The 72,089-nt window shown below is 44.4% G+C and overlaps 1 protein-coding gene across 2 annotated transcripts; it reads right to left on the bottom strand.

The window, feature by feature from the left end:
- Nucleotides 1–12,679: 12,679 nt before the first annotated feature.
- On the bottom strand, nt 12,680–55,477 carry RAP1A (RAP1A, member of RAS oncogene family). Of its 2 annotated transcripts, none has more exons than XM_066600032.1 (9): nt 55,321–55,477; nt 37,071–37,131; nt 29,615–29,704; nt 27,250–27,318; nt 25,687–25,743; nt 23,617–23,757; nt 21,720–21,863; nt 14,637–14,755; nt 12,680–13,432 (listed from the first exon to the last, which is right to left on the bottom strand). In XM_066600032.1, exons 3-8 carry the CDS (start codon nt 29,669–29,671, stop codon nt 14,666–14,668), a joined length of 558 nt encoding a protein of 185 aa, XP_066456129.1. In that variant the 5' UTR covers nt 29,672–29,704; nt 37,071–37,131; nt 55,321–55,477; the 3' UTR covers nt 12,680–13,432; nt 14,637–14,665. The 2 variants fall into 2 exon arrangements, with proteins under 2 accessions (XP_066456129.1, XP_066456130.1); XM_066600033.1 differs by lacking the exon at nt 55,321–55,477 and adding an exon at nt 53,754–53,775.
- Between the last annotated feature and the right edge of the window lie 16,612 nt (nt 55,478–72,089).

Here is a 72,089-nt window from a genome sequence, read left to right as displayed (position 1 = left end):
AAAAAATATGGACATAATACGGACAGAAGATATACCCCTGTTATAGAGAAGAATAACTGCGCCCATGTAAACAGGGGAAAGTAGCAACTTTAAGTAAAAAATGTTGGGACTATACAATGATATATACACAATTCTCAAAGTATGCAGCTCAAAGCATCAGACTGCAGGGCACTTTCTTTTGAGTTTGGCGCCATCTAGTGGCAAAAAATAAGTAAGCATTTCAGTAGCTAATTGACTGGCAACTATTTTATACCTGATCCAGACACAACTGATGACACAGGTTGGGCCTGTTCACATTCGGTTATCGATTCCACACAGGGGTTCCATTGGGCTTTGCATTTAAAACTCTGAAAATAAAATCCCTGGATGAAACCTCTCTCTGCCATTTATGAAATCAGCTGAAACAGACCAGTAGGCATTCTGCACTGGAAAGAGTAACAAGGTCCACAATGTTATTCTTCCCATCACAAAATTTCAGAAGTAAACAGAAATCTGGTGATACAGAGAGCTAATGGTCTCCGTTCAGGAGATTTCATAAATAGTAGGTTCCAGCCAGGAGCTCCACTTTTGGGGTTTTAAATGTAAAGCCTGACAGAATCCCCAGATGGAATTTTGCGACGTGAACAAGTCTGGTGTTCATAGAAGAACAGAAAAAGCTTATGCTTCCAAATAACCTTTGAAATGTAAATCTACTGTATTGTTCTCAGTAACTTGTACACATTGTTTAATATATGACAAAATATGAATTGAGCATGGTGTAAGAGAAAGGCTATCCACAGCATATACTGAGGCTCCAAGAAGTAACAGAAAGCAAAGCTAACATATACTGATTAGCCATAACATTAAAAATCGACAGGTAAAGTAAGTAACATTGATTAGTGATAATGGCACATGTGAACAGGTTGCCTGTGACTAACAGAATGGTATTTAACAGGGAGAAATGCAAAGTTCTTCATCTGGGCAAGAAAAATGAAAAGAAAGCACATACAGCATGGGGGGAATTGAGCTAAGCAGCATATGTAAAAAAGACTTGGATATACCAATAGATCATAGACTGAACATGAGTCAACAATGTGATGCAGCAGCCAAAAAGGCAAACACAATTCTGGGATGTATTAAGAGAAGCTTAGAGTCTAGATCATGTGAGGTCATTATCCCCCTCTACTCTTCCTTAGTCAGACCTCATCTGGAATACTGTGTCTAGTTTTGGGCGCCCCACTTTAAAAAAGACATAGACAAACTGGAGCAAGTTCAGAGAAGAGTTACCAAGATGGTGAGCGGTCTGCAAATCATGTCCTATTAGGAACGGTTAAAGGATCTGGGAATGTATAGCTTGTAAAAAAGAAGGCTGAGAGGAGACTTAATAGCTGTCTACAAATATCTGATGGGCTGTCACAGTGCAGTGGGATCAGCCCTATTCTCATTTGCACAAGGAAAGACTAGAAACAATGGGATGAAACTGAAAAGGAGGAACACAGATTAGATATTAGACAGTGAGGGTGATCAATGAGTGGAACAGGTTGCCACAGGAGGTGGTGAGTTCTCCTTCAATGGAAGTCTTCAAACAGAGGCTGGACAGACATCTGTCTGGGATGATTTAGTGAATCCTGCATTGAGCAGGGGGTTGGTCCCGATGACCCTGGAGGTCCCTTCCAACTCTACCATTCTATTCTGTGATTAAGCAATAAGTTAACAATCAGTTCTTGAAACTGCTGTGTTGGAAGCAGAAAAAATGGGAAGGATTAATGTAAAGATCAGAACAACGTTGACAAGAGCCCATGAATCTCAAGTGTGCAAGATCCAGTGAGACAGCCCTAAATTTTAAGCACGGTCTTAATTTCATACACATGTGTGTTCGAAGGATGCACAGTGGAATACAATGCTGATCTGTCAGCTCCCTGGTCCACTATTCATCTTTCCATCACTGCCGTGAGCAGCCTGGCACCAAGCCACAGACAGCACAGATCAGAGACCTGCTGAGTGATCTGTTCCATTTATTATGGGATCCAGGCTAGATGAGTATTCATGTTGTTATTTATAGGAGTGAATGAGAGTAATAGAAACCCTGTAGCACAGCGAGCTGTTCTGTGTCCCTAACTACTGAGATACGGAAGCAGTGCAGCTCACTCTACATTTTGATTACAAAACTCCAATTTGCTTCTATGGGAGTTAAGGAAACATCATAGCACAGTTAATTGAGCTGTTTCAATTATCCTGGCTACCTAAGCCCCCCTGTCCATGGCTGTGACAGAATATTGCCAGTGATATTCTGCCGTGGGGGATGTGTGGGGAACACTGAGAGGTCTCAGTGGTGAGCCTATCTGACAGATAGGCTCACTGCGGAAAATTGCGGCATGCCGTGATTTGAGTCCCGTGAGCGGAGAATCGCTATGATGGACAGGGTGCTGCACTTTCCATAGCAACGCTATGGAAAACGTGCACTGCATTACTCGCGGCCAAATTATCACCACGAGTAACGCAATGCACAATCACCCGTGGATGGGAGCCCTAAGACAGCGGAGGATGAGTTGGGAGATGGTTGGGGTGGGGAGAGCTGTTTTCGATAGCTCATAGCATTATTTATATACATAAAAAATCCTGCAATCTTGCAGTTTTCACACCAACTCTCTTCCTGTAGATTACTTATGAGCAGTCATCTCATTTTCCTCATGGGCAGGATCACAATAAAAAGGAATGTCTTCATTATTAAGAAAATAACACCAATGGCAACAGGTGATAGGCACAGCTTACTCTCTCCCCCTTCCTGCGCAGTTCACAGAGCATGTCCACAACAGTCTCACACAGAACTAAATCTCCAGACACCAGTTTCCTATAGTGTGTTGGGGCTACTGTTAACAGAGCAGAGTAGTAGATGAGGCAAAATAGCTCCCCCTCCTCCCTTATTAAAAAAGATGGCTTTAATCCGCACAAAAATATATATGATACATTCCCTTTAAGATGGGCATGATCTGAACAATTCTTCATTTTATCTCTTTTTACAAATTGATTTCAAATTGTGATATTTATGTGTACACGGATTCACCACAAGATGAATCAGCATCTGTATGAGGCCGCCTGCAGACGGCTGGGTTGGATTCCGCTGCGAGAATCCCCCCTCCAATCTGCCAGTTTCAGGTCCTGTTTTCCAAGATAGTGGCAGCAATTTTTTAAATACCCACACTGTAAACTGCTCTCTATCAGTACTGATCGCATGAACAGCTTTCGCCAATCAGAGAGCAGGTATAGTACATTAGTAATCTAACACTACCAATCCACTGTAGGGATTAGGTAGTCTGTAGTCTGGATCAGAGGGATGGCAGAGAAGAACAACTGCACATAATATACCCTCTTCCCTCTCTGATCCCGGCACAGAATTTTGTCATGAAATTGGAGCATCCTATGAGTGACATTTAACACCACAAAGGTCTATTGTTCACAAATGTCTATGTGTCAGGAAATCCGTGGTGTTACGCACACACTGACACAACTTGCGACTTGGGTGCAACTGTCAGGGATTGATCTCACTCATTCAAACTTGTACTCACCTTCCACTCAGATTGCAAAGTGAGCAAAGATCACACCCCAACAGAATCCGTACATCCCAAAATCCCACTGCCACCACTCCTGGAACATGAGCCATAAGTCCCTCAGATGCACTCACACACTGTTCTCCAGACGTCAAATGGTTAACACTATCCAAGCAACAAGGGCAAAAGTTTTTAGACTTTGATACACAAAATGCAGTGGTTAGAAAAAGACAAAATAAGAAGGATATGCAATAAATGCAAAACAGTTATGAAAATTAAATGGAGAAAGATACAGAAACCTAAACTTACAGCTAGTCCCTAATGCCTCTGTTCCTGAGGGTGGATAGAAAATGACACACACTCTAGCTATGCTGAGTTGTCCTCATCAAATGTGACACCCAGGGCTGGCATCAGCACCCGGCAAACCTGGAGACATATGCTGGGTCCACTGAGATGGGAGGGCCCACACCACTTGCTGACCAGAGAAGGGTCAGAGGGGCACCTGGGCTGCTGGTACAGATTTTAATTTGAAGTGTGTTTCATAAAAAAAAATAACAATGCGGAAGTCAACAGGGAATAGCGCACCCATTACAACTGCTGAGGAGTGACAGAGGAGGTGGGTATAGACTGTTTTTCTTTATTATAGATATGGGGGCATTGGGAGCATTATTTTGGAAATGTGGTCATTATTACTAAATGAGGCCAAACAAACATTATTTCTGAAAAGGGGCATTGTTTCTAAACTACCGGCCCGTCTCAAACCTCCCCTTCATCTCCAAACTACTAGAACGCCTTGTCTACTCCCGCCTTACATGCTTTCTCTCTAACAACTCACTCCTTGACCCCCTCCAGTCTGGTTTCCGCTCTCTACACTCGACCGAAAGTGCCCTCACAAAAGTATCAAATGACCTGATGACGGCAAAGTCGAGAGGTGACTACTCCCTACTAATCCTCCTTGACCTGTCTGCTGCATTTGACACTGTCGACGATGACCTCTTTCTCACTATGCTTCGCTCTATTGGTCTAAAGGACACTGCTCTCTCCTGGTTCTCTTCCTACCTCTCTGACCGCTCTGTCAGTGTCTCCTTTGCTGGATCTATCTCCGCTCCTCTTCCGCTAGCTGTTGGGGTACCCCAGGGCTCGGTGCTTGGTCCCCTTCTCTTCTCTATCTATACTGCCTCAATTGGACAAACCATCCACAAATTCGGCCTCCAATACCATCTCTATGCTGACGACACCCAACTATACACCTCCTCTCGTGAGATCTCTGGACCATTCCTCCAAAATATCACCGACTGTCTGTCCGCTGTCTCTAACACTATGTCCTCCCTTTTTCTCAAACGTAACCTCTCTAAAACTGAGCTCCTCGTCTTTCCGCCTTCCAACCACCCTCCCCTCAACATCTCCATTCCAGTGTCTGGCACCATCATAACCCCCTTCGGGTCACACTGGACTCTGACCTCTCCTTTACCCCCATATCCAATCTCTTGCCCAAACATGCCACATGCATCTCAGAAATATTGCTAAAATACGGCCATTCCTAACCACGGACACACTAAAGACACTTGTGGTCGCCCTCATCCAATCCCGATTTGACTACTGCAACTCGCTACTCATTGGCCTCCCCCACACCAGACTCGCTCCACTCCAATCCATACTAAATGCAGCAGCTAGGCTCATTTTTCTATCCAGTCGTTATTCAGACGCCTCTGCACTATGCCAGCCGCTGCATTGGCTGCCAATCCACTGCAGAACTAAATTTAAACTCCTCAACCTCACCCACAAAGCTCTGCATGGCACCACGCCACCATACATCACCTCCCTCCTGTCAGTACACCACCCTGCCCGCTCACTCCAAACCGTTAACACACTCAGACTAAACACCCCTCTAATAAGAACCTCACATGCTCGCCTCCAGGACTTCACCAGAGCAGCACCCGTCCTCTGGAACGCTCTACCCCAAGGCATCTGGACAATTCCCAATGCACGAAATTTCAGACGTGCCTTAAAAACTTCCTCACCCTAGGTGGTGGTGGTCAGATTTGGACCAGCAAATCTCCATATGCTTTTTCCCTTTGAAAGCTGTCCAATTTGCATCAGGCTACCCATTGAAAACAGCCTGACCCCCAGAGCTCTTTCCTGCAATTAAATATCTTAGCCAGTTCAGAAAGGACCATCACATAAATACACATTCATAACACATATTCATCACACATATCATTCCTGAAAAAAATCAAGGATGCTGCAGATTTGGAAATATTTAGAATGCCTAGAATCAGCACTAGATTTTTCATGTTCCAAGGCCATCCTCACACGGCCGACAAAATCATGCAAGATTTGTGCATTGCAAGACGCACAAATCTCTCACGAATATGAACCCCATTCTTTTAAATAGGGTCATACATGAGTGATTTTTTCCAGCAATGCATCGCAACATGGGACAGAATCACAGCATGTCCTATCTTGGGGCGTTCCCTTGGAACACCTTGCATCACCCATTGTTTTCAATAGGGTCGGCATAGTATCACACGGCTGCCAAGATGCTCGCCAGTACGATGCAAGGTTTCCCCATTGAAAACAATGGAAACCATTCAGCGATCCTCCGCCACAACTAAAAACTGCAGTGGAGGATCGCTACTTCCCTGAAGTGATGCAAAGCAGTTTTAACACAAAAATGGAATGGAGTTTGTTAAACCGCTGTTAACCAACACTATACTGTTCTAGTAAAATAAAATAGGGCACTACCATGGGCACGATATGTGCTCCGTTGTATGCAAACCTGTTTCTGGGATATTAAGAGAGGCGAGTTTTTCCATGGTGATGGCACGCATTGCAGTGCTGGTTCTGTTACGACGACAACTTGTAGCTAATACGGCAGGGTTGAAAATTCACTTAATTAAATTAATGCAACAGCTTAATCAAAATCATGTTAATACTAATGTTACATAGGTCTGTGATCAATGGAGAATTGAGGTTTTGCATGTTTTGATTGTAGTTGATGAGGCATAACATTTCCAAAACGAAGTCCATCTTTGTAAATTTATTATCAAAATCATTACATGCGTCTCATCTTCCCATATCTATTCTACCATTGACCTTTCATGCCCCAGGGTGTACAGTTACATATTGGTTGACCGGGTTTTTTTTATTTTTATGGAGCAGAATGAGGGTTCGGTCCTGCTCCATACGTGAAGGGTGTCAGATGTCATCAGTGTAAACGCTGATTGAGTCTGTTGGCCCTTGTAAATGTCGCTGTTAATTCTGACAACGGCATTTAAATGCGCTGATCAGTGTTCGGGGGTCCTGAACCACTATCCTGTTATGAGATCGTGAGGTGTGATTCGGTTGCAACGGCAGCTTGAGCTCTTCTGGAGCCCAGGACTGACATGACTGATTGCCTATCAAGACATGCTTGTGGCACACTTTAATAAACTGCCTGGTACATCTATATTGTCATTCAGTGTTCCTTTATGAATACAGACAGCTCTGTCCTTCCCTGCCTTAAACCAGTATGTACATAGACACGTTGTTTCAGGACTTGTGTACTTGTACAGAACATGGATGGTAGGCAATATATTAAATATATATGAACATGTGGTGGTACCTATGCAACACATAGTAAATACGAAACCAAACAAACAACACTAAGACTGTGCACACCCATGAACAATAAGCTTATCACAGTTCAAAAGGAACAAACAGGACGATTTTAATTAAAAGCACTACAAACACAGAATGAAAACACATTAGTACAGCCAAGTAATCTGGCAAGTTCTACCCCAGTGCTCCATAAAAAAAAAGACCGATAGCAAGGGAAAGATAAGATAGTACATAAATATATCAAGAAATATAATAAATAGAATGAATACAAAATTTGGTATTTGTTCTATTATACAGGGTCAGCTACACAAAAGTAGTCTGGCACCACACCCTTATGAAAGCTGTCTAAAAGATCATTCTTGCTGCCCCTAGCAACCAATCATAGCGCAGCTTTCATTTCTTATACTGCTGAGGAAAGCTGTGCTGTGATTAGATGCTATGAGCAGCGAAAATTATCTTTTAGACAGTTTTTATAAGGGTGTGGTGCTGGGCTACTTTTCCATGGCCCACCCCTTAAAAGGGATGGGAGCAACTCAATAAGGTGCTGGTAGGTTGTCTCAGGTATCTGGAATCATGTTGACTAAAATGTATCCTACAGTTGGTAGAGAGGGTGCAGTGTGGAGGATCCATAGAGCGAACACAAGTGAGATGTTCCCACAGATGCTCAATTGAGTTCAATTCTGGGGAATTAGGGGCCAGGTAAATACTTGGAAGTCTTTGCTGTGCTCTTTTAGTCACTATCAGACATTCCTATCTGTGAGGATGAGGGGAAAAAAAAAAAGAGGGGGTGGAGCAAAACCCATACAGTCATGTTAATTGTGAAGGATGAATTTACATATGTGGTGAAGAGAGTAGAACGATATCTTCAATGGTGGAGTTACTGCCTGACCAGACGACACACCACCTCGGTGGAGGGAATAGAACAAGAGAATAGGACTAAAAGCTGGCAGTGGAGGCAGCGCAACACTCCAGGTTTAAGCAAGTAGGAAGCGACCAAAGCTATGGAAAACTTTTTATTTCAAATACATGACATGGAGTTTCTGAAGATCTAGATTATCAAATTGTACATGCTTCTGGGGAGAACCACCCTAAAAAAAATACTAAATCTAAGCTGTTGCTTCCTGTAGTCACCAGCTATTTTGGTACACATTGTTCATTTCTAATAACCGCAGCCACTCTTCTGTACAGTTTGTGTCTCATGAATACAAAGTTGCAGAACTTACCATGAGTGCTTAAAAGGCATTTGCTTAAAACATTCAAGTTTTTGTACACTTTTAGATCTAGAAATCAATATAGCCACAAACAGCAATTCTGAAAGACTTTGAAGTCTCTCCTGTTCTACCATTTACTTTTCTTGGGTATGATGCTACAAGGTTGGCACACCTGGATTTAGGGATTTTCTGTTATTCTTCTCTGCAGATCCTCACAAGATCTGTCAGGTTGGATGGGGACCATCTGTGGATGGCCATTTACAGGTCTCTCCAGAAATCAATTGAATTGAAGTCCGGGGGCCAGCTGGGCCACTCAAGAACATTCACAGAGTTGCCCCTAAGCCACTCCTATATTGTCTTGTTAGGTGAACCTTCTGCCCAGCCCGATGTCTCTTGCAGTCTCGATAAGGTTTTCATTAAGAATATCTCTGTATGTTGGTCAAGGTTGATTGAAAGATGAATGGAGCAGTCTCCCTGCCCCAGCTGCTAAAAAACCACCACCACAGCATGCTGCTGTCACCCCCATGCTTCACTGCAGGGATGGTATTGGGCAGGTGATGAGCAGCGCCTGGTTTTCTCAAGGCATACATTTAGAATTGAGACCAAAATGTTCAATCTTGTTTCTCAGTCAGAGTCCTTTAGGTGCTTTTTAGCAAACTCCAGGTGGGCTTTGCATGTAATTACCCCACCACCACCCACCGAGAAGCTGCTTTCTGGCCAATCTGTCATAAAGCCCAGATTGGTGGCGTGCTGCAGTGATTGTTGATCTTGTTTCTTCCACCTCCACACAGGATCTTCGGAGCCAGTAATCATTATGTGGTCACCTCTCTTAGCAAGGCCTTTCTACCCATTAGTTTGGTGGGTCAGCCAGCTCTAGGAAGAGTCCTGCTTGTTCAAAATTTCTTCCATTGAAAGATTCTGCAGGCTGCTGTACCTTTGGAAACATAATGGGGAGAATATTTTTGGAGCCTTCTCCAGCTCTGTGCCTCCACACAATCCAGTCTCTGAGCTCTACAGGCAGTTTTTTCCTCATGGCTTGGTTTTGGCTCTGATACGCATTGTGAGCTATGATAATTTTAAGACACCTTTGTCAATATAAAAGTATGTTTAGTCAACTAAATTTATTACAGGGGAGTCCAATCAAGATGTAGAAACATCTCAAAGCTGATCAGAAGTGAGAGGCCCCACAGCTAAATTTCAAGTGTCACACCAAAGAGTGTGAATATTTAGGTCAATGGAGAACACTAGATTTTCCTTTTTAAAACAATTACAAGGATTTTTAACATCGTTTTGACTTTGTCATTATTGGATATTCAGTGTAAAAGGATGGGGGAAACATGGCCTTTTTTTTGCACAAGGCCACCCCATAAAACATAAGTGAAAGGGGCTAAAGACTTTGCAAATGCATTCTATGTGAACACTGCCTTGGCAATACCACACCAGTGATTTATTGGTTATGTAACCATCTTCCCCCAGAAGATATAAGCTAATGTTACCTTGGTTAGTTATTTCTGTCTGAAGATCCCAGCCTATTTTTCCTCAGATGGTCATGGGGTCGGAATTCAGGACAGCTCAGATTTGCTTAGAGGTCTGTATACATTTTGTAGTCAAATTCTCAGTGTGTGTGATGTGTTAGATTTATACAACAGCAAACTGCTGATCACACATTTCCTGTCCGTTATAAAAGCTGTGATCACGGCTCATCCTCCAGTCTGTATATCATGGGATAAATATAAAACAAAGTAAAAAAAAATCTCAGCCTCAAGATGGTGCTCGATAAGCATCCGACAGGGGGCTACACTGCATGGAAGTTGTGGCAATACAGAAATAGCCTCAAGAGTGTGAAAGACAGTCAGGAGAGGAAAGATGGAAAAAAAAATTATATATATATATATATATATATATACACACACACTACCGTTCAAAAGTTTGGGGTCACCCAAACAATTTTGTGTTTTCCATGAAAAGTCACACTTATTCACCACCATGCGTTGTGAAATGAAAATAGAAAATAGAAATAGAAAATAGAGTCAAGACATTGACAAGGTTAGAAATAATGATTTGTATTTGAAATAACATTGTTTTTACATCAAACTTTGCTTTCGTCAAAGAATCCTCCTTTTGCAGCAATTACAGCATTGCACACCTTTGACATTCTAGCTGTTAATTTGTTGAGGTAAGCTTGAGAAATTGCACCCCACGCTTCTAGAAGCATCTCCCACAAGTTGGATTGGTTGGATGGGCACTTCTGGCGTACCATACGGTCAAGCTGCTCCCACAACAGCTCAATGGGGTTCAGATCTGGTGACTGCGCTGGCCACTCCATTACCGATAGAATACCAGCTGCCTGCTTCTGCTGTAAATAGTTCTTGCACAATTTGGAGGTGTGTTTAGGGTCATTGTCCTGTTGTAGGATAATATTGGTTCCAATCAAGCGCTGTCCACTGGGTATGGCATGGCGTTGCAAAATGGAGTGATAGCCTTCCTTATTCAGAATCCCTTTTACCCTGTACAAATCTCCCACCTTACCAGCACCAAAGCAACCCCAGACCATCACATTACCTTCACCATGCTTAACAGATGGCGTCAGGCATTCTTCCAGCATCTTTTCATTTGTTCTGCGTCTCACAAACGTTCTTCTTTGTGATCCAAACACCTCAAACTTGGATTAATCCGTCCACAACAGTTTTTTCCAGTCTTCCTCTGTCCAATGTCTGTGTTCTTTTGCCCATCTTAATCTTTTTCTTTTATTGGCCAGTCTCAGATATGGCTTTTTCTTTGCCACTCTGCCCTGAAGCCCAAAATCCCGCAGCCGCCTCTTCACTGTAGATGTTGACACTGGTGTTTTGCGGGTACTATTTAATGAAGATGCCAGTTGGGTACCTGTGAGGCGTCTGTTTCTCAAACTAGAGACTCTAATGTGCTTATCTTCTTGCTTAGTTGTGCAACGCGGCCTCCCACTTCTTTTTCTACTCTGGTTAGAGCCTGTTTGTGCTGTCCTCTGAAGGGAGTAGTACACACCGTTGTAGGAAATCTTCAATTTCTTAGCAATTTCTCGCATGGAATAGCCTTCATTTCTAAGAACAAGAATAGACTGTCGAGTTTCAGATGAAAGTTCTCTTTTTCTGGCCATTTTGAGCGTTTAATTGACCCCACAAATGTGATGCTCCAGAAACTCAATCTTCTCACAGGAAGGTCAGTTTTGTAGCTTCTGTAACGAGCTAGACTGTTTTCAGATGTGTGAACATGATTGCACAAGGGTTTTCTAATCATCAATTAGCCTTCTGAGCCAATGAGCAAACACATTGTACCATTAGAACACTGGAGTGATAGTTGCTGGAAATGGGCCTCTATACACCTTTGTAGATATTGCACAAAAAAACAGACATTTGCAGCTAGAATAGTCATTTACCACATTAGCAATGTATAGAGTGCATTTGTTTAAAGTTAGGACTAGTTTAAAGTTATCTTCATTGAAAAGTACAGTGCTTTACCTTCAAAAATAAGGACATTTCAATGTGACCCCAAACTTTTGAACGGTAGTGTATATATATATATATATGTTAAAGGGCCTCACTGATCAGCTGCTTCTAACCAGCCTCCTTTCACTGTTAAAGCACGATACAAAAATAAAGTGTAACTTAGTGAAATGCAATGGTTTAAATGTAATTTGTAATCAGAAAATAACACATTGCTTAAATTAGTGTTAAACATTTTTTTCTCCCATTTTGGAGATTGCTTTTATTTTCCTTGTCACTATGTACACTTAAAAAAAACAAAAAAAAAAACGAATTTTAAGTTTTGATTCCGTCACCAAGCCTAAAATCCAAGTATTCCTGTTTTGTACAGCAACCACATGCGCCATTGACAGGAGAGGACTGACTTCTCAGAGTGTTCTACACACGTCACAAAACATGCCTAGGAGGTCATTGTGCAGGGAGAGGGGAAGAGGTTAGCTGTGACCATCACCTGAATGGTGGCTTCTGTGTTATCTATATAAACAGGTGTTGCTTTTTATTGTAATCCTGCCTGTAATAATGAGATGACTACTGAAAAATATCAATAGGAAGTATCAGCCCATTCGGTTTAGTGGCTAGTGTACATATGGCAGGATTTGGTTTTTCTCATTTTTTCCATGTCCCAATATATACACACAGGTTTTCAGGCCTCCCTTAGTATTACACAGGTGATGTAGCTGTCAGTGCATCAGACAGTCACAGGTGTTCTCTATAGGATATCCTGTTGGGGGGGTCGTGAGCACTGGAGTTTGGGAAACACTGGTCTATAGTCAAATAAAATGGCAGCATGGAAAGGTGTAACAAAAACACACAATCGAGAAAATGAAAATGTACTAAAATTTAATCATTCATAAAAGCTGTAATTTAATTTGTGACAGTAAACACAAGAAGCAATATTAGAGTTGTTTTAGTATATTATATATTTCAGCTTTGAAATCCATAGAAATCAGTATCCCAGTTTTCCTATAAAAGACCCCCCACCCCTCCCAAAGCATTATGCACAAAATTGTTTGTTTTAATTATAATATAATGGCAAGATGAAAGTTATAGTAAACCCAGAAGTTTTAAATATAAAATGAAGTCACCGTGACTCAAAAAGGTATTAGCCCCATTGAGTTCATTACAGGGGATATATATCTCTCTCTATATATTTATAAAGAAAAACTATAAATGGCTACATTTTTAGTGCTTGACACAGGCATGACTAGGGAGAGGATTTGGAAGAGAAGTCAATATGAAAATCATTTTAAGTAATTAAACTAGCAATATTTTACATTTGAAATGCATTCATGCTCTCAATCATTCAGAATCGAGTCAAGTATGTTTATTTTCACATCTGTGAGCGCCACTATTGCAAAAGTTGACACAACGGTGTCTTTATTTTCAGAGAGAAACAGCTAAATCATTGCCAGGGAACCTTGTGCAAACAGTATTGGAGAGCTAAAGTCTTCACATAATACAGTATATAAAACAGAAGGAGCCTCTTTCAGATATGTTAAGTTAGGATTGGATATCTTTTATACATTTTGGAATGCTGGCACTTTCCAACCAGGCAACAGTTCTTCATTCCTAAAGTCTGCAATGCAGAGAGAGAAAAGGAGGTAAGTTTCATATCGTACAATAGCAAAGGTAAAAAAAACAAAACACCTAAAATGTTATTGTATGCAAAATGAACTGTCATGTTACTCCATGATGCATCATAGATTTTAGTTAGGTTTACTTTTTGGCATCTGCAGGGCTGGTATATGTCAAGACCCTCAGCTATCTGACGGGTATACAGAGCCTTCTGGGCCATTCACATGGGATGATCATTTCTCACAATTAGTTCAAATGAATGATAAATCATTCAGTGTAAAAATGTACAAAAATCGCTCACTTTTCATTCAATCGTTAAGCAGACTTTAGTCAGCTTAAAAATCCATCGCTAGATCACGGACTTGTTGTTCTAAACGTTCCCTGCTCAGCACTTCACGTAGAAGGTGAAGCGCTGAGTGAGAAGCCTGCGACCCAGTGGTGAAGTCTGTCAATGTAAATGCTGTGCACGAGTGCCGCCGACCTTAGCAGTGAGGTCAGCAATTGTGCAGTCGTTTACCCAACTGTCGGCCTGTATAAAAAGGCCATTGCTGAAATATGCAGCATGTGCGCTATGGGCTTTCCTATTCCATAAGCCAAACATACATTGTAAAAAGCCATTTCAAAACAGCCTTCCTTCTATAGGTTGTAGCTACTGTGCAAAGATGAGCCAATGTAGTACCAGCGCAAGTGTGGTTTCTCGGATAAGATTTCTACGATGCTCGGAGTTGAGTCAGTAGACCAATCGTCAAGATGGGACACTAATCTGTATTAAAGGGCCCGTAATATGCTCATGTGAAACTGGCTCAACAGTATAAACTCCATGGAGTGTAACCTCACTTTTACAGAACCTGTATTATAATAGAGCAAGGAGTCAGAGGAAATACATAATAGCCCTGGTAGCCATTTCATTGCTGCATCCCTGTTGCACTAGCTTCAGCAGTCACATGCAATGGATGGTAGCATCACTGCTGAAGCCAGCGATTAGCTGAGCGGTCATGTGTACAATGGATGGCGGCACATGACTGCTGGATCTTCTTCTGGAATCAGAGTGATTGCTGCACTGAAAAGAACATTAAAGAGATAGGGTGTGTGTAAAAAAGCCCCATACTCTCTACCCACAGAAATATTTTATTGTCCTCTAAAAGAGACTAGCTCTTGTAACAGGGTGCCGGCATTACGTTAACATACACCTCTCTACAGCTCACCTGGCTCAGACCTGCTGCTCACCACATATCTAGAGCAACAGACATGATGATTTCTTTTTAGGTTTCTTCTTTTCCACTGGTGTTTTCCTATTTATCTGTCTGACCAAGTCATAAAAGATCTAAAACAAAAAAATACGGTTATCAAGAAGCAATGGCGATGCCTAGACAAAATGAACATTCAACATATTTAAAGCCACTTTCCAGGCTTATACTATTGATGACCTGTCCTCAAGATAATCAATAGCACTTTAGAGGGGTCCGACAATCAGCACCCCTGCTGATCAGCCATTTACTGGAGCTACTGCCTACATTGTACAACAGCCTGGAATGGTACTGAATTCAAAGTCAAAAAAGGCTGAGGCTGCATTACCAATTCAGGCCACTGCACGGTGTACAGGGCTGCGTTTCCAGCACTCAGCGGCTCCAGTTTACAGCAGATTGGCAATGGTGGCTGTTGTCAGACCTCCACTGATCTACTATTGATAACCTATCCTGAAGATGGGTCATCCATACAAGTCTGGAAAACCAATTAACGCTTTCTGAAAAAAACAAAAACAAAGCTAAAACAAAAAATAAACCCCTACTAAAGCCTTATGGCAAGTGGCCTGCCAAGGTTCCCTCCTCCCTCCTGGTCTTAGCTTGTTGACGAGCTTATTCTGTCAGGAACTAGTGACTTAGCACCATCACCACAGTGCACTTCTAGGCATTATTTCTGCAGTTGGAAATGGTTCTGTTCCCTAAAAACTGCTATTGGTCCACAAGAGAAAAAAAGTTTCCAAAGCATTTCATTTATACCGCTCTTTTTCGATGCTATTCCGGCATTGGCTGGGCTAATACCTACAGTCTTGTACAAGCAGTATTCATGGCAACACCTCTTGGTCATTATGGTTTAAAAATCACACAGCTAAGAAATGTTAAAATAAAGTGTTCGCAGTGGAAACTTCTACAAGGCTACAGTCACACAGGCTAGCGCGATATCAAAACTACAGACTCCCATAAAGTCGTCTAGCATTATGAATGTTAGGTAGAAAAAAAACAAGACAAACCCCCCCCCCCCCAAAAAAAAAAATTAAAAGGGGTGTCTGGGAGCAATAGGATATTTTATTTTTAAAACTGGTCCATATCTGTTAAAATAATAACTAGCAGTACTTACCCATCCTCTCCCCTAGTGATCCGGCATTACAGCCCTGTGATCCTCCTGGTCTGTGTACGAATGGCTACCAACTGACTGCTACAGCCAATCCGAGGCCTCTGCTGTCAGATGCCATTCTCCTGGCATTCACTCGGATGCTGGAAACTATGATGCCAGTAGGACTGCATTCCTGAATGCTGCGACCTTTGATTGGCTGCAGCAGTCAGGTGGTAGCCCTTCCTAAACTTCCTGACTACAGTGCTGGATCGGCAGGATAGCCTTTAAAGTAGATGGTACAAGGACAGGTCTGCTTTCCATTCAAAGCAGCAGGGGGAAGAAAAAAAATAATTTTGGCTTAAAGGAGCGAACAGAATACACCGAACCATAATTCTGAGTCTAGTCAGGAAGAGGGCTCCCAACGCCCATTACTAGCAGTGATGCATCAGTATACACAGCAGCCCCATAAATCACTAACAGAAGTACGCTCTCCTCATGGATACATTGGACTGAAGCTCTGTAATAGTATTCCAAGGGCTCCTTTTAGCTAAAGTTGCCCAATAGTTTCTTGTGCTGTTTTGGCCATCAGTAGAGCAGACCTGCTCCCATACTGTAGACTGCTGGAAAATCTACTTTAAAAACAAGAATGCGGAACACAAAAAGGAAATAAAAAAGGTTACCCTTCATATTAAAAAACCACAAGCACACAGCTGACTGCGTTAGATCACCTATTACTGCAATCAGAACTGCTTCCACCCATGGAAACTCCCAAAGTGTGTTTGCTTAATTGCCGAGTGCGGTCACGGGTCACTTTCCTTCAAGCAAACATTACAATGAATCACAAGAAAAAAAAATAATAAAGTCCTTTCCTAGATTGTAAGGCATTTCAATAAAAACGTGCATTTACCCTTATGTAGGTGGCTGCACCGTTTTTCTATTTAAATGCAAACCTGCATTTTATTCATATGATCTCCTGTAAACCTTCTGCAAACGCCGCACTCTCCCCAAATCAGCAAATGCATTAAGGAACTAGACATTTCTTGAAGCAGATCAGGGTTGGGGCTCCGAGCTTGGAGAATGAAGAATAGATCTTTTTCTAGGATTTAATTCCGTATTTAATTCCGTATTTTTGGGTAAACCTGTTTAAGAGCTGCCAGGAGTCATACAGAGCGCCGGCGGGTCCTGCTCCCTCACACGGCAATTGACAGATCTTCCTGTAGGAGTCTGTATACTGGGAGAATGGTCATTCACTATATGGGCAGGAGTATCAGGACCTACAGGGGTCCCATCAGCATTTAAACAGCTTTGCACATCAAAATACTGACTCAAAATCACAGGCAATTCTAGATGGCAACTCAGCGTCTCCCCCTCTAGCGTACGCTACTCTCAGATATGGTCACACGAGGGACGTTGATTGAGCCCTTATACTTTGTGTTCAACCATCCGGCAGAAAAGGCAACTTATTCTTGACATTAATATTGGAGAGCCTCTAAACCTCAAAAAAGTTTGTATAGCATTTCTGTAATGTGAGGTGTGAACCGTGACAATAGCAGCTTCCAGAACTGAAGCGGATTGCTGCCCCAGCTCCAGAACAGGAGCGGGGTGGAGGAAGCGCGAGGCTGTGCGCCCTCATCAGCCACAGTGCTCATCTGCAACATTCAGGATCCTGTCCTTCCCTTATATCCTCAGCAGACGGGGAGGACAGTGCATGCTCTACATGGGACTGCTGCTGAAAGAAGGGGAAGGATTTACATGGGACCTATGTAGGAGGGGGTTATTTAGGGTCTGAAGCCAAGGAGAGTTTTTTTTTTTTTTTTTTTACATGGGACTGTATGAGGATATGAGGGGAAAAAGTGCCATTTACATGGAACTATATGTTGAGGTTAACCCCTAAACAGCCCATAGGCCTTTTTATGGTGCTGCCTCAGAAACCTGGCACTTGCTCTAACAGGGGGACAGGAGACATACAGATGCCCACCATTTACCCCTTACGTGCTGCGGTCCAAGAGATCGCAGCATGTAAAAAGGCTGACAGAGGGGTCTCCCTCTGTCACCCATCGGAAACCCACAAAAATGGGTTGCTGTGGCACCCAGTGGTTTGAATATGGCCTCTGGGTCTGCCATCTATGGTAGCCTATAAGACTCAGCGTCACAGGACCATAGAATACACTGCAGTAGTCTTTAGTATTGGTGGATTATAAAAGTGTAAAGAAATTATAATTATAGATAAAAATATGTAATTTAATCACTGTGGCAGAAATGTGCTTTAACTTTTACAACAAATTATTCACCGAAAAGAACTTTACTGATATATAAAAAATAACTTATTAAATCCTTCTAAAAAAGCTTATGTGTGAAATTAAAAGAAGTCATGCGACTCCACCAGCAAGAATATTGGGGATGTGCTGGCACCCACTAATAGAGGAAAATACTAATTGAAATAATAGCCCTCAAGGTTAATTCAATCACTTATATGTCCATCCATAAGGTAAAGAGTAGGGATAAACCAGATGATCATATATCCAAACTCCCTGCTCTTATGGAGCTCCTTCAAACAACAAAGAGCCTTTGTGGAGCATCCTATTATATCTTATATCTTGTATCACCAATTGCCGGAGCTTTATTTAACCCCTTAATGACGCGGGCATTTTTCTTTTTCCATTTTTGTTTTTTCCTCCCCCCTTTAAAAAAATCATAACTCCTTTATTTATCCATCCACGTCGCTGTATGAGGGCTTGTTTTTTGCGGGACGAGTTGTATTTTTCAATGGTGCTATTTAAAGTACCATATAATGTACTGAAAAACTTTTAAAAAATTCTAAGTGGAGTAAAATGAAAAAAAAACGACATTTTGCCATCTTTTAGTGCGTCTTGCTTCTACGGCGCACAAATGGCAACAAAAACGACATGATAACTATATTCTATGCGTCGGTACGATTACTACGATGCCAAACTTGTATAGGTTTTTTTTACTATACTCTTTTTTTAAAGACATAAAATTTTTTTCAATTATTTTCTGCGGTCATTTTGTGCGCGCAATAACTTTTTTATTTTTCCGTCGACGTAGTTGAGCTAGGTTTCATTTTTTGCGGGATGTCCTGTAGTTTCTGATAGTACCGTTTTGGAATACATACGACTTTTTGATCGCTTTTTATTGCGTTTTTTCTGGGAGACAGGGTAACTAAAAAAATGCATTTCTGGCGTTCTTCATTTCTTTATTCGAACGACGTTCACCGTGCGGGAAAAATTATGTGGTACTTTGATAGTTCGGACTTTTACGGACGCGGTGATACCAAATACATATTTTTAATTTATTATTTAGATTTTTTAATAATAGATATGGCAAAAGGGGGGTGATTTAAACTTTTACAACTTTTTTTTTTTTTCAATTAAAAAAAACTTTATTGATTTTTTTTTTTTACTTTACTTTGAAGTCCCCCTGGGGGACTTTAAGATGCGATGCTTTGATCGCTCCTGCAGTATGACGTAATGCATTACGTCATATTGCTTTTTGACAGGCAGCCTATGAAGCCACCCCACGGGGACGGCTTGATAGGCAGTCTGCTAAGGCAGCCCTGGGGCCTTTCATTAGGCCCCCGGCTGCCATGACACATGCACGGCTCTCCCGATCTCACCGCGGGGGGGGGCGTGCGGGACCCCCGAACATCGTTCGGGGGATTTAAATGCCGCGATCGGCCGCTCGCGGCTATTGCCCGCGGATGTCAGCTGTTATAAACAGCTGATGCCCGCACTGTATGAAGAGAGGTTGCATCGCAACCTCTCTTCATACATACCCCGACGCTCCATGACGTATAAGGGTACGTCATTGGTCGTTAAGGGGTTAAACAAACATCACATCGAGGCGTTTCTTTTAGTGCCCAATATGGTCACTATTTCATCAGGATGGGTACTAATGGTTCATATGGGTATGAGCAACCCACTGAATTACTTGTTTTATACAGTTTTCTGCTCCAACCCTCAGAAGAGGGGGCTTATTTACATTGATATTGTCTTGGATAGAAAGCCGTATTGACAATAGTCATGCAAGAGTGTTATTAACTCAGGATAAAGAAGAGTCAATCACTCAGAGGTAAGTTCAAATATGTGCTCCTGCCCTCATTTACGGGGCGAACTAGATGGTAAAATCTGTATTAATGAAAACAGATTTTAATGATATTGATAGTCTGCTATTGCTAATCAGTTAAACTGGAGACACATATGCTCAGGTTCACATTGGTGCAACCAGCTGTGTAACTCCATAAAACTGAATAATACTAGATCAAATAGCCCTGGTCCATGCTTATATCCCACAAGTATATAATAACTGGGATCGAGATGGCAATAGATAGATTAGAACCAGAGGAGACTATCAGAGCCCACCGCTGCAAGATTAAATCGTTAGCAGGACAAACTCAAGCCCCTATGCAGAGGGCACACATGTCAGCCGCACCGGCCGTGATAATAGGACATAAATCATAATCATTTAACCCTGTGTAAAATAAATATATTTCACAAAATTGTAAAGAGTTGCAAAAAAGTTATGTAAATTTGGTATCGATGTAATTATACTATTCTGTAGAATTTAACGTTTATATCACAGTGAATGCCATATAATGAAAATAAAATGCAAATTTGAGCATGCCTCAAATGGGGAAAAAAAAAAAAAGTGATCAAAATGTGTTATGTTCCCAAAAATGGGATCCAAGATTAGAGCTCATTCCACAAAAAAGAAGCCCTCATAAAGCTGTCAGTGCAAAAATAAAAAAAACTTAAAGGGGTTGTCCCGCGAAAGCAAGTGGGGGTATACACTTCTGTATGGCCATATTAATGCACTTTGTAATGTACATTGTGCATTAATTATGAGCCATACAGAAGTTATTCACTTACCTGTTCCGTTGCTAGCGTCCTCGTCTCCATGGTGCCGTCTAATTTCAGAGTCTAATCTCCCGATTAGACGCGCTTGCGCAGTCCGGTCTTCTCCCTTCTGAATGGGGCCGCTCGTGCCGGAGAGCTGCTCCTCGTAGCTCCGCCCCGTCACGTGTGCCGATTCCAGCCAATCAGGAGGCTGGAATCGGCAATGGAACGCACAGAGCCCACGGTGCACCATGGGAGAAGACCTGCGGTCCACCGTGGGTGAAGATCCCGGCGGCCATCTTCGCAAGGTAAGTAAGAAGTCACCGGAGTGCGGGGATTCGGGTAAGTACTATCCGTTTTTTTTTTTTTAAACCCCTGCATCGGGTTTGTCTCGCGCCGAACGGGGGGGGCTATTGAAAAAAAAAAAAAACCCGTTTCGGCGCGGGACAACCCCTTTAATGAATTTTGGAATATGGTGACAAATGAAAATTTAAATTATTTTTTTTAATAAAAAGGAGTTTTCAGTATACAAAAATAGCAAAAAAGGTGGTTATCACTATTTATTCTGCATACTAAATGCCGTAAAAAGAAATTTTCCAAGCGTGGCAGGATTGGTTGGTAATGGTGTTACCAGAGAAGTCCTCATATGTGATCACTGGAGAGAACTGCACTGTGTTGAACTGTTATTCTGGCTAAGAGGTTCAGAAAACCATATATAACCCAAAATGGTATAAATTGTAAAATACAGTCCTTCAAACAGCTCTATTGATGTGAAAAGAATACCTCAAATGGAGTATGGAGTAAAGTGTCTCTAGGGCAAAAATAGTAAGAAACAAAAACAAACCTATCTGGTATTGCAATAATCACAACATATTTTATACACAAGTGTGACTGTGCAGCATGTTTTAATCCTTGTTAGCAGGGATTGCCGGCCCTTCACCTGATGGCAGACCCAGGTATGTGGACCTTTACAAACACTAGTTGAATACCCCTGGCCTTTTCCCATATACAGAGTCTCTTACATTGAAGAAAAGCAACTTTTATTGGTTCACCAACAGTCATTAGAAATACTACAATTTAAAATATGAAAGGGTCACTCACCTCATTTACGTTGATTTTAGACTTTGCAGAAGATTCTAAAAAGGCACAGTTATTCCACTGTCTGGCTAAATTTTGTCCCTGCTCTTTGCCAACTACCCGCTCATCTTCCAAATCACATTTATTGCCCACTAATATCATGGGAACCTGGAATGTGGAAAGATAGAAATCAATCATAACTTTGTTGGGAGGAAAACGCACACCTCCAGCGATCTATAAAAGTCCATCCACACACTAAGCAAAAAGTCTGAAAAGGCCTGAAACTCGTGTCTACAATCCGCCGAGGTTTACCTCTGAACATTAGGGAAATCCTCTCCCCCCCCCCCCTCCCCTCCTTTTTAAAAACTGTGCTGTACCGTGGAATCCACAACATAAGCCGGTATGTGAACCTTACAAGGACTTTTAAACCTGCTCCATAACTGAGATTAGGGCTCCGAGTCGCTGTCCCAAAAAGTAACGTTGATGCATTTCCAGACCACCACATGTTGGGCCGCCACTAATGAACAGATTGCATTAACCTCTAATGGAGTGCATCAGGTTGTGTAGTAGGGTCTCATTTTGATGGAGGGAGGGGGGGAGGGGGAAACAAACCACACCCTAAAAAAGGAGTATAACTTATGAACACAACCTTAGGCTGGGTTCACACAGGGCGGACTTGCCTCGGTTTTGCCGCAGAAGAACTACTTCTGCAGCAAAACCGCTTCAAAGGTTAATTTCGGCTTGCAGATTTTCCTGCGGAAAATTCCGCAAGCGTTTTTTTCCGCATCGCTTTTTTACTTTTTGCAGCGTATTTTTCTGCTCCCATAGAGCTCTATGGACAAAAAAGCGCTGCGGAAAAGACAGAAGAATGGACATGCTGCTTCTTTTAAAACCGCGCCGCAGTTGCATTTCCACACTGCGGCTGTGCGGAAAAAATCTGCCCTGTGAGAACAGCTTTTTTCCAAAACTCATTTGTGCTGCATTGCACTGCAAATGCAGCGGTTTTGCCGCAGTGCGGATATGCAACGATAAACCGCGGCGAATACGCACTGTGTGAACCCAGCCTTAATATACAGTCTCACTCCTAGCTCTTCTTGATGTTAGAAGTGTTGACAAATAAACTAGCGCTCAAGACGACAACTATAATAATAAGCAGTGCAAACAAAAATGTAATTTGGCCGTTTACAATATTCGTCTTAGTGAAAAGGCACCCAAGGATGTTTTCCATCCTGGCTTGGTGCTGCATAGTCCGATGTTAAACATGACACTTGCGTTACTTGCAGCCGCCAGCAGGGGGACCTTAGAGACTTACTGCATGTTGTGCTATTCTTAGGCTGGAGAAATGAATGCTGCTGCAGTGAGGGCAAAAGCCACAGAAAAATAAAGCCCAGCAAAGTAAGAAGAAAAAAAACTCTTTGCTTTTATCGCATGCACATCTCATACCTCTGTATGAAATCTGAGACCCCAAAAAGGTACACGATTTCTAGTTTAAGATCACTCAAGGCTCTGACTTCAAAAGTGTAACGGCTGGAGCTTAAATCTTGGCATCCTATTAAGGCCTGCTCCCTTAGGGTATTATTCTAGGCACTGTCTTCAGGGCGCAGCATTAAACCTTTTACTTCCCGGTTTTTTGTTGCTGTACAGGGAGGGAGCTGTGAGTGACATCAGAAAGTTAGACTACAGCCGCTACCATCATCTGTCCCCCTGTCCAGTCTTCACTGTGCTCACCTACATGCAGGGTTATTTCTTTATGCAATCAGCCCCTTTACCATCCAGGCAGTGTACATGTCCTGAGTGTTCGTGTCTTTTAAGATAGTGTCTAACATAACTAAGTAACCCGTTCAAGCAATCTGGGAACGTAACAATTTTTTCTCAATGGGTTCATTTGCACAATACCCATTTAAATCTGTTTCAGACTTACATCTTCTGTGTCTTTAACTCGCAAAATCTGCTCCCTCAAGTCTTGCAAGTCGTTAAACGTGGACTGTGCGGTGATAGAGTATACTAGTGCAAATCCCTGACCGTTCTTCATATACAAGTCTCTCATAGCTGTGAATTGTTCCTAGAAAATAAAACCATCATGTTAAAAATATGACACTTTGACATATGAAAGTCCCCAAGTGCTAGATGACAAAACATGCTTCTTATAAGATTCTCATTTGGCTCCTAGCTGTGAAGAAAGCCATTGTGGTGTCATGAAGAACACAGATGCTCAACTGTTCAAAAGAGGAGATGCATATTAGGGTACATGATTGTTGACCGCTATACCCCAATGGAGATATTTTAACGGATATGGTTACCCTGGGTTGGCCTAGTCAGTAATACGCGCTTCACCCAACCAGTTATTCCTTCTTTGCTCTGAGCCGTGTTGCATTTCTAGTAGTTTAGTAGCTAGGCTCATTCTGGAAGATTTCCAGTTCCTTTAAGCAACCCCCCAGACCCAGAACCTGCCATGGGCCCTCTGATCTGCGGGTTTTGGGCCTTAGTTTAAGTCACCCAAAATGATTGCCACAAGCCTCTACCTAACCGATGCACTGCTTTGATTGGCTAGCAGTACTCATGTAATCAGCACATGAGTACTAACACTACAAATACACTGTGCCATGGTTAGGTAATGCGCATAATCTAACACCCGCCCCACCCTTCCTCAGACATAATTTTGCCCCAGGTTCAGAGTCACTCTAAAACTCTTGTCTTCCGTCTCTCTCCACCATTTGCTTTCCTACTGCCTCTGGCAGCTACTGATGTGCATTGTACCTTATATCCTATGCTGTTAGACCAATATGCATCGATCCTGTGAACATTTCTAATGACTTCACACGTATGCACCTGTAGATTTTCTGCAGTGGAAAATTTACTCCGTTGGTACAGATACACAGCAGACATTACACCTTCAATCAAAAGGGTGAAATCTGCCACAGGTCCATGTCAAATCCCATACCAAATGGTGCAGATTTTGGCAAGGATCCGCATCAAAATTTACAATGCGTGAATGCACCCTAAGGCTGGGTTCTCACAGGGCGGATTCTTGGCGGAAATCTCGCAGTTTGGCCACAGCGAAAAATCACGAGATTTACGCCGGGAGAACCACTGCTGCAAAACCCGCAGCTGCTTTGAAGCGGCCTGGCCGCTCGCTCTTCCGCTGCGGCCGGCGCTCCCATAGAGGAGAGCGTGGCCGCAGTGGGAAGAAAAAAAAAAACCTGCTGCGGCCAGCAAATCCGCGCCGCAGCAGCGGCTTCTGCCGGCTTAGCTGCAGCAGATTTGCCGTCCCGGGTGGACGATATTTCTGAGAAATCTTGTGCACGTGGCTGGCTAATCCCGGGATTAGCGGCCGCATGCGGATTTGCCGCGGCAAAATTTTGCACGGAATTTCCGTGGCAAATCCGCCCCCTGTGAACCCAGCCTTAGGATGACCACACAAGATGGTCATTCAACATGGCCAATATTGGTCATTTCAGGCATCCACTGGCTGAAAAGTTAATGTAAACAATCGTTCATAACAGACTGCTTGCCTGACAAAAACCATGATCGGTCACATAGGAAAATTTGCAACCAATTTTTTTTTAAAGCTGCTAAGATCGTGAAAAATAAAGAAATAAGTCTATAAATCACCTACTTTAGTGTCCACCATCTAACGCAGGAGACCCAGTCACCATTGGTTAAAACCTTAATGAAGCTGGTAAGTCACATGCTGTTCATTGGGTGGATACCAGCTGCTTCATTGTTTGGAATAGTGCTAACCAGGGCTCCTGTGTCTGACAGTGGGACACTTAAAAATGCACACTCCACTTAAAAAAAACAAAACGTATAAAGTTTTTTCCACACATTTTATGGTACATTTGAAGGTACAACTCGTATGGCTATCTCTTGGAAAACAAGGGAAGGAAAAAAAAAATCTTGAGTCCTGAAAGGGTTAAGGAAGACTTCAAAAAATTCTCAAGCCTTGCAAGTTTAACAAAACAATATACACACAGACTGTCAAATCACTTACGGTTCCAGCTGTATCGAGAATTTCAAGCATACACTGTTGTCCTTCTACCTCCACTTGCTGCAGAACAAAAGAAACAAAAAACAAAAGCCATTTATTTTGCACCATGAACCAATGAATGTAATAATATATATACTCTTGTATGCACACCAAGTAGCACCCACAGGCTTGTTTTAATTGAGGCATCTTACGGTCTCTCACTTCAATAGGTAGGTTACTAAAATGGAAAAATCTGAAGCAGATGCAGAGGAAGGAAGCGGGGCTGGTTTTCCACCTTCTTGTAGTCTCAAACTATATCTTGTGATGACCCAATACTACGTATATGGCCATCATACAGATTATTAAGATAAGGACTTGCATGCAAGAGCGTGATGAGAACCTGACTCGGACAGTATTAGTGTATCTTGACACCACCAGGAAGCTAGGGGTTTGAGAGGGAAAACGGCCCTCTCACACCCCAGCTCCCATTGGGTGACATCAGAAAGGTCCTAGCAGCACAATGTGTATTGATTGCTGGGTGCCGTGGACGGTTAAGGTAAGGGATGATGTTCTTTCATTGTCAGTCATTGCATGTTGCAACATGAAAATATTAACAATTAATAATGTAAGCCTAGAAGGAACATCATCCTTAACCCCAACCGTCCACAACACCCAGCAATCAATACACAGGATGCAGCTATACATATACCACTGCCGTGGATATCCAGCCGGCGCCGTGCACGACATTACGGAGGTCTGGCCATCTGCGGAGAGGAGGCGGAACAGGAGCTGTGAAGTCAGCTGTGAGTGGAGATGGAGCCGCAGCATGGACCGGCCGGTGACTGAACTTGCAGCAGAGGGGAGCGCAGCCTCACGGAAAAAAAGAGCAGCATGTGTGAGCTTAGCCGCGGACAGCAAACTGCAGCAGCAAGGATTACTTGGACAGCCAACAAAGTGCACCTGCGGGGAGGTGTTTAGGAGCTGGAACTCTAGATGCTGTACGGGGGAGCAGTATTAACAGGCGGCAAGCGGCCACAGTGACCACTATTCACAGGAGGGGAGTGGGGTGCGGAGAGTAGTATTTACATCTGGGGAGCCGGGAGGGGGAAGCAGGGGCGATCAGGTGGCCGGGAATTACAAAGCAGGAGCATACAGCTGTATTCACAGGGGACAGAATCATTCAACTGAGCTGCCAAGACTTGATGAGCCTTCTCTATAGCCAATGAGATTCTGGGGGCGTTACTAGGCAGTTAGTCTGGTCTCCACCAGGACTTCCTGGTGTCGTCAAGATACACTAATACCGACTTGGACACCTGAGTTAAGGGGGTTTTCCAGGCAGCACCGGCTGTCAGTGCCAGGCTATAATTGGGTTGGAGCACAAGCCGCTGCTCCAACCCAGAGTAGTGGCCGGTGCTCATAATTGCAGACTCAGCTCACATTGATTTCAATGAGCAATTACAAGCTCCGGCCACTACACTGGTTCGGAGCAGCGGCTTCCGCTGCAACCCCGATATAGCCTGGCACTGACAGCAGGCGCTGCCTGGAAAACCCCTTTTTACGCTAAAACATTCCTTTAATGCGGTTTACCTTTCTGTAGGAATCTTCTATGGTAGGGTCATATTTTTCCACAAAAATTCCTTGAACAAACTGCACTGTCTAGAAAGAAAAATGGGACAATTATACAAAAACTAACTCAGCAATTTTGGCATTACAATAAACACATATCTATTCTGTCTTGCTTCAAGAGAACGTATTGCAAATCTTTAGAGACCATCAATTTTAAGCTGGCCATAGACTAGATATTTTTTGTGCATCCCATGTCTAAAGATGAAATCCTATACTTACCTGCACATAACCGGGAGCATGGGACCCTTCCTTTATATACAAGGGGAGCACAAATTTTTTTAATTTTTATTTTAAAGAACTCTGCTAACCCTTTCAAGCTTTGGCACATTGTCTCGGCTACAATCAACTACTTCAACACATTAGGCTTTAAAAAAGACCTCTGATCTAGTAAACCCTGCCTCTCCCCATACAGACACACACTAACTCTTCATGTAGACAGTAGAAGGCCTTATGTGGCAATGCCACTTCTTCAAACACCGATTTGTGGCATAACATAAAAGGTTTTAACTTAACCCCTGTGCAAAATATATAATTTTTTTTTTAGTTACAAACATGGCGCAGGCAAGATGTTGTTTTGATTGCTATACATGCAGGGTTAATAAAAGTTAAGGGATAAAAAAGGTATGTCTGTCTATGCCAAAACGAAGGCACTGAACACTACAACTTGTAAAAGAAAAAAAGCCCTCATAAGGTTACGTTGACAGAGGAAGGGGAAAGAAAAAAAAAAAAAAAAAAAAGTGGTGTCTTCCGGACATCCCCTTTTCCCCCCACTTCTGCACAAGCCTTTTAAATAACATTAAATCTGCCATTTCTTCCTTTTGGAATGTCCTTGCACGGCCCACTACAGCACTGCCAGCGTACTTCAGTAGCCCTCTTGTGCTGTACAATATCCCTTTAGCTTACTGCTTACACTACACACGTCTATTTGGCTCATCGGTGACAAGTGGGAAAACATGTTCCATCGGCTCCTGCACAGAAGCCACATCCCAGCCGCCCATCTGGACAGGTTGCTGCATGGGAATAACCTTTGATCTTGCATAATGTTTGATGAACTTGTCCAAACAAAAGCGGAGAAGATGAGAATGTTTAACAGCCTCATTTGTTCTCTTGTGATGGAGCAGAAGTGAGGCGTATTCTCCTGTATGTAATATTACCGAAGTGGTCTTATGCATTGGGTTTAGTTACTGAGATATAGGTCTGTAGAAGAGAAATAATGGGGCAGATTAACAATTGAAAATGCCAATTTTTCTGGTGAAAAGTGTCTTATAGTCTTTGCTCTACATTTATGACATTTCAGACACATGTAAAAGGGTTCGCAGAGAACACCTTTTAAGGCTGTACATACACTTGATATCCAGGTCTACAAAATGCCCTTTTAGGCAACAGTGTATCCTCCAGATTCCCTCAAGCAAGCATGTCAGAACCCATATGCTCAATTCTTCTTCCTCTTTAAAATTTGCCATCAAGAGAGTCTGTAGGCCCCCATATATGCAAGATTACCAGCTGGTCTTGGCAAAAAATTAAACACTATAGGCAATAGTTTGCAGTGTAACCATCATCCTGCCTCATCTAGACCTCCAGCATTACACCAGAGACAGCACTAACTAGCTCACCCCTTGATGGTAATAAGAATGAGCATTCTTCCCCATTCTACACAGCAGAGCTGACAAACAGGAAGTGTCTATAGTACCTGCTCTCAATGCCTGTGCGATTCCAATTTTTTTACAGTGCAAAAAAATAAAAATAAAAAAGGTTTTATTTATAGCAGATGGCTAGGATATGCCAACATTATATGACGGGTGCAGGTCCAACCTCTGGGAGCCTAGTTGACTCTTAGAATGACAGCCATAGGACTGGGATAGCGCGGTGTCCCCTTTGCCTACATTACTCTACAAAGTACCACAGTGGTCACCACCCGTGTAGGGAAAACCTACTGCAGCTCTCCTTCTCAGGTTGCAGAGAATGGGAGAGGTAACCAGTCTCCAAAACCTATTGCAAATTGTGATCTGTGTTATCTGTCCTCTAGCTTCAGAACAGAGGTAATACTATTCATTCTAACACCGTAAATAGTGCCCATATTCATTGATGAACGCCAGCCGAATCCACATTCCTAAAGGAGCCTCAGACACTGATGCGAATGAGCTCTTAACTACAGAAATCACATCTCCACTGCTCATTTCTCCTGTACAGAGATGCAGATTATAAGTCATAGTGGATAGAAATAGTGTTACTTCACATGTACACAGCATGTTCTTATTTGAAGGTGGACCTTCCCTTTATTTTTAGAACTAAAAAGTTAGTCTATGGTATTTTAGAATGTACTTACCAGTGCAGATTTCCCAACTCCTCCAGAACCAAGGACCACGAGCTTGTACTCGCGCATTATGGTTTTTGGTTTGTCAAATGCTGATGCAAACTGTAAAAGGTGGGAAAAAAATTAAGACTACTATACATATAAAGAGACAGCTCCTCCCCACCCCACATGAGAACAAAAAATAGTTCCAGAGGAAATCCCTGCCACATTTTATTGTAAAGATGCATGGATACTTTGGGGATTTAAAGGGGTATTCCTATCTCAGCAAGGTAGGGAACAACATGCTGATCCGTGAAAGTCCAACCGCTGGATTACATCATATTCTGCTTTTGAAAATTAAAGTTGTGATTGGTTGCTAGGTTCTCTTTTCAGCAGCTAGCATTCCGATTCATTAACTGCAAGAAAGCGTTTTGTCAGAGGGATGGTCATGTGATCTGGAAGCCAGAAGAAAAGTGCAGAGTATAATGCTGTTAAGAATCCCACACCCTCCAACTGAGGTCAGTGATATTGCGAGGACACACCACACACTTTAATAAGGCATTAGAGTAAAACTGCAGTTCTAGAAGGTTTGGTGATCTTTGTCCGGTCTGATGTTATTGGATGCCAGGGAGATTAGAAGATTAAACAAAAAAACAAACAAAAAAAAAAAAAACAAACATAGTAGGGGAATATAAACTGAAAACCTATGCTTATGATCTGTAAATGACATAGATCTCTAAATATACTGTCATACCAAGATCCACTTCAGGTTTCCACAAGGTAGCAGTGGTTACTGGAAATCAAACTGATTTACCGTTTATATCAAGCCCCCAACTCCAACTGTTAGAATAAATAAAGCGGCACATAATGAAAACCTACTCTGAGTATATATGGCTTTTAGGGATTTCTCAGAGGACATGGCTCCCCTTTGCCAAGTTCCAACGCGCTGTTCTTCCAAGTAATTCCTCCATGTCCCAGCTTAGCAGAATTATGCCTTTTTATGGCAATCTGTCTCCTTCTAACTTCTGAGATACTTCTTCACCCCTCCTGTTTCCCCTGACAAATAAGGAGAATGACACAGCGAGCAATAAACATCTAATGTTCCTATGTTTATTCTATCAATCAATCACGTTTGAGGATTTCTGTTTCGGCTGTAATAATGCAGCGGTCCGACTACTCCATAATTGTAGCAAATATTCAGCATGCACACCGAGAACAAACAAAAATGGGAGCGTAACTTATGCTAGCATTATGGTATTGTAAGCTTTGTAACATACGGAATAAGACCGCAGACTGGCAACACTGCTTCCATAGCTAGTAGAAGGCATGACTTCAGACATACACATGGACCAACTGACCCCACTGTCCTTGACAGAGGCACTTTATGACAAGATGAACAGCTAAGCCCCATCACTCTGCCAACCTAACCAATTGGTAATCATTTAAGACCAATAACTAAGGCAAAATGTTAAGGATTCTTGCGCTACTAATGCTTACTTGGGGGTTTTATTGGTATAATGGTTTTCAGACCGATAACATTTTAACATGGCAGACAGTGAGAGAGAGCCTTGGTGATCCGAGAGACATGCTCTATCATGAAGAATTGTCATCTGTGCTGCACCTCTAGTTCTCTCACAGTGTAGATTGGGACTTTGTTCACATGAGCGAAGTATGACAGTCCGCTTGTTCACTCCAGTTTATATGGGCAGATAAATAGTTCACAATTTTTGTTGACTGTTCTAGTGAATGTAAATGACCGGACGATTGCTGTTTACACCAATGACTCGCAGGTACTGGTGTATCTTGTCTCCACAGTACAATAAAGAAGAAAAGAAAACAATCTCAGCGCTCAAGAACAGGATACCAATTAAACTGTAGAATTAAATGTGGCAATAGACTTACTTCACGGACGCCTCCGTGAAGTAAGTCTATTGCCACATTTAATTCTACAGTTTAATTGGTATCCTGTTCTTGAGCGCTGAGATTGTTTTCTTTTCTTCTTTATTGTATGCTTTCCCCCATCAATTAATTGTTTGGGGGCCATCTCAAGTCGCTCTGCAGTGTCTTCATCCACCTGCATGAACGGGAACCTCAGGATCTATCTGTCCAGCTATTATTCATCAACCATGGTTATCGGATCAGTGAGCGCTCCCTCCTTATAACATTGTCTCCACAGTAACTAGGGGTGGAGACGTGGGTTGGCCGGCCACAGTGACAGGGAACACCCGTGTGTCCTGCAATGTGCACTGCTGCCGCAGTCACGGGTGGCCAACTGTCACTTTCCCCTCGCCCCCCGCTTTGCGTTGTACGCTGGCTGCTGCTGTGCTGTGTGCCCTGCGTGGCACTATACTGCCGCACTCACTGTCTCGGGCGATTTGGATTATCTGAGTGTGTGGGCTGTAATGTGCACAGTGGCTCCCATGTCCCAGCCTCTGTCTGCCTTTATGTTTGCCGCTGTGAAAAAGCGCTGTGGTCCGCAACCGTGTTTTGGCTGCAGCCTTCTGCAGTCTGGGTGCCGCATCACACCTCCGTCCCTCTGTGGCTCTGTAGTGCTGCACACTCCTTTGCTGTACTACTCTGGCCCACAGGTCCATCAGTGCGGTGTGTCGGCTGTCAGCCACATTGAAGCAATCCATATACTATAGCACACATAGCATCAGCCAATCGGAAGCTTCTGGTGGTGACAAGATACATTACTACCCTCTTCAGTTTAATGTTTTATTGATGGCCCCCCACGGCTGATATACGCTGTCCCTCTCTGCAAGGGGGAGGAGGCGGGCCTGGCAGGGAGCTAGTGCACTAGATCCCGCCCCCTCTCTGCCCCTTGCCACTGCTTGCAATGGGATGGGTGGGACAGAGGCGAAGCCAAGTTCCACCCCCTCCCATTGCAAGCAGTGGCAAGGGGCGGGAGCTCAGTGCACCAACTCATGTCCCGCCTCCTCTCCTTGCAGAGAGGGACAGTGTATATCGGGCTCGCATGAAAACCCGGCCGATAAACACCTGTCCGAATAAGTTCCAAATCAGACAGCAGAAAGTTGTGCCAGAGAATCCTAGGCACAATACTCATCGGACAGCTCAGGGACACCAATCCGTGTGCAGTCTGACCTGCAGGGTCAGGGGCATGTCCCATGCTCATCCATGATAAGGGCGTGACTAAGACAAGTTGCGATTTTTGCTTTTTATCTTCACATGATGCATTGGTCTATGTGAATGGCCTAATATACAGGCAGTACACAGATGGGAAATCCAGCCATCTGAGTGAGACCTGAATGCGCTCCTTCCTTTCTCCACAACAGAACTGTCACGCTGCGATGTGCCCCTGAGAACAATCTGTAACTGTTCACATCCAGCACATTGTTTTCGTGCCTTCACACTCCTACATTAGATTTTCCAACAAATTGTGCACAAGTATGAAACAAGCCATTACTGTGTCATCAGTGCAACAATACTTGCTTCTGTCAAAATAGCCAATAAGCCCGAGCTTCCTGACGGGAAGCCGACAAGCACAATATGTGGCCTCCTCTTTGCAGCGGTCACTTACAGGCTACGGTGTAGTAGTTGCTGGGCTCAGGGAGGGGAGTCTGAGTATTCAGAAGACTCATTTGTTCCCCCTGCTGGGATCCATTTTTTCTGTCTCCAAGACAGAACAATAAAACTGAGCCCACAAACAGATACGATCATGCTCTAAGCCCTTAACATCTCAGTATTTACTAGATCCAGAGAAGCAAGCATGCGATCCTTTGGTCAATCTCATGACGCTGCACAACATATGTAGTGAAATGTACCAAGCCAGTAAGTATTCTATTAAGACCTTCCCATTAAAGCCGGCGGCGCACGGCCATATGATTACTGCATATTACGTGGATGCTGTAGGCCTGTGTTATATGCAGTTATTAGCAGGACATTTTTTAATGGGTTTTAAACACATCAGAAACATGGTACGCAATGCATTGGGGGCTGTCATATAGAAAAGCACGCATGTTTTTTGGCATTAACTAAACAGTGCAGGGGTCTGTGCGCTCAATAGCAGACATTACCATATATTTCTCAGACTATAAATGACATCTGACTATAGGATACGCTGTGACCCAAGGAAGTAGAAGAGTTGATGTCACCAACTAGTCTAGGGTAGCGCTTTCTCCATTCTTGGTGTTCTAGCTTAAAAGAGGGGGTTAATATTTTATTATTAGTACACGCTGTGCTGCTAGCAGGCTAATACACGGGACATCACACATAACTGGCATTACAGGAGGCGGTGCACGGATATAGCACACTCTGCTGCTCCGTCCTTACTGTTGTGCTCCGACTGCTCAGGGCCCATAGGCTTCAGTGGAAGCAACCAGAGTCTTGTTAGTGCTGCCATAGCAGTTCTTCCCTCCGCTCTACATCTTTCCTCTGTAATGACTGCTATGCCAGGACCGCTCAGCGTCCCAGGAGCACTGCTAACTATTGCTGGTGAAGCGGTTGGAGCGCACAGCAGCCGCTGCGCAGAAGAGTCCAGGCGGGGAGAGGCGGCGGACACGAGAAGACATTCTATTTTTATGAGAGTTCTGTCTGTTCATTAAGAGGGGTTGGTCCAAGTGATGTAAAGGGCTGGCTTGGTATGGAAGGCAAAGTTCTCATTCACTTCAGTGAGAAATTTGGCCTGCAATACCAAACCAGACCACTGCAGAGGGAATGGAGCTGTCCGCAGGAGCACATCGACCCAGTGGATAGCTCATTGGCAGGGTCTCGAGAAGTGGACCCCTGTCAATTGACTGTGCATATGAAATAGAGGTTCCATAGCTATAAACACCAACACATACAATAAACACGAGCCAACAGTGATAAACAGGTAGACGAGAAAAGAGCCCAAGGCCTTACAATCTACAAGATGCAACAAATGTGACAGACTAAATGTGGTCAAACCGGACAACACCTAATGTGTATGCTGTGTCCTAAGCTCTCCAGACACCAGATGTTGAAGGAGAGGGTTGGCCATACTGAATTTCTACATGCCTAATTCTTTTGATCTCAGGTAAGCTGCCACCAAAGGTACCTGGCAGCTGCACCGGGGGGGGGGGGGGTGAACACGCAATATCACTGCGATGAACACGCAATATCACTGCGATTTTTGAGTGTCAGAACTGCTTTTTCTCGAAAAAACATGGCTGCTACTTGTAATTTCGCCGCAGTTCTTTAGCGCAAAAGTCAATAGGACTTTCTAATGTTAAAAACACATTGCACAAATCGCAAGTTCCTGCTCTACGATGTAATAAAAAGGAGGCTTATTAGGAAAAAATAAAAAAGCAAAATGCAGAAAGCTAGGGCATGGTGCGATTTCCCCCCCTCCCAACATCGCAAATGTGAAGGAAACCACCGAAAATCATTGGTTTCATAATTCTGCACTTTCACTCTCTCGCACCGCTCAAAAAATGCGTAATTTTCTCGCAAGTGTGAAGGCAACCTTATTTATTTATTTTTTTATATACAAAAATAATAGAAGACACACCCTGCTAAGTCAAGCCATTTCCAGAGATCTGGATATAAAAGCAAATCCCCAGCCATAAGAGGCCAGTTGAGAACAAAAACTTCAATGTACTTTAAAATCTGAAATTTTTTTGTATTTTTAAGGCCCAATTCCCATCCGCAGCGTTATCCCATAGCCATTAAGTTCTATTGAACCTAATAGCCCAATGTTCACACTGCGGAATTCTGCAGCGTGAAAGAAACCACAACATGCTCTGAAAAACGCACGGCCAGCTTCTATTGTAGTCAAAGGAAGCCGTCCATCACGCGATACTTCTCTTGTGAGCACAGCGGAAGTATTGTGTGATTACGCCTCACCGCCGGCGTGTCATGTGCTGCACTGCGTATGTGTTCTGGCTCGCCGGACGGGACTCTTGCGGCAGATCCAGAGAGGCGAGTATGGGGTCTTCGTGGGGCGCCGTGTTGGACTCCGCTGTGATATATCGCTGGCGGAGTCAGTCACGGCCGTGGGCAGGAGGTCTAAGACAGAGTATTGAGATTGTGTGTTTTTAATTCCGATTATCCCAAACAATCTCTTTATTATTTTGGCCTATAGTGGTAAACGCAATACTGGATCGTAATGGAATAAAGAAACTGTTTTGGACAAACATAACTAACACACAAGAATCTCAGAAATTACTCAAAAAAATTCCATGACGTGTATGAACCCTGTGTATACTCTTCCACTCCGCAAATAAGGAAGATGGAACAATACCCCTGCAGCGCCATCTATTGGATGGCAGCATTCCTTCAAATCAGTGCTTGACCCTTTATACAGGTCTGTAGAACAATGATCGCGAATGAAAACCAAGCCAGAAACCATATATAGACAGCCTTTTTCAGATTTTTGCTCCTCAGTGTGCAGTAGGATCCTGGTTTGGCTGGTGAGAGGTCCATGACGTGGGTCGGGAGGGGTAACATCTCTTTAGGAAGAGCACCAAGACAGAACACATGCACTCAGACTGTACAAGTATATGGGGGAAAACAGATACCACCAGGATGCAGGAGAAATAGTCGGCAGAACGAGTATTCGACCAACAGCCATCAAGTGTGGCCAGTCTGATACGGTCTTCAAAGACACAAGTGTTGCCCCTCCCCCTTGAAAAAGAAGCAGCCGCATTTAGAGCCTTTCCTGTGAATAGTGTTGTATCCTGCTGTATCGAGGCCTCTAGCAGTAGTTTTATGCAGCATTAAGCCCCTACTCGGCTTACCCCGAGGGCGAGCTACAGAAGACAGAAGTGTCAGCCTGTTGTGCTCTAATGGTTACTAGAAAATGATAGCACTCAAAAAAAACAAAAAAAAAAAAAAACACATCTCAAACAAATTGTGCTTATAGTAAATAAGGAGCTGCACTTTTGCTACTTATCCAAGATAATGTTTTGTACTGAAAAGCCCCTTAAAGCACTGGCCACTCACATCTAATTTACTGTCCAGTGTCTGCTGTCAGGTGACAGCTCTAGTAAGAGATAAAAGTGTGGTAACAGGAAATGGTAGGTGTGGTCTCATACTGGCTGCTGAAGTCTATTGAGAGACAAGGGGAGGAGGAAGTAGCTGTAGAGATTTACAGACCAGGCTACAGCTGTTATTTACTGTGTTACTGATGTTTTACAACAGAATCTGCAGTTTTCTCCATGAGTTTTCTCTACTAGAAATACATTTGGAGAAATCTATATGGAGTATATAAAAGACGACAGCAGTCTCCTCCCACAAGCTTAGAGACAATTGAAAGCTATGATCCACTACCTATAAAGGGGTATAAGATAATACATGCAAGATACAAGTCCTGTAATGGCCAGAAAGGCTTATCGCTGATGTATACAAGTGCAGCTTATCCTGAACGGCCACCAGAAAGTGCGGAAACACCAACATGTTTATAATGAAAACCTGGCAATATGTTCAGCTAGATATTCCTCGGGACACATTTCATAAAAAAAAAAAAAGTTTATTTCTAATGTGCATTCTCCATGAACATGATACTTACTGGCTATCCTGAGCATGTAAACAGTTTCTGCTAACAGTTTTTGAATGATTGTACCCAAGACCTGCAAAAGAAGAAAAAAAATGCTTAGTGACAACAGACATGGCCTCTTCATACACTTCAGCTGAAACTTAAGCTTAAATATATACTCATTATATTTGCTGGGTGGTCATTTAGGTTTGCACTTAATGCTGTGTTTAACACTACTTAAACCCATTGAGAGTTACGTTGGAAAAACAGGTCTGCTTTGCTCTAAAACAGCACCACCCTTGTCCATAGGGTTGTGTGTGGTATTGCAGCTCTGCTCCATTGAAGTGAATGGGCGCTGCAATACCAGACACAACAGCGGCGCTGTGTTTAGAAGAAAGTAGCCATGTTTTTCTAACCTGTACATTGCACAGTGGCCCAGATTGGTACTGCAGCCTACAGAGCGGTCTAAACAGTTAGAAGAGAACCCCTTGAAGGCCAGAGAGTCTTATTCCTTTTTTATTGTTGCATTTCATATAACATATCTAGCCATCTCATATCGGCACATGCTACTTTTTCATTCCTTGTTCACACAAGTGTTACGCCTGTTAGGGATTTCTGTTTCTTCGTTATGCTTTTGGAGCAGAAACACAGACTTAAAGGTTACCCCTCCACCCACCCCCATTAATTTCAACGGGTTTTCACCAAAAAGGAAAGGTTTCATACGATTCTCCGCTCGTGGAGGTGTAGAGCTGGCGTGAACCGGGCCCAACATTAACCCCTCAAGGACCAGGCTATTTTGTACCTTAAGGACCAGACACGTTTTAGGAATTTGTTTTTTCCGTGACATAGGGTGATTTTTAAAATATCTTTTTCACTGCCTTTTTCTCCCCCTTTTTTTTAGTTTTATTGGGGGGAAAATGCTGAAAAAAAACAAAAAAAAAAAACTAACATATGTTTTTTTTTTTTTTAATTTAGTATATTTATGCTAAGATAAAGTATGGGAATGGGTTCCTCTATTTCAGACATTTTGATATATAGTGTGTATGGTTTTGGTTTACAGGGCGCATACAGTGACGGTTTTGGTTGGCGTCTGCTTTGTGTTATTGTCTCTTACGTATGTATTGTTTTATTCTGTTTTGTTTTACTTATGTATGTAATTATGTTTTTTTACTATCTATGTCCCCCATGACGTCATGTAAGACCTCTGGGGGACATATATATATATTTTTTTTAATTTGATACTTTCCCACTGTAGCTGGGGCATCCATAGGAGCCCCAGTTACAGGGGGAAACAGCCCCTGCAGTGACAGTAATCACTGGCAGAGCTAACCAGGGTCTAGTTTGACCCTCCAGCTCTGCTGTGGCAGGGAACCCAGGCGGTCACATGACCCCCCCAGGCTCCCAATGTGAAAGTTAGTTTACTTTCACTTTCTAGTGCACAGTGCTCACTGAGCGCTGTGTATTTGGGGGAGCAGAAGGCAGGAAGGGTTAAAAACCCCTTCTGCCTTCTTCTCCGGGTTATCAGCTGTTACTAACAACCCAGAGACAGGAGACTGAAATTTATAGTACCTGGTCCTTAATGGGTTAAAGAGGGGGAAAAAAAAAAAAACCTGTAAGGGTATATTCACACGGCCATGTGTGAAACCCGCTGAGTGGGAGCTGGTGATGAGCCAGCCATCACATCATATGGCGGCGATAGTGCACTACGCATTACGGCGTATCTCGTACACGCTGTCAAGAGCCTTTTTTTTTTTTTTAATTCCCCGCTCTGTCCCAATGTATCATGTACAGCGTTATGTGTGCCAACCACGGAGAACAATACAGCTGTTCGTACACGATATGCGGTGCAGTATAGCGTGCAGCAATCTTTTTCACGCGCGTATCTACAAGCACTGAATATAAGCTACTGTGATTGAATCAATGACAATGTAGTTTCACCGATTCCATTCACTGCACATCACGTGGGAGTGTGTAATACGCGGTGAAATCACAGTTGTGTGAATGAAAGGCAAAATGGTGATTTAACAAAAGGGCAATTTATGCATTTAAACTTCCTTATCTTTAGGCCACGGGGTCTTGTTAAAGGGGTTGTCCCGAAAATTAAAACTTGTCTGTAAACCCCCATGATTTGGTAAGACAAGGCTATCCTGTGAATAGGAGATACAGTTAAATCTTGGAATAACCCCTTTTAAAGGAGGCGAATGGAAGGAGTCTGGGGCAATGGGGGGGGGGAGGAACGGGCATTTTCTCTCAAAAGATATATTACAAGTTCTTACATTTGCTTGTAGTCTTGCTTTATGGAACGATTACAATCGGAGGAGCCTTCTTTACAGACCTATAGATTGAAGTATTCTCAATGCTCTCAAATATTGTCCAGCCATAAAGTGAAGCTCACACCGCCATCGTGGCTGCCATAAAGCAGCGCCGCCCTGCCGGCCCCACAGCCCACTAATGTAGGAGATTCTCCCTCAGGTTATGGGTTACATTTGCATGGCTTATACATACACAAAGGCTTTTGTTTGCATAAAGCTGGATAATTAGGCAATGTATTTGGCATAGCATTAATATTACGGCCCTAAACAGATAATTTGTTTTGCTTGTGTAAAAAACGAAAACCTTGCACACGACAAACTGCAACAGGCACGGAATATAGTGTTTAGGTCTGTAAATACGCTGTGCAGTCGTGGACTAAAATCTACATACGCCCGTGTAAATGAGCTTTACCAGTAGCAAGGTGGAAACTACCAGCAAACCACCTCAATGCTTATACTTGCCACAAATAAAACCCCTCTATCCAGGATTCTGCTGGTCTTAGGGCTCATGCCGATGGTTTCACCGTGTATTACGTGTGCGTTGCACGGTCATGTGATATGTGGTGCATGGAGTCATTGGACTTTCACTGACCCATGCACAGCAGCATGTGGACACTGAGTATCGATACAACACAAATAACAGAATGCTCCATCTTTCTACGTACGTACGCAACGTGAGCCCCATACCCTTATATGGGCTGCGTATGATACGCTTTCCATATGCAATACATTGCTTATGGGCAGCGGTTTCCATATGGATCCCCGCTCTGAACAGAGGGGGCAATTATTAGAAGAAAGTCACACTGCACATGACCTTATACAGGCATGCGCAGCGCCCCACGTGACGGCACAGTGTATGGGTAAACCCTGACAGAGGGTGCGGGTGTTGCAAAAAGTAACAAGTTACAGATGGCAAGTAATTTAAAAAAAACAAAACAAAACCTTCTACGTTCTTATAGGCCCAATGTTCACCGGACAATCAGATTTGCAGCCGCACATAGGGACACATGGGCATCCCTAAGTGAAATAAAGCATGTGGATTTAATTTGCGGACCCTTTGATCCGGAAAACAAAATCGCAGCATGCTCCATTTCACTGCGGATTCCACACAGACAGCTTCCATTGAAGTCAATGTAAGCTGTCCGGTCTGCAGCCCGTCTGCAATTGAATTGCTGTGGCAAAGCAGGAGTTAAAAAAAAAAAATAAATAAAAAGATTAAAAAAAAAAAACAAACAAAAAGAAAACCCTTCACAAGGCATATGAAGCGGCCAGCACTTCTGCACACATCTACAGTGAAGAGAGAAGATCCGGATGGGTAAGTAGAAGCCCCGCTGTGTCCTCTACCACGGGCATGGTCGGATTCAGCATACAAAATCCACCTGTGGACATGAGGCCTTATAGCTCGGTGCCCATGTTGTATCATGCAATAATGTTGCCTAGACAGGGCTTCTAGTGGAAGTATACTGCAAGCACTACAGGTGGCTTAACCCATTAAGGACCAAGCGCCGTAAACTTACAGTACTTTGTCTGGGGCTTTAAACCCGGCCGATAGTAAAAATCTGTTGCGTGATTAAAGCTCCTGCAATCTAGCAGAAGCAGGTCTGTGACAGCAGAGAACCCAGAGAACACAGAAGAGATTTTTAACCGCTTCTGCTCTCTCCTGTACAATGTGGAGAATACAGGAAGTGGCAGTGTTGTATCCTACATGGGATCAGCTGTCATGTGATCGCTGGTGACCCCTAACATGTCAGAGCTGCAGGGTCTTAGTAGACCCTGACAGTGACTACTGTGTCACACTAGGATATTTTCTTCCTGCAACTGCGGCTCCTATAGATGCTCCCGTTACAGGGTAAGTCTGGGGGAATTAAAAAGCTAAAGAGATATATGTCTTGTCCTTCAGGACCGAACCACTGGTCTTTAAGGGGTTAGGGCTGCCTTCACATGGCTGACAAAGAAAAAAAATTAAAAAAAAAAACCCTGCACGATTCTCACTATGCAACAGCGTTACAAGTTGCATGTATGTGAAGCCTATTCTTTCCTATAGGTTCCTTCACATTAGCGATGTTTTGTAAGCTGCTATATTGCGAATAAAAATGTTAAAAAAATTAAAATTAAAATGCACCATGCTGAATATTGCTATGTTTTGTAGCCCATATTTCCCCGTGGAGCATCACCTGAACACTGTTTTCATGAGGTGCAAATTTTACAGTAGCAAATCCTACTGTTTCCCCTAAAATATGCCCTAGCTACATAAAAAAAAAAAAAGAGAAAAAAAAACAAAAAAACAAAACTACCCATCAGGCACTGTCAGCTCCGCTGCACGTCTGCTCTGCAGCTTCGGCACACTTTTCTGTAGTCGTCAGCCAGCACTTACTGGTCAGGGGTCCAAAAGCTTCGCCTCCAGGAAGCACTGGCACCAATTGGTACTCGAGCGCGCAGCTCAGCCAACAACTGCAATGTCCTATGAACCAATCGCAGCCATTCAATGCAATGGCTGTGATTGGTTCATTGAGCGCTGCAGTAATTTGTTCTCAAGCACCAAGGCTCACCCAGCCAGCGCTTCCTAGAGATGGGGCTTTTGAACCTCGGACCAGGAAGCGCTGGCTGAAAACTACAAGCAAGTGTGTCAGGAACTACCAGAGGAGAAGTGTGCGGGAGTGGACTGCGTCTGATAGGTAATGTATTTTTTATTTTTAAACAAAAAAGGTAGCCAGGGCATATTTTTGGGGTAGGACTTGTTTCAAGCTTCCCCCGAAAATCCCGGTAAAAGTGCGCTACAAAGTCACGCGATTTCGTAGTGACAATATCGGAAACCAGACGATCAACTATTGATGACCTTTCCTGATGATAGGTCAACAGTAGTGTTTCACTGGAAAACCCCTATAATTAGTGGGTACCAGTGAATTATGTCTCCACCAGAATAATTGGTGAAGACATGGGTTGGGCGTCCCGAGTTTAAAAAAAGAACGCCCACAGCAGCTGATTGACAGCCGCAGACGTGCCCTTCGTAGCTCCTCACCTCCCGCATCTGTCGCCTCCTCCAGCAACCCATACCACCACCAAGGACAACCTGGCGCTTGCAGTGGCTGAAGCTGTCCCACAGCGCCCATTTCGGCTCCAGTTCCCGCCGACTCCTGCGGCCCCCACACAGCAGCAAGCAACAAATAGCACTCAAAGCGGCTTCAGCTGTCCCGCTGCGGCTGCTCGTTATTCACCTGATGGGCGGTAAGGTGCTGGAACTGGCTCTGGCACTCCACTACCGGCCACTGCAGCTCCTGTCTTTCCAGCTTGGCGCCAAGCACTGCTGAGTGTCAGTAGGCTAAGCCAATCACAGCCAGCGCTGGATGAACCAATCAAAGCAATCTCTTGATAGGAGGTGGGGATTTCAATCCACGTCACTAGCAAAAGATGCTTTGTCGGCTTGACAAGTGCCCGGCAGCCTGCCCGGAACTTTGGAGAACAGTGGCGAGGACCCCGAAGGCGCCAGGCAGGCGAGTATTCCTTTTCTTCAGGTAGTGCAGCTAGCGCTTGCGTTTAGCGCTGCCAAGCGATATCTGTTGTGCTTTGTTTTCAGCAGCGCTAAAACTGCTGCCCATTTATTTCAATGGGTGACACAGAGCTGAAGAAGTCTAAAGAAAGAAAATGAATCGCTGTCAAGGCGCAGCGTTTTGACACTTGTGTGAGCAGCCCCATGGAAATGAATGGAAGCGTTGTACAGCGTTTAGCGCAGCACTGAAAAGGCAGCGCTAAACGCTGTACAAAAACGTCTGTGAGGGAGTCCTAAAGTGGCTTCACATGGGACAACTTATCAAAATATAGGGAGGACAATGGTTTACATTTGGGTCTATACAAGTAGGGCCACTTACAAATGTGTTCCTTTATGGTGCTTTCCACGCACGTAAGACACAGAACTAAAGCTCCATGTATTTCAATTGGGCCACTCATGCACGCAAAATCACACACTGCCTGTCCCATTTTCTGCATTGCGTATTTCACGCACTAAATTGCCCATTGAGTCGGGTGCATGAAATATGCAATAACACGCATAATACTGCGTTCTATATGCAGGTTACTATGCCACCACGAGAGGCAAAAAAGTGGTGACATCAGCTTGCCTGTTATTGCGGGGGAAAAAAAAAAAAGCTGTAAAAATGCACATGCACAAAACAAAAACAACAACATAGCTCTGCACGCAGTAAAACGCTGCATGAAAATGCAGTGTTTTTACATATGTTTGTGCAAGTGTGGCAGAAGGGGAGGTTCACATATAGAATTGTAGAGGTTTAGTTTTGGATTTTCCACCCACAAATTCAGACAGAACACTGTACCAGCGCATATGAGACTTCCGTCAACAGTCTGACACTGATTGCTATTGACAAGTGGAACAGTAACACCCAGGTGTCAATTTATCCATCCATTTCCAGAAATTGTAACAGATGTCACGGTCCCTGGAAAAAAGTGCTCCAAACTGTCAATGTGCTTGTATTCCTCACAGAAAAACATCAGAAAGCTCTTATGTAATACTAAGCTTATAGTATCTCAGCTCCCGCACATAATAGAGCAAGAGATCTTAAAGGGGTTGTCCCGCGGCAGCAAGTGGGGCTCAGCACTTCTGTATGGCCATATTAATGCACTTTGTAATGTACATTGTGCATTAAATATGAGCCATACACAAGTTATACACTTACCCCCTCTGGGGTTGGCGTCCCCGTCTCCATGGCGCCGACCGAAGCCTTCTTCTGCCTGGATTAGACGCACTTGTGCTGTCTGCTTCTTCTGCCCGGCTCCGGCGTGCTCGCGCCGCAGAGGTTTTCTGCACATGCGCAGAAGACCTGTGCGGCACGAGCACGCTGGAGCGGCCCCTTCAGCGCAAGCGCGACTAATCCAGGCAGAAGAAGGCTTCGGTCGGCGCCATGGAGACGGGGACGCCAACAACGGAGGGGGTAAGTGTATAACTTCTGTATGGCTCATATTTAATGCACGATGTATATTACAAAGTGCATTATTATGGCCATACAGAAGTGCTGAACCCCACTTGCTTTCATGGGACAACCCCTTTAATTTCTAAACAGCACCCACTCATAAGTACCACCACAAGATGTTCTACAGCTGTACAGAGCAGTGTATGTGCGATTTCAGGAGCTTCTGATGCTGCAACATCTACTATGCTTGTCAGAAAAGATGCTGAGCAACTGATATAATGATCTCACTCATAACTTGGCCATCTAAATAAGTCACCTTGTTAATAGAAGATATACAATCACAATGATCAAAATATGCATCAAGAACATCAAGTTTTTATGTATACTATCCTTAACACGAATGCAGCTCAAACTACATTCAGTGTTGGCATATTTTCTGGCACTTTTAGTGCGCTATTACATAGTTTATTGGCCTTCATCAGTTTCTCAGCATCTCTTACAAGACAGGGATCTCTCAGGTAAAAGTGATAGATCCAACAAATTCTTATCTGCTCTTGCTGACAACTTTATCTTCCAAAAGGTGGAAGAGAAAACAAGGGGATCCAAGAAGGTTGGGAAATATTGTGAAAGGAGATTCTCAAAGCACAATCGTTAACAATTAGAGATGAGCGAACGTACTCGGTAAGGCCAATTTGGCAATCGAGCACCGCGATTTTCAAGTAGTTCACTACTCGGGTGAAAAGATTCGGGGGGCGCCGTGGGTGAGAGGGAGAGAGAGCTCCCCCCTGTTCCGCGCTGCTACCCCCTGCTCCACCACACCACACCCCGCCCCCCCCCCCCCCCGAATCTTTTCACCCGAGTAGTGAAGTAATCGAAAATCGCGGTGCTCGATTGCGAAATCGGCCTTACCGAGTACGTTCGCTCATCTCTATTAACAATCCATAAAAGAAGGAAGAATGGGAAGCATTTAAAAGAGACCAGGATGGATGAACACAGAACTTGAATACCTGCTAAAAAGGAAGAAAAATATGTTTATCAAATGGAAAAGAAGGGAGGGAGGGGGGGGGGGGGATATCTAAAGAAGAATATAATGCGGTCTGCAGAAACTGTAGGGCAAGTGTCAGAAAGGCTAACGCTAATAATGAATTAAGGCTTGCGGCAGGGCCCAAAAGCACTAAAAACGGATTTTGGGGGTATGTCAAAAGCAAAAGAAAAGTCAAAGATGCTACAGGATGTTTGCAGGATAAAAATGGTGAATTGGTTACGAATAGGGATGAGCGAGTATACTCGCTAAGGCACTACTCGCTCGAGTAATGTGCTTTAGCCGAGTATCTCCCTGCTCGTCCCTAAAGATTCGGGGGCCGCCGCAGCTGACAGGTGAGTCGCGGTGGGGAGCAGGGGAGAGCGGGCGGGAGAGAGGGAGAGAGAGATCTCCCCTCCGTTCCGCCCTGCTCTCCCCCGCAGCTCCCCGCCCCGCGGCGGCACCCGAATCTTTCGGGACAAGCAGGGAGATACTCGACTAAGGCACATTACTCGAGCGAGTAGTGCCTTAGCGAATATACTCGCTCATCCCTAGTTACGAATTATGTTGAGAAGGCCAAACTTTTAAATTCCTATTTTGTATTCGTTTTCTCTCAGAAAGTAGATGGATCATTAACTGATCTTCCCTGTGCTATTGGGGGAATAAAATAATGCAGGCTATCTATAAGCAGAGAGATGGTGAGGGTACATTTGGGCCGTCTATAAGCAGAGAAATGGTGAGGAAACACATAGCTAACTTAAAGGGGTTTTCTGGTCAAAAATACTATTGATAACCTACCTTCAGGATAGTTGACCCCGACAACCAGCTGTGCAGGCGCAAGCTGTCAGAGCCACAATAACAGAGGTCAGAGTGGAAGCCTCCGTGCTGACTTCCGTATAGTGGCTGGTTCTGGTAACTGCAGGCATGGCTCTCATTGAGCTCAATGAGAGCCGTGCCTGCAGTTACAAGCGCTGGCTACTACATGGGAGGTTGGCGCGGAGACTTCCACTCCAAATACATAGAGGTGGGAGCGGAAGCCAACCTCCTATTTAGTGGGAGGAGTTGGGCTAAGCAGCAGCGCATGTGAAAAAGACTTTGGTATTCTAATAAATCATAGAGTGAACACGAGTCAACAATGTGATGCAGCAGTCAAAAAGGCAAACAATTCTGGGATGTATTAGATCACTTGAGGTAATTATCCCCCTCTACTCTTCCTTCGGGTCCATTAAGACAGGACAAATGCGGGCAAACGATGCCCGACACTCGTCCCCGTGCTGTTGCACGAGAGCTAGTATCGCTGGCTCATCCACAGAGCGGCCAGCAGGGGGGCCAGGAGGATGCAGGAAATTTCTCTCTTCGCGCTCCCCCGCCCCTCTCCATTGACTTAACATAGCAGCCATTCAATACTGAATGGCTGCTATTTACATTGAACGATCACATTAGTATTGGACGGCCGGCCGCTATTTTAAGTCGATGGAGAGGGACATGGGAGCGTGAGGAGAGAAGTGTCCTCCAGCCGCCCCGCTGTGAGCCAGCGATACTTGCTCTTGTGCAGCAGTTTGCTACTGCACAGCAAAGGCAAGGTCTCCAGAAACCAACATAGCCATCGTCAGTGACCAAAATAGACCTGGATTCATCGCCGAAGACAAACCGGTTCCACTCCACAGCGTGCAATTTCGTTGTTCACGACACCACTGCAAACAGAGGAGACAGTGGGTGTCAAAGGCAGACCATGTAAGGGGCGCCATGAGACCAAATGCCCTTCAGCCAAGCGCTTCGAAATGGTTCAGAAAGACATAGGGGCCTGTAACGATGGTGTCACATGCCTTTGGATGGCAGACATTGAAACAGTCAGACGATTAGACAATCCTCTATACTAGTGGTCTGTTGCGGGTGTCCTGAGCCCAGTCGCCTGGTGTGCTCTTGCACATCCACTGGTCCCAACATCTAACATTTTGGTCAGAACAGCCTAGGTGGTTGGCAATTAGTCAATGACCATCCAGCTTTTCACATCCCAATAATGCACACCCCTCCCAGACTCTGGTAACGGGGCGACATCTTTGACTGCATCGTAAAGGCGTCTAGTGGTCAACAAGCTCTACACAAGTGGAAGAGGTCACTACACACAAGGAGCCTCTGAGAGCCTTTTATAAGCCAAGGGGGTTGAACCACTTTTAGGGTCTCAGGTGACAAGACCGTTCATGTAATCACACATGTAACAGCATGCCAAGTTTGGCAAAGAAGACAACTTCTAGGGTTGGGATTTATTTAATTTTTTATTCAAACGGTATTTCTATGTTATTCTACTTTGGACCTGTTTATTTCCTCCCCAGATAACCCTTTTTACTGTTGCTAGTGGGATTGTTCCTGCGAAAAACCCCTTGGACGAACGTTTGTCCGCACTGTCAATCATTGCTGAAAGTATAGCAAACGTATAAACTCTAAGCGTTCTCTCACATCAGTGGGGTTTTTCAGCTATTTCATGCGCTGAAAGTGAATACGAGATCGGTACAGCGTATTAGGTGTGCAAAACCTGTGCATGTAATACGTGGTAGCATCCGCTTGTTTGAGGGCCCTGCAGCTTATTAACAATCAGGAAGTGACGACCTCAAGTCAATGTTACAATCGACAAAAAGAAATGAATGAATTATCCCAACCACCATATTCATTTAAGGTTATTTATGTCACGCACCTTTCTGCTGGAAGTTTATAAGGGACAATGGGAAATGCGACCAAAAGAGCAGGCGGTGTGGTTATGGAATCTGCGGCAAACGTTCTACTAGTTAGAATAGGTAATGTGCAGGACAGGATTTTGGTGCTGAACCAGTTGTTTGCTACCAGCGCACAGGGCGGTCTCTCCGCAAAACTATCCCCACGTGCTACATGTAGAGTGTCGCTGATTTGCCTATGCAAAGCGTGAAACTTGCAGTGAAAATCTATAGGAAGTATTAACATGCTGTGGCTTTTATAATCGCAGCTCAATTTACACACAAAGATGTCTGCAGTGCATTTTCTGCACAGAAAATCCACATGTAATATGCAACGTGTGCGCATTCAGCCGGCGCCGCGGCACACGGAACTGGAGGCACTTTTTAAAAAGAAGAGGAGGAATAGGACATGCCATGAGTCTCTTTATAGGGACTAACGTCAGGCCTATAATGGGACCCAAGGACCAACACGGTCAGCACATGGCCAAAAAATATAATATATAAAAAAAATTATTTTTTTGGGGGGGGGGCGCTATAATTCTTATGTTTGAGATCTCTACTTGCTATCAATGCATGGCACATTTACACAAAGAAAACCCTTTTCCCACTAGTTTGCCAATCTCCAGCCTACATCTGTGGTCAGCAGGAAGTCAGAAGCCCTCGCACCCCGCGAGCTAGGGCCACATGGTGAGTGGAGGCCACAAGACTGCAATCTTCTGTTGCTTAAAATCACAACTTCCAGCAGGTCTGCATTTCTGCCAACTTGTCAGGTTGTGGTAATTTGCAGGTGACCAAAGTCACCATCATTAGTTGCACTATAAAAGCACGACACTGCCACACAGTCACAAGGCGCTGTGTAGTGCGAGCTTTAGTCAACTCAGGGTCCGATCAGGGTTTCAGTCTCTGCTCTGTTTTTGGAGAGAAAACAGACCAAAAAAAAAAAAGATTTTTTTAAATGGGGTTTCAAAAAAAAAAAAAAAAAATTAAAAGCTTCTATTTGCTTAGTCTGCTTTTTTTTCCTTTTAAAATGGAAAAATGCTGCTGCAGACTTATTGAAATCAATGGGGAAAATAGATCCATTTTTTTTTAAATTTGATTTCAGTTTCCCTCCGGCAAAAGCAGAGCTGAGAGATGGAAACCCTGAACTGTTAATGGTGTATGGGCTACAGGTCGGACGGCGTCCACTGACGTCGATGGAGGCCATCCACACGGATTCCGCCGCAGAATAGAGCATTTTCCCCTCCTTTTGCAGAATGCGCAATTCATATCTGTGAGCGAAAAAGCTAAAGTACATGACTTGCAATACCCGTGTCTTGCTGTGGATCCTTTGTGCGGACGCTGTTTGGATTCGGCAATTGGAATCCGCCCTTGCGAGTCCTGCCTATATCTCCATCGGTGAGAATCTTGACTCAAAATCAAACGCTCTTCCTCATCTCCGAAGTCTTCGCGCTGTCAGCGCATCCCAGCACCCTATAGTGAGCGCTGCTGGTCAGATGGGTGCAGGAGTGCTGGAACTTGACCAGCACTGCTCACTATAGGGTGCCGGGATGTGCTAACAGAGCAGTGACTTAGGAGGGGAGGAGGAACACTATCATATGGAATCAGATGAGGATCTACAGCTGATCTGCACTTTGTTTTAGATGCAGAAATGCTGCAGAATTTTCTGTGGCGGTAATTCCACAGCATCCCGTTTCGTCCGTGGGAACATACTTTAAGGGTATGACCACATAGGATATTTCCTCTAAAGGTGCTACATGTGGATTTACTGCAATTTTCGCCCTGCTCATTTAAATGCATAAAACAGGTAGCAAAAAAATGACACTGCAGATTTATAGTCTACACTGCAGGGCAATTGGCTGCGGATTAATGTCCCACTTAGACGGGACGACAGTCTTCTTAACGACTGTACAAGAGCTGATGTCAGCGGATTGTTAGCGCTCGTGCAGAGCGTTTAGACTGGCAGATCCTCGCCGGCTTCCCGCTCAGCTCTCTACATTCTATATGAAGCGTAGAGCGTTTACACTCAGCGAGGAAGCGCTGATTTTCATGCAGGCTGAAAGTGAGCGACCAACGAACCGCAAGCGAATGGTGAACTGCTGCACATTTAGATGCGACGGTCATCACGCAAATTCATTCAAACTAATTGTGCGATAATCGTCCCGTGTAAATGGCCCTTAAATGTGAAGTTTGTTTAGGTCTCATCCACTCTGCGGATTTCCTATAAATCCACAGCAGAATACAAGCATGCTACAAAGCAGATCTAAAAATTCCTATACTTTATTTAGGCTAGGTTCACATATATATTTCCATTTTTCTATTCCATTATACAAACAGTACAAAAATAGGATGGAGATTTTTACTGGAGTAGCACAGAGGTCTGCACTATTCTATGCAGAGAAATCCGGAAAAACATGGTTTTAAGGCACACAATAGCAGCTAATGGAGGCGTTCATGGAACCTGTTAATCATAGAAATGATAAGTCCTCATAACAGAAACATCAGATGTAAAGATAAGGTGTGAGACGAGCGGAAACAACTCTTCGTCACTGCACCCTTCCCCAGAGTGTATACTGCCCCCGCTCCCAGCAGGTCAGCCCAAGTACACACCAGCTGGAACTTTAGCTTTTTCCCCACTTTCGCTTCCTCTGCGTTAGGCCACATGCACATGGCCAGGTCAGATTCCGCAGTGCAAACCGGCCCTGGTGGCAGCGGCATCCACGCACCTGCCATTCCGTTTCTTCATCTGTACTGCAGACGGTCCGCACGGCTCGCTGCCGGACATGGACAGTACAGATTTTTTTTAAAAAACGTCTGCTTTTCCCGCAGAAACTGCGGCTGCCCACAATGTCAACTGCGGACAGGCCGCAGATCATTCCATTTCAATGGAAGCCATCCATGTGGGAACCGCAGGAAAATGGACGATGCTGTGATTTTTCATCCGCGAGTGGAAACTGCAATTGGTTTCCGCTTGTGTGCGTGAAGAATCGTTTTTCCATAGCATGATATGGGCGGGGGTGGAAGCTCTAGTACCCTGTTGGGCCACCTCTAGCTTGGATACAAGATGTGATACAGGTGGGCATGGAGGTATACAGGTTCTGTATGGTATCCTGCAGCATATCCGTTCACATTTGCTGTAACTGAGCCTCTAGATTGTGCAAACTCAGACTGTCCAAATTGTCTCTCCAGATCGTCCCATACATGCTATGGAGGGTTATTGCTGCAGACCCCGGGGGCGGATGCCCACTCCAGATTCCGCAGCAAAAACCTGCCATTGACATGACGCCTTATGCAGTCAATTCCGCAACGCAACAGCACATCACACGGCCAACTACAGCCAATACAATTGTCTGTGGGGACAGGAAATATTACCCTGTATATTCACCCAAGTAAGCTAGATAGCAGAGAGAGGCTTTTACACGTGAAGCTTATCATTCAGGATCCAGCGAGGATCTGAGCGATCGTCATCCAGTGTAAATGCATGCACTGAATTTGTTCACGTCTCGTTCATCATTCAGTTTCTGCGTGCAGAAAACCGGACCCATCGTTCCATGTAAACAGGCAGCCGGTCACTTACAAACAACTGCCTGCTTACTGTGAATGGAGGTGGTTGGTCGGGACGATCCCCGGCTGCTCCGCCTCCATGCAGTCCTGTGTAAAGTATGGGAACGATTAATGCTAGGATGGCCAGTCAGGGATCTGTTGCCCAACAGATCGTCCCGTGTAAAAGCACCCCGGAGAAGTGTATAGGAGAGCAGCATCTGTTGGAGCGTATCACAAAGGAAGTCTGAAGTCTTCAAGGAATAAAAGTCCAATATTCATCTTTATTCAGCAGGCTCTTGTTCTGTCAATTGAGCTTTTTTATTAATAAAGATGAATATTGGATTTTTATTCCTTGAAGACTTCAGACTTCCTCTGATACACTCCAACGGATGCTGCTCTCCTTTACACTTCTCCAGGATTCATCCAGGATCTATAAGGCCGGATCCCTTGGTGAGCGTGCACCCACTAGCTTTACGCTATTTTTCAGCTATTTGCCATATCCCCCTACCTTTATAAGCCGTGTTGCCTATGGTGTGCTGCTGAGACCCCTTTGCTATTTTTCTGTGTAAAAGCACCCCAAGTATCATCTGTCACCCCTTCATTATAGCTGACAGGAGCCCCTAATCATCGGCAGTAACTGATTGGAGTTCATGTCCCCCTCTGCCTGTAGAGAACAGTCCACATAATGGGGTTATACAGGAAGATCTGTATGAGCGACACCTAGACCCCTCTATAATGCAAAGGGCAGCGCTGCAGCGTGATCTATAGTAACAAGAACAGCTAAGAGACAGACATAGGGAATTCTTCGTGGGAAACTTTACTTTTGGTCGGTTGGCCTTTAAGAAACTAATCCTGAGCGGCCTTTTGCTTCCCTGCACATTATGCAATACAACATTACAGCAAAATAGTTGCTATTGTTTCCTCATGTAGAAAAACACAAGCGCCTTGTTGGCTACCAAAGAAGTACAGGACGTATTTGTACTTGCCGTGCGACATACAAGCTGTAGTCTGATCCCCAAAATCAGAGTCTAAATGGTCCATTTAAGGGGTTTAAATTAGAGAAAAGCTTCCAGCAGTTGTGAAGCACAGGTCACAGAGCAGAGGTAACGATGTACAGAACGCCTCTAGCCCGAGGGCCACAGACCAGGACTGCTGCACCCTACACGGCCTTGGCCATCTGCGTCACTGCACAGCAGCCTTGTACACAAATAGTCAGAAAACACAAAGTTGGTCATTTCCAATAGTTTGGGCACATTTATTGGAATTGTAATAACGAAGTTCTCCTTTCTATCTGCGTTTCTTTGGGCTGTCCCTCTGAATCACACTTCCATTCTGCAGCTACCACAAGTTATTAATCGCACACGACTTACAGGAAATGATCAGTCAAACAAGGAAACAAAAAAAAAAAACCCCACTTTGTGCGAATCTTAACGATGGCCGGTCAGTGTAAACGTGCCCAGCCAGTGGATAATTAGTTTGCTTACTGTTCGTTCATTTGATGCAGAAATTAAAAATATAAAGATAATTATTCAGTTGTTACATGTTTAAAAAAAAAAAAAAAAAGTGATCCCTCAGTCGCCCCCCTCACTGGCACAGTCCCCTGAAAGACCAGCGAGCGAGGGAACAGCCCAAAAATATGTAAGCAATTATCTGCTTCCTGACGCAGTCCGTTTACACGCAAATGACAGTTAGCATTCGTGAAGCCCAAGGATTTCTTGCTCTGTATAAAAGCAATGTTAGTGAGGCGGCCGCAGGGCATTGCTGGCAAGACACTGATTCTTGTGATTTGACTGAGGTGCCCCATCCAAAACAATCCCAATCAATCTGCTTATTGTCCTGCTGGCACATCAGCATCACACTGCTGGCACATGCCACCGAAGTCACCAGTCAAACCTAAGAAGACCGCATAGCCAGGACTGTCCGTTACAACATCGTTACCAGTAGGACATTGTGCAGAAGTAGTCCCTGCCAGAAGTGTTACCGCCTGAGTAACTTCTGTTTTTAAAGGGGTGGAGCAGCTTCTCTTGTCACCGGACGCACTTACTAACACAGATGACACGTTCCCATCCCCTTACCGGCACTCTGAGCCACATGTTATGCAAGTGCCGCCCCCCCCCCCCCCCCAGCAGCTCATCATCAGAAGCTCTGTCAGGTTATTGGTCCCATATACATGTTATATATGGGCAGACGTGGGACGAGGAATATAGCAGTACCTGTATTTGCATCAGCACAGGCATCCATCCAGAGAAGGGCTTCTCGTGCCATATGCTAACTACCGCTGCAGTGCCCGATGGGAAGTTCACCTCTCTAAGTGGTCTGGGTTGCTTACACTAAGGAACGCCCCCTTGTTCACTGCATGATGTCTCCAGCTCCATCCGCTGGAGACGTCACGTGTTCCGCGAATGGTGCATATGCGTGGCACCATTCTAAAGTGAGGGGAACACTCAGCGCAGGCGTACATGGAAAGCAGGACGTCTCCAGTGGGCGGAGCTAGATAGGTCATAGCGAACAAGGGAGGAAGCCAGTCCTGATTGCTTGGAGGAGAACAGCCTATTGGACCATTCCCGCTAATTAGCATACGATACGGGAAGACGTTCTAGGACTATTCCTCTGCCTGTGCTGAAGCAAATATCACTAGTTATTCCTTGAGAAGTCCCACACTTGCCGCTACGTTGCGTTTAGACACTACAAATAATCGGGCAGACTCTAATTTAAAGGGGTTTCTACTGCCGATCCGTTACTTTTAGGGTACGCTTATATGCAGCGGGAAGATTCCATGGCAAAGTCCACATCCAAAATCCGCCCTGTTGGTGCGGGATGACTTAAGTCAACTACATATCCGCGTTCATAAGATACGGCGCCTCTGGGGTCCCTGGGGGCTTGTAGTGAGCGCCGCTGGCAGGTGATGCAGAAGTGCTGCCTCACTACAGACCACCGGGGAGCGCTGACATTGCGATGACTCCAGAGGCGCTGTATCTTATGAATGCGGATACGTAGCCAAGTCAATCCGCACCAACAGGGGGGATTTTAACTTATTGACGTGGAAGGTTCTGCTACATGGAAAAAAGCCCCCCAAAAACCCCATCATCACGAACTGCACGGACACGGTCTTGACATGATGTTGATGCTTCACCACTTCCATGGATGCAGATTTATTTATTTTTTTTTTAAAAACTGGTTTAAGTTCCGTGGATAAACATCTTCCGAAATTGCGCTTCTGTAGTTCTTTTTCATTGCATTAAACAACTCTGATCGAAACACGCAAGCGCAATTTTGGAAGATATTTTTTATTACCGAAATGGTTTTTTTAAAAAATATTCCGGAAACCACGTAAGTGCCGAAGCGTCAACATCATGTCAAGCCCGTCCGTGGCATTATATATAGCACAACCCCCCTAGATCGCCTACTTGTTGACTGCCTTGGTTACTCGGACCAGCAATTACAGGGTACAAGTAGACAGAGCCACAATGTCACCAGTCTGCCACCACCACACCCACCAGTGCTGCCACCCACACAGGGGCTCCATGCCAGTCACTGAGGTGCAGAGTGCCAGCTCCTCGGACCACAGCGGAACCCGGCAGCGGGAGCTGCGCGGACGGCGGACGCTGTTAGGAGGGGCACACAGGCCGGAACCGTCCGCACCCCAGCCCGCACAGGGAGATTACAGCTCGGGGCCTAATACCAGGGCGGGCCGCATCCCCGGCGTCTCCTGAGCTTCCAGACTGTCGCTGTCGGCACTACAAGCTCACCCGAAGTCCCCTTCCCCCAGCGGCCGCTTACCTACAAGTACGCCGCTGCCGCCACCTTCAGCCGGATCCCCCGGCAAGGCCTCCTCCCCTAGTGCGAGCAGAGACGTCTCCTAACCGGACACACAGCAGCCGCTAGCAGCGCCTCACGCCGGGAACCCGCCTCGTTCTGTGCGCGTTACCGCCTCCTACTCGTAGGGAAGAGGCGAGGCCTACAGTGCAGGGCGCGCGCAACTCCCAGCATCTATGGAAGCAGCCAATGAGAAGCGAGTAGCGCCCGGGACCGTTATGTGCAGTGAGGACCGCGGCTTCCTGTCACACACACTAATTACGTGTATGGAGGCGGCCAATAAACAGGGCTGGCTTTACGCGCTAGCCCGGCCCTGCGGTCAGCCGCTCCTGTCAGGCTGTGGTTGTCCTGTAGAGTCTGATGGAGAAAAGCGTCTCACAGGAGAACGCTGACATCGTGAGCTGACAGAACCAATCAGCGCTCAGCTTTCATTTTCTAGTGTAGCTTAGAAAATAAAACCAGGAACCTGATTGGTTGCTAAGGGCACTGGGACGGTGGAAGTGCGCTCCATAGCAACCAATCAAATTAGCCCTTTAACTTTCCAAAGGGCTTCTAAAAAATGAAAGCCGCAATGTAATTGGTCCACAGCAAGTTCCTCAGCTCTGTGACACCCACCACTGCTGCGTGCGCCCTTTTTTGGCAGCCTATTATTGCTCTAAGTGCAGCAGTGGGTTTTGGTTCTTATTTTTTGTGATTTGGTGGGAAAAACCCTTCAATAAAGAGGATTTCTATTCAGAATGTAAAATTGACTATTTATCAGTTAGGGCGCCTTCACGCTGGTGATAAAATTGTGCAATTTTTGCGTGATGCCAGAGTGAGTAAAGATGCAGAATTATGAAACCAATGATTTTCAATGGTTTCCTCCACATTTGCAATGTTTTCACTTATGTGGTGTTGCAAGAAAAATAAAATGGTGGCATGCTCTATTTTTCTGCGGTGTGCGATTTTTTATTTCCCATGTTTCCCCATGGAGCCTCCTTATTATTGCATCACAATGCATAAACCGGCGATTTTCGTGCGATGCAATGCTTTTTTAACATAAAAAATTCTATTGACTTTGGCACTAAAAAAATTAACGAAAAATTGCACAAGAAAATCGTAAGCGCCAGCGTTGCTTTTGCAAGAAACAGTGTTGCTGGCGCTCAAAAACCATGGGAAAAAGATGTGATTTTGCTGTGACTTTCTCATGGCAATACTGCAATCACCCTATGAGACTACCTTTAGGTCGCCTGCACAGAAACGGGTTGCAGTCCGCAGCGGAAACAGACCCTGTGGCCAGCTGACGTCCGCACATACCTGTATTTATCTGTACTGCGGATGGCCCGCCCGGCTCGCCGTCGCACATGTGCAGTACAGATTTTTTTTTTCAAACCTTCAGGCGATGACACGGAATCCGTGATCTTTTCGCAATGTCAATTGCGAAAGAGCCGCGGGTCAGACGGCTTCCATTGACTTCAAATAGAACATGCTGCGAGTTTTCCTCCGCTCGCGGAAATCGCAATTCTATTCCAGGAGTGTGCAGGAAGAAGCCCCTTTACATAGCATGCAGTGAACAATACTTGCTGTGAATCCGCAGAGCGGACGCCGACTGCAGATTCCGCAATGCAAATCTGTTCGTGGGCAGGTGGCCTTAGGCTGCCTTCACATCCGTTCGCTGGTTCCATCGCAGAACTGGCACAAAATTCCGGAAAGAATATCGCATCGCACAAAACCCACGCGATAATGTCATTCATGTGAATGAGCTCTTAGGCCGGCGTCACACAGGCGCATTTCCAGGCTCAATACGCAGAGAATACTATCCATCGATTTCATTGGGTTTGTTCATAAGTGCAGATTTTTCCTGCACATTTTGGTCGTGCCAAAAAAAAAAGCAGCATGCTCTATTTTCCTGCGCATGTGCACAGCAAAAAGCTCCATAGAAGTCAATGGGGATGTGCAAGCGCATGCAAAATGCGCAAGGAGATGCGTGAAACACTAACGGTACAGGAAAGAGAACACGTCTGGAGCTCATTAGACTAATCAGCCTTTTCAATCAGTGCAGATTTAAAAAATAAAATAAAATACTTCGCTCATGCGTATGCAAATACACCTTCACTCGTGTGACACATGCCTTAGCGTGTGACATCAGAATGTCCAGATATACACTCCACAATCATCACAATTAATGCACTCTTTTTGGCTGTGCCAAATGCGTGCTGGTTAGAGATGAGCGAGCGTACTCGGTGAGGACAGATACTCGAGCGAGTATCGTTCTTACCGAGTACCTGCCTGCTCGCCCGCAAAGATTCACGTGTTGGCGGGGGCGGGGGGGAAGCGGGAGGGAGATCTCTCCCGCCCGCTCCCTCCTGCCCACTCCCGCAACACAGCGCTCACCCACGCCGGCACCCGAATCTTTGCAGACGAGCAGGCAGGTACTCGGTAAGGACGATACTCGCTCGAGTATCTGTCCTTACCGAGTATGCTCCATAGCGGCGAGCGTATTTGCACATGCGCTCTTCTGTTTAAGTATACATTGGACCTTATACATTGGACTTCTGTAGACTCTGCCAAGTATAAAGTACTGCTAGCAGATGGGGAGCGTGTACTTACTGCTCGTGTGTCATGTGACGCTTCCGTTCTTGTAGTGAAATTCAGCAATTCTGTAAGGAGATTACGGCGCCTCGACTCAAACAGGAAGCTGTTGGTCTGTACTTTCACACTGAAGTAAAGCCATTGTTTGCTGCTGCCTGAAATATCTCAAGTATTTTCACTCAAGACTCAATGTATCAGCAGAGATAGTTAGAACTGAACATAACAGTATAGTCTTTTTATATCAGAGGGAGGTCAAATATTTGGGATCTAGATATGAGAATACAGAAGCATAATGTAACTAATATCTGCTGCAAGAGAAAAGCTGCCATCCTCCATACATGTGAGTAGAACGTGGTTTTTGAGCCCTACAGCAAAGCCTTCTGCCATCTATTGACCTAGAAATCTTCAAATGGTGATAGGTACAGCTGTGTTCACATCACACATGCCAGAAGCACTTCCAGACATTGACATGCCCATATTGTCAATAGCAAAAGGTATGCACAGTAGCATGGATGGATTTTGAGACCCCCCCCCCCCCCCCCCACACACACACAAAAGAACAATATACCACTTTGTAATGGATGTCAATGCCAGAGGTAGGCAAGTGTATCAGTTTACAGTTGTATCCTGATTCACATTATGGTCTTGCTTATTAAAAACAAAAAACATAAATGTTAACTATGTGGCTCAACGTGACGTAAACTTTCCATCGGTCCTGGGCTTTAATTCCGACCAACGATTAAAATATGGCACAGGATTAAAAACCCTGCTCCTGCAGTGTAGCACAAGCAAGTCGGGTCCTTGGCTGTTAGTCACAGCCAAGGACTCGGGGGAGAAGGCGGAGTGGATTTTAATAGCTTTTGCCTTCTCTCTTGCAGGCTACATGGTGCTCAACGAGTGCTATGTAGTGAAGAAAAAAAGTGGAAGTGTTGCTTCCAGTATTCGATCCAGCAGAGCTACAAGGTCCTAGCAGACCCCGATCAGCTCTTTTAGTGACTATTGCCACTACAAGGGGAGTTTTCCGCTGTAACTGGAGCTCCTATGAATGCTGCTCCTGTGGATGCCCCAGATACAGTGGAAAAGTGGGAAATAAAAAAGAAGGCAATATGAAGGTCTTATATGACATCATGGGGAACAAGGATGTTAAAAAGGTAATTCCAAAAATAAGTTTAAAAAATTACAGAACACAATAAAAAAATATATAAAAAAAGAAAATAACCCTCCGCTGACACAACCTGAACCGTCACCATATGCGCCCTGTTAGCTGAGACTATATAAATTATATATATATAAGCTTTGCTGCGGACTTTGTATATAAATGATATGTCAGAACGTCCAAAACAAAACAGGAACGCATTCCTGTACTTTATTTGAGCATAAATATACTAATTTTAAAAATAAACCTTTTTAGCTTTTTACTCCTAATAAAAATAAAAAATAATCAGTGAAAAAGACAAAAAAATAACCCCACATGTCACAGGAAGAAAAGCTCAACAAAAATAATTTTGATAGCTAAAGAAAAAAAAGGAAAACGACATGGGTAAAATCTCTAAGGACCAATGTCCACGTGCGGATTTCATTTATAAAATCCGCGTGTGGCCCCCGCACGGGAGATCCGTGTGTCTTACTACCCATAGGGATGCATTAGCGTCTGTAGGGCAGCTAAAAGCATGCATATGGGATTTCTTCCCAGCATGTTGGTCGCACGCATGGGAAGAAATCGTAGCATGCTCCATTTTCCTGCGGATCTGCCGCACGGACGGTTCCCGCTGCTTCCATTGAAGCCGATGGAAGCTGTCCATAATCCGCGGCACAGCCGCAGCTGTTTTTGTGCTGTGCCACGGATCCGTGGGAAAGCAGGAGATTTAAGGGGAAAAAAGCTGTGTGCGGCGCTTGCGCATGGCACGCTGCCGACGTGCCGAGCACATCCGCCAGCGAGAAGAAAAAAGATCCAGCTTTCACAGACGAGAGCCCTGCAGTGACCGGAGAGGAGAAGAAGAAATGTATTTGCGCTCTCCATGGCTGCGGGCACGCACGGATTTCCACTGCGGGATTCAGTAGAGGAATTTGTGCGTGCAAGTGGACATGAGGCCTAAAAAAGTATCTTGTCCTTTTACCCCAAACACCCTGTTTCTTAAAGGGGTTCTGTCACTAGAAAAAAAACAATATTTACTTATTTCTCACCAGGCAGCCTACTCCTCCCCAATCTTCTCTTGTCTCCTGCAGTCCCCCTGGGTCACCTCACCTCTAGATCGCTGATTCCTCTTCTTCTGGTGACAAAGCATCCATTCTCTGCATTCTCCTTCCTGCAGGGCAATGTACGCAATATCACTAATGATGTAGCATTCATAGCCCAGCCCATAGTATATGAAATCTCACAGCGGGACAGCGCACATGCACAGTCTCGGCAATAGATCAGCATTCCTTGCTAGGCAATGAATATTACATCACTAGTGACATAACCTACACTGACCTGCCGGAAGGAGAATGCAGAGAATAGACACATCATAACAAGAAGAAGGGGATCCAGCTGGCTTGCGGTGGGGTGACCCGGGGGACTGGAGAAGATCGGTGAGGAGAAGATGCTGTTAGAAGACGGCATAGGGAGGAATAGGTGAGTATCGATTTTTTTTATTTTTTATAATGACAAAACCCCTTTAAGCGGTTAAAAGTGACAGGTCTTCTCGTTGCTGTTCAGGGGAACCCTGATCGGGGCTCAAGAAAACCAGGATTCCTAGTTGGGAAATGCTGCACTGCAGTACACACTGTATACTCCTGTGCTGAGGAGGTGTACTAATGGTTTTATCATCCGTCTGTTCTGGACTTACATTTATGGTAGGTCTGGTGTAACAGATTCAACATCTTGTTAATGGTAAATAAAATGGGATCCTCTTTATAATATAGCGCGAAAATAATGCTAGATTTTATGTTTTTAACTTTATAAACGATTACTATGTGCCCAAAATGGTGTCCAAGAAACAGTGCTATCCTATGATCATTAGATTTGCACTAGATTCTCTACATTTCTACAGCATGATTGACAAGGGATATAGGTCCTCCCTGTGCTCCATCCAATCCAGCATTATTATGCTTTGTAGTAAAATACTGTACTGTATTGCATCAGTGGCAATAGAGCACCTCGACGATTTGTAAAGCGAAGGCTTGATTTATGGAAATATCCAGTGAAATCCCATTTTTTATTTTTAGAATACCATAAAAGAACACATTTTAGGATGTGCTGACAGGAATATAAAAGCAAGAAATTGAGCAATCAGTGGCAATGCTGACCAAGTGAATGGGTGTGGGTCGGAATGCAGTTAAAGCATTTTCAGAATAAGCTGTCATATATATGTACATGAGGAAGAACACTATTTCTGACTATTACATGACTTGTGCACTGCGTTTTTCACCTGTTTTTCCCCTCTGCAGGCTCCATCTCTAAGGCTGCCTAAACGGGTCGGATTCCACATATGGGATCCCGCAGAGGAATCCAACTATGTGCCCAGTAGGTGCCCCTGCGTATCTGTCCGGAATCTTCTTAGTTTGTACTGCGGATGGTCCAGCCGGCACGCCGGTGCACATGCGCATTACAGGTAATGCCGTGCCATCGCTAGGTGATGATGCAGATCCCTTGACCTTTCCGCCATGATGACTGCGGAAGGGCTGCAGGTTATATGGCTTCCACTGACTTCAATGAAAGCTGTCTGCACAGAATCTGCCTAAAAATAGAGCATGCTGCAATTTTCCCCCTGCCAGCGGAAAATCACAATTGATCTCCGCTCATGTGCAGGAAAAATGGCTTTTCCATTGCATGCTATGGAAGGTATTCGCTGCGAATTTCGGAGGCGGACGCCCGCTCTGGATTCCGCAAATGCTAATCTGCCTGTGTGCAGTCGGCCTAATTTCAGATTACCCTGAGCTGATGGGTAGACACTAGCTGCTATGATGTCTCCCATAACTTGCAACAGAGAAGGGAAGGTCCTGCTCTTCTCTCTCTAAGAAATAACACGAAGGACATTATATATTAGTACTGAGCAAAGTCTTTCTAGCTCTGGCTCCCTCCAGCAGCTCCTCCCTTCTTCTCTCTCCATAGACTTCTATGGGCAGCATGAGACTACGAGTACAGACCAACCCCACTTCTTGTTATCTGTCTTGGTGTCTGCTGCTTGAGACGGATTTCACCTGATAATATCAGTGGACAGCAAGTTAAGATCAAGTGAGATTCCTACAGGCCAGCGCTATAGAGTGATTTTTTGGCTCAAAAACATCATTTTAGGTAAATAAATATTTATCACATTGGCTATCAAATAAGCTCTGGTTTGTAGAAAAGTTAGTGAACATTTAAAGGAAGCTGAATACAGAAGACGATTTAAAAAGAGAGATTAAATCTGAGGGGCCATATTGTTAGGAACTTGGTACTTCTCACGCATATACATACTTTGCAGATGGAATTTCACAACATTACGTCGAATTCCGGAAGTCAAATTTTCACTTCTGGAGACTTTTTGATGATTCCACATATGGTGTTTTTATACTGTTGATAAATCTATTCTCACACTGAAACTTCCTCAAACAAGTTAAGGTGGTTTCCCATCCGCGTTGGAGGTTTCATTGCAAATCCAGCAGAAAATACCGAAGAAAATAGCCATGCATGCAGCACTTTTACTTTTGGTAAAATGCTGGGCAGAAACTGAACAAACACCATTATAGTCAATGGGGTCCGCTCGGCACTGTTCCATACCGTCATAAGTAGGACCAGTTTGGACGCAGGGATCCCCCTCTCCTGCTCCCCGAACGGAGCAGGAAAACGGACCCCAAGTGCAGATGTGAAAGCAGCCTGAAGCATGGGAACCCTTCAAGAAATACAATATTTAAGGCTGCTATTACATCTGCAGTAGGGATTTCATTTTCTTGCTCCATTTGGGGAGCAGGAAAGTGCAATCGCCGAAGCCAAACTGGTTTGCCGTATGACGGAACCCATTGACTATAATGGTATCTGTTCGGTTTCTGCTCAGCTGTCCAGCTTACGCAGGAAGCTCCTATAGACTTCAATGGTAACTGGAAAAAAGGGAGGGGTAGGGAGTTACGCTGCATACAACGCTGGGAAGAGAACACAGTTGGTCTGTTTTAACCATTATTGGTCATTCCGAGCATTTTACAGTGATTGATGGTTTTCATCACTTCTGTGTATTTTTTTGCTGATACGCTGCAGCGCCTGTGTGATTGGCTGAAAATACACGGCTAAAGTTCAGGACTCGAATGTAGCAAATCTTCATCCATGCGATTATACGCTGCATACAGGCAAACACATAAATGCATAGGGTCCTGTGAAGGACACTTTAGGGTGATTTCACATGAGTGAGTACGATATTGGGCTGTGAAACTCAGACTGATATTGTGCTCGCCAACATGCGATGTCCCTGTGGATGAGAGGGATTTTTATGTTAAAACTGCCCTGCATCACTTAATTTTCAGCGCCGGCCCCATTAAAAACAATGGGTAAAGTCTGAGCATCTTTACTTTAAAACCGCAAGATTAAATTCTGCGGCGGAAAAGCTTTCCGATATCTTGTGGAATTGTTGTTGTGAATTTCTAACACACAAAGTCTGCAGAAAAAATGCAAGAAGTTTTACATGACACTCTGCAGTTAAAAATGCAACAAAATCCACATCTGTGCTGCGTCTTGAGGATAATTGCATCCCGTGTAACAGATCCCTTAAGATACAATCCTTTTTTGCCTCAAAATAAACCTAACTTACAAAAAAATGGTCGTATGTAGAGATGAGCGAACGTACTCGGATAAGCACTACTCGTCCGAGTAATGTGCTTTATCCGAGTATCGCTGTACTCGTCTTGAAAGATTCGGGGAGCGCCGCTGCTGACAGGTGAGTTGCGGCGGGGAGCAGGGGAGAGCGGGCGGGAGAGAAGGAGAGAAAGATCTCCCCTCCGTTCCTCCCGGCTCTCCCCTGCAGCTCCCCGCTCCGCGGCGCTCCCCGAATCTTTCAAGACGAGTACAGCGATACTCAGATAAAGCACATTACTCTGACGAGTAGTGCTTATCCGAGTACGTTCGCTCATCTCTAGTCGTATGCATGCCGCACAAGGTACAAAGAAACATGATGCGCCAGTTTAAACAGGTTGACCTTATTCCTAGGGAGGACATGGGGCATGCATTCAGAATAAGTCATCTTATTACTCACCAGCGAGCTGCATTTTACTTATTTACTGTCCTTTGTTTACATAGCATCATCATATTACACAGATGTCACCTTCAGGATATGAGCTCACACGGGAATGGCTGCCTGCTACTGTATCTTGTCTTACATTGCACTTGTTTTCACTCCGCCTTGTACCAACAAATACAAGTGGTGCTTAGGGTTCGTTCACATCAGCGCCGGTGGTTCCGTTCTGAACCTCTATTGCTGATTTCCACTACAAAACAGGACATAATAGCGCTGCGAGCAGTACTATTTCATCCTGTAAATTCCAGCAAAATGATGGACTGCTCGCTGGAAAATCGAACGGACCACCATTATAGTCTATGACGGGTTGTTCGGCACTGTTCAGTTCCTAACGCTGATATGAGTCCTTAAATGCTGATAATAGGATATATTTTTCCCTACACCAAAGAGTTTTCAGTCTAATTTTCCTAGATTCACATGTAGGATACTGACCAACCTATCATATAATGTGAGCAGAGTCGCTAGACAAATCTACAATGCTTGGACAGATCAGTGGCAAAAGAAGACCCGGCCGCCGAAGAACACGATGGCTGATACTGTCAGAGCTGATACTGGCATGGATATCACACAACTGAAAAAAGCAGTGCAAAGTCGAAAAACATGGAGGGAGCTTGTCTTTTGGGTCGCCAAGGGTCGTCCATGACTAAACGGCTAGCAACACCAACATGCATTAGGTATTTTGCAGATGGCCTATTAGGTTTGATTTGTAGGACACCCATAGATTCCTTTGCACCCTACTACACCTCTGTATGCCTCTGATTTCCGATAAAAAGCTAAAGTCCCCTGGTGCAAGTGTTTTCTTGGCAGACTGTTTTTGCAGGGTGGTTTGCCAATACCTTCCCCAGTCATCTTTACCCCCCAGCAAGCTGGATCCTCATTTTACCGACCTTGGAAGGATGGAAGGCTAAGTCAACCTTGAGCCAGCTACCTGAGCCTTGCGAGGAGTGAACCCGCAGCCCTCAGGTCGTGAGTGAGAGAATGTAGGACTACATTCTGCTGCCTTAACACTCTGCGCCACACGCCACCCACCCTGATTTCTGGTAGGTTCATATAAAAAAAACCAATGGGCCATGTTCTAACATGCAACATATCAGAGAGTCATTCTCCCTGAGAAACAAAATTTCCAGAAATACGGTACCGTGACAAACAACCAACATTGGCCCATGAAGTGTGTGTGAGGCCTTATATTGCCATATCGTATATATTGTTGTTTTTTATGGTCATTTGGGACTATTGGGTGGCATTGACTGAGTCAATGATAAGCTTCAACAACTTTTTATCACTACTTGAGCTTGTTATTCCTTAGTCCATACGGGTTCTAGGCCAGAGTGTATGACCTGGACCTCACGCGAGGATGGCACAGACACCGTAGGCTATAAGAAGAACAGGTATGAGTATATTGGAAGGAGTATGGCAGCTGTAAACTCTCATTGAGGGCACAGGCATAGTGGTTACACTATTTTACAGAGGCAAACTTGGTGGTTTCCGGTCATGTAATCTATAACACTCAATTCTCACCAGTGGTTGCTAGAGGTATGAAACAAGTTTGTATGACATAGCCTTTTGCACCTTGTGGAATGGCATGTAGTTTTCTGCTCAGCAGAACTCACTTTTTCTTCCAGTCTTCAGTGCGGCTCCTCGCACACCAGGTGGCCTTAGAACACTCTCCGCAGGACTGTGCACACTCCTGTCACTTGGGGTTCAGCACCATAGCCATTCTTAGGGCAGTAAACTGGCTGGTCAGCACAGCTCGGATCACACTTATAAGGGTGTCTTTTGTAGATCACCCAAGGTTTCACTGGCTTGCGGTCTGCAACCACTTATCTCTTCCAGTGTGGCTCACCCGCTGTATTCTCTCACTCTGGACTGACTCTGGACTAATCACAATCTTCAGGGCTGCTTCTTTAAAGCAGTACATGTCCAAGTCTACAGTCACAGAGCCCTTCACATAGCTCACTGTATCCTAACTAGGGTGGTCATTCACTCCTCTGCATGCTACTCTTCCTTAGGGCTGTGCACTTTAATAGTAAGTGCTGCTCTACCACTTTCATTCAAATTGCTGCTTTGAGGTGCTGTAAGCAACCTGCTTATACACTCATTGTCAAAAAATATCTCTTCCCTTAAAAGAGTTGTCGGAATGTTGTAGGATCCAAAGACATCGAGGCAAACTGAAGGGTTACATTTCACTACAGTATTACACAGATGCATTAACTCTTTAACCCTAAAATGCTGTCTCATCTCCTGCCCTAAAATAGAAATACAACACCCACTATCTTACTTGCATTAACGTTTTTCTTATCCAAATCCCAACTACCACAGGAATGGAATGAAACTTCCCCCATGTGATTGTAACGTTGATATGAGTAAGTGGTTACATTATCAGAGCAAAAAGATAATTTATTGCAGAAAACTGAATACTTGAAGGGAGGCTCTAGTACCCCGTTGTACTGCCTCTAGCTTGGATACAGTATTTGATATTGGCGAGCATGGAGGCTCTAGTACCCTGTTGTACTGCCTCTAGCTTGGATACAGTATTTGATATTGGCGAGCATGGAGGCTCTAGTACCCTGTTGTACCGCCTTTAGCTTGGATACAAGATGTGATACGTACGGGCATGTAGGCTCCAGTACCCTGTTGTACTGCCTCTAGCTTGGATACAAGATGTGATATTGGCGAGCATGGAGGCTCCAATACCCTGTTATATCGCCTCTAGCTTCAATACAAGATGTGATACGGGTGGGCATGAAGGCTTTAGTACCCTGTTGTACCGCCTCTAGCTTGAATACAAGATGTGATGTTGGTGAGCATGAAGGCTACAGTACCCTGTTGTACTGCCTCTAGCTTGGATACAGCATGTGATATGGGCATGGAGGCTCTAGTACCCTGTTGTACTGCCTCTAACTTGGATACAAGATGCGATACATACGGGCATGTAGGCTCCAGTACCCCGTTGTACTGCACCTAGCTTGGATGCAAGATGGGATACGTACACACATGTAGGCTCCAGTACCCTATTGTACTGCCTCTAGCTTGGATACAAGATGTGATACGGATAGGCGTGTAGGCTCTAGTACCCTGTTGTACCGCCTCTAGCTTGGATACAAGATGTGATATTGGCGAGCATGGAGGCTCCAATACCCTGTTATATCGCCTCTAGCTTCGATACAAGATGTGATACGGGTGGGCATGAAGGCTTTAGTACCCTGTTGTACCACCTCTAGCTTGGATACAAGATGTGATACAGATGGGCGTGTAGGCTCTAGTACCCTGTTGTACCGCCTCTAGCTTGGATACAAGATGTGATATTGGCGAGCATAAAGGGTCCAGTACCCTGTTCTACTGCCTCTAGCTTGGATACAGCATGTGATATTGGCAGGCATGGAGGCTCTAGTACCCTGTTGTACCACCTTTAGCTTGGATACAAGATGTGATACGTACGGGCATGTAGGCTCCAGTACCCTGTTGTACTGCCTCTAGCTTCGATACAAGATGTGATACGGGTGGGCATGAAGGCTTTAGTACCCTGTTGTACCGCCTCTAGCTTGGATACAAGATGTGATGTTGGTGAGCATGGAGTCTCCAGTACCCTGTTGTACTGCCTCTAGCTTGGATACAGCATGTGATATGGGCATGGAGGCTCTAGTACCCTGTTGTACTGCATCTAGCTTGGATACAAGATGCGATACATACAGGCATGTAGGCTCCAGTACCCCATTGTACCACCTCTAGCTTGGATACAAGATGTGATATTGGCAAGCATGGAGGCTCCAGTACCCTGTTGTACTGCCTCTAGCTTGGATACAGCATGTGATATTGGCGGGCATGGAGGCTCTAGTACTCTGTTGTACCGCCTCTAGCTTGCATACAAGATGTGATACAGGCAGGCATGTAGGCTCTAGTAGTCTGTTGTACCGCCTCTATCTTTGATACAAGATATTTTACTGGAGGGCATGGAGGCTGTAGTACCCTATTGGGCTGCCTCCAGATTGAATGCTAGATGTGATATGGGTGGGTGTGGAGGCGTACAGGTTCCATATGGACATATTACTCCACATTTGCTGTAACATAGCCTCTAAATTGTGCAAACCCACAGGCCGTCAAAGTTGGAAATAAAAAAATCCAACATATTCTATTTCATGGCGATTTTCCATGGCAGGAGGTCTCCATTAATATAGTATTAATGGAGACCACAGAATAACACAGTGAAAAAATGTGTTTTTCCGCGATCGACATCCCTGTGGGATATATATATATATATATATATATATATATATACACATATATACCTCATGCCCCTAGTCAAGGGGCTGTATGGCACAATCGTAGTGCCCCTTCACATGTTAACAGATAACCAGCCAGAATGTTTCCCAGTGCCTTAAAATCACAGTGTACAACTTGCAAATTATAGTAGTAATGACAACCTCAACAGTGCAACATCATACTAGTCCAACACATACTGTACATAGTTCAAGGATACAGTGATGAGCAGTTGGGTGTATTGGTAGTCCGCGCCTCTTTCCTACCCGCTTAGGTTGGTGTAGTTTGACTCAAAATAATGACCAAAGACTTTAGTCATATTAACTTACAGATGACCAACCGTGGAGGGACCGCACAGGGGAAAATGGTGTACATTACAGTTAAATCTCATCTATGACATCACATATACTGACCAGGCAATAACACGGCTTCATCATATTGTTCATTCTACAGTTATTTGACCATCAGTCTACTATGGCCACCTATACAATAAGGAGCAATATAGACTTTGCTGATTGAATAAAAAACGTTAATATGACTCGCCATCAAGTTGTATAAAATGCTTCCTAGCAGCAGGCTAATGTTCATGCAAAAATAGAACCTAAAAGAGCGCAAACAGACGACTTAATTATAGCAAGTCCTTATCTGTGTGACAAGTCAGCAGGCTGAAAAAGCTAGAGCTGAGCAGGAAAGATGACAGCTCAACTTTTATGTTCCTGCTGTTTGATCCACTATATGTAGGGAAATTCGCAGATTCTACCAGTATTTATTGAAGTTATTCTGCAGTTTGTTTTTGACATTTCAATTTCCTTTCTTACAAATATGTTTTACTTTTATTAAAGGGGTTGTCTGCTTTTAAAAACTGATCCTCAAGATAGGCGATCGACATTTGATCAGAGCGAGTCTGCCAGATGAGACCCCCATCAATCAGCTTAAGGGGCCAAGGCGCTCTGGCTAGTGCTGCCACCTCTTCAATGTTTGTATCGGCATGGTAAGCTGCTGTGACTTAGAACACTGTACTTTTCCTAGTGGCCGTTCTGAGTATTGCAGCCTTGCCACATTCACTTCAATAGGATAATGCTGCAGTACTCAGAATGGCCACTAGGAAAAGTATGAGCAGCTTGCCATACCAATGGCTGCTATTTTCAGGTGATTGGCAGGGATCTCATGGGGCAGCTCACACTGATCAGATATTGATGGCCTATTCTGAAAATAAGCTATCAATTTTTAAAAGCTAGATAACCCTTCTAAGTACCCCATAAAAGCTATGTAGAGATGTTTGAAAAGTGTTCAGGTCAAAGGTCATATATTATACTCAAAAGGCCTTATAGCAGTGAAACTATTGTAGTTCCATCGCCTGTCTCCTCTAAAGGCCCTTTTACTCGAAACGATCATTCAAAAAAATCATACAAATAAGCGAAAATAAATGAGAATGGTTCTGAAATCGCTCGCTGTTCACTTTATGCAGGACTAAAAACCATCATTGGCTCGTTGAGAAATTGGCTTGTTTAAACGGACCCTAAGGATAGTTTGACACGGCCAAGCGCGATATCGGGTCGTGAAACTCAGCCTAATATCACGTTCGGGAACGTGCAAGGTACCCCCGGATGTAAGGCGTTTGTGTCAAAAACGCCTCCCATCTCTTCAGTACAGTTGCAATCCTCCGGCGTGGCAAGTGTTTCCCATTGTTTTCAATGGGAAACCTCGTATCACGCTCATATGCACATCACACGCGTGCAATGTGTTTTTTTCGGCCCCATTGAAAACAATGGGCAGGGCATTCCGAGGTAAGGCCTAAAGATAGGGCATGTCGTGATTTTTGTATGTGACCCCATTCAAAGGAATAAGGCTTATATTCGTGCGAGAGTTATGCATCTCGCAACGCACAAATCTCGCACAATTTTCTTAGCCGTGTTGAAGAAGCCTTAGCTGAGTGCTCTGGAACTGAGTTAAAACTCAGCAGACTGATTGGGCTTGTTAATCCTCATTAAAATGTTGTTTTAACGTTCCTTTTCCGAGTGCCCAGCTTAGAGGAAACAGTGGTGCCATCTCCCTCAGGCTACATTCACACGGGCAAGCGTGATATCAGGCCAAGAAACCCAGCCGATATTGCGCTTGTCAACATGTGTTTTACCCGCAATGCAAAACGGAAAAAAAGGGGGTATGGTCCGGTGTTAGCCAGTAGAGCAAAGTACGATTGTTTTTTAGTAAGAGAAACCAAGTAATCTTGTAGATATGATAGCTTTTAATGGCTAACAAAAATACATGATGTTACAGCAAGCTTTCGGGTCTTCTATTGACCCTTCATCAGGCTTAAAGCCGCAGTGCAAAAATCGCCCTGCGAAATCCTGTGAAATTGCGATCCTCCAGCACTTATTTCACACACATCGGAGGATCAGCAAGTGTTTCCCATTGATTTCAATGGAAAACATCACTTTGCAATCACATGCACATCACACGGAATGCAATGTGTTTGACCGTCCCATTGAAATCAATGGGAAATGTGTTGTGAGGGAACTCAAAAAAATAGCATCACTGTAAGGGCTTTGCAAAAAGGGAGATGGAAAAATACCTCTGCAGTGCCACCTAGTGGAAGGCAGCATTCCTGCAACTCAAAGTTAGACTCTTTATACAAGCCTTGTAACAATGACTGGGAAATGAAAACCAAGCCAGAATCCATACACAGACAACTGTTACGGGGTGTTTGCTCCTCATCAGTATGCAGTAGTTTTCTAGCTTGGCTAGCGAGAGGACTGTTACGTGGGTCAGGAACGCTATCTTTTCTCCTTAGGGAGAGCAGCTAGAAGGTGACTACGTGAGCAGATTTCAGGCCCATTTACATGCAAAGATATTTTTTCAAACGATTGAATGATTGAAAGTTTGAGCGATTGTTTTGCATAAAGTACTAATGGGCACTAATGCCCATTAGTACTTTATCACTTTCATTTGCATGTAAATGAGCATCCAGCAGCTGCTTGCAGAACACAGCAGGTGGTTTGAGCTCTGCAATCAGCTCCCTTGTTCTGGCAGGGGCTGCTAAGAGAAAACAATGTTATATCTAGCTCTCGCAGAGATAACAGCCTGGGGTCTGTTTTTTCGCAGGGGCTGCAAAGAGCATACAATGTTATCTCCTGCTCCCGTGGAGAACAGTGCATGCGGCCTAAATGATGGTTTTTAAGCTCAAATAAAAATCATCATTCAGATGAAAAGTGCACTATGGTAGCTTTTACACGCAACGATTATTGCGATAACCGTTGCGTGTAAATGGACCTTTATAAGGCCATTCATGCTCCTCTGGATAATATGCAAATAAGGGCTGCATTGCTGTGTGTAGCCTTATAGCGAGTCACACCCAACATTCGCGGCATGACCCACAGAGCACAGACCACGCGTCCGAGTCCTCTGCGATGTGTAGGACACCGCATATTTGCATGTACTATTCTCATGCGAGACTCAGAAAAATAAGACATGCTGCAACTTTTCAATGCTGTGAGAGAAAAATTGCTCATGTACATAGCCTCATTGCAAGCAATGGGGTCTATTTTCATGTTAGTTTTGTGCGTTTCACCACACACAAAGCTTGTGCGAGAATACATGTAAGTATGGCGTAGGGTTGACCTGCTTCTGGAGTGAGGAGGTGCCGGCCGGCTATACGTAGATGTA

Source organism: Eleutherodactylus coqui, chromosome 4 (genome assembly GCF_035609145.1).
Source record: "Eleutherodactylus coqui strain aEleCoq1 chromosome 4, aEleCoq1.hap1, whole genome shotgun sequence".
Taxonomy (NCBI): Eukaryota; Metazoa; Chordata; class Amphibia; order Anura; family Eleutherodactylidae; genus Eleutherodactylus; species Eleutherodactylus coqui.
This window is presented reverse-complemented; position numbering and strand designations above follow the sequence as displayed.

Excerpts from the sequence above, each read along its gene's own strand:
- RAP1A (XM_066600032.1), bottom strand. The coding sequence starts at position 29,671 with ATGCGCGAGTACAAGCTCGTGGTCCTTGGTTCTGGAGGAGTTGGGAAA. Across the intron at positions 27,319-29,614 it reads GAGTTGGGAAATCTGCACTG|ACAGTGCAGTTTGTTCAAGG; the intron begins GTAAGTACATTC and ends TTTTCTTTCTAG. Across the intron at positions 21,864-23,616 it reads GAGTTAAAGACACAGAAGAT|GTTCCCATGATATTAGTGGG; the intron begins GTAAGTCTGAAA and ends TCCACATTCCAG.